Source organism: Malania oleifera, chromosome 4 (genome assembly GCF_029873635.1).
Source record: "Malania oleifera isolate guangnan ecotype guangnan chromosome 4, ASM2987363v1, whole genome shotgun sequence".
Lineage (NCBI taxonomy): Eukaryota > Viridiplantae > Streptophyta > Magnoliopsida > Santalales > Ximeniaceae > Malania > Malania oleifera.
The window spans coordinates 120,579,122-120,651,210 of record NC_080420.1 but is presented as its reverse complement, the minus strand read 5'-3'; the positions used below and the strand labels follow the sequence as shown (position 1 = coordinate 120,651,210).

At 37.1% G+C, this 72,089-nt stretch overlaps 3 protein-coding genes, 1 long non-coding RNA gene and 1 other non-coding gene across 8 annotated transcripts; 2 read left to right on the top strand and 3 right to left on the bottom strand.

Annotated features, from left to right (window-relative positions):
* Positions 1 to 29,846: 29,846 nt before the first annotated feature.
* Positions 29,847 to 31,305, top strand: LOC131153397 (probable galacturonosyltransferase-like 7). Its single transcript, XM_058105680.1, has 2 exons — positions 29,847 to 30,634; positions 30,746 to 31,305. Exons 1-2 carry the CDS (start codon positions 29,884 to 29,886, stop codon positions 31,084 to 31,086), a joined length of 1,092 nt encoding a protein of 363 aa, XP_057961663.1. The 5' UTR covers positions 29,847 to 29,883; the 3' UTR covers positions 31,087 to 31,305.
* Positions 31,306 to 32,094: 789 nt separating this feature from the next.
* Positions 32,095 to 43,072, top strand: LOC131154311 (exonuclease DPD1, chloroplastic/mitochondrial). 3 transcript variants are annotated; one of them, XM_058106998.1, is made up of 4 exons: positions 32,095 to 32,293; positions 33,561 to 34,216; positions 42,381 to 42,586; positions 42,755 to 43,072. In XM_058106998.1, exons 2-4 carry the CDS (start codon positions 33,636 to 33,638, stop codon positions 42,973 to 42,975), a joined length of 1,008 nt encoding a protein of 335 aa, XP_057962981.1. In that variant the 5' UTR covers positions 32,095 to 32,293; positions 33,561 to 33,635; the 3' UTR covers positions 42,976 to 43,072. The 3 variants fall into 3 exon arrangements, with proteins under 3 accessions (XP_057962981.1, XP_057962983.1, XP_057962982.1); XM_058107000.1 differs by having other exon boundaries at positions 32,106 to 32,293; positions 33,501 to 34,216; XM_058106999.1 differs by lacking the exon at positions 32,095 to 32,293 and adding an exon at positions 32,359 to 32,516.
* Positions 38,049 to 42,923, bottom strand: LOC131154312 (uncharacterized). The gene is made up of 2 exons (XR_009136417.1): positions 42,332 to 42,923; positions 38,049 to 38,267 (listed from the first exon to the last, which is right to left on the bottom strand). It is a non-coding gene; the product is annotated as an uncharacterized LOC131154312 (long non-coding RNA).
* Positions 43,073 to 43,188: 116 nt separating the features above from the next.
* TRNAT-AGU (transfer RNA threonine (anticodon AGU)) lies at positions 43,189 to 43,262 on the bottom strand. Its single transcript has one exon. It is a non-coding gene; the product is annotated as a tRNA-Thr (tRNA).
* A 1,410-nt stretch (positions 43,263 to 44,672) lies between these two features.
* LOC131154135 (syntaxin-43-like) lies at positions 44,673 to 56,767 on the bottom strand. Of its 2 annotated transcripts, none has more exons than XM_058106675.1 (8): positions 56,209 to 56,767; positions 49,720 to 49,999; positions 46,653 to 46,742; positions 46,286 to 46,363; positions 45,776 to 45,853; positions 45,570 to 45,635; positions 45,411 to 45,491; positions 44,673 to 45,228 (listed from the first exon to the last, which is right to left on the bottom strand). In XM_058106675.1, the coding sequence occupies exons 1-8, from the start codon at positions 56,415 to 56,417 to the stop codon at positions 45,121 to 45,123; spliced, it is 990 nt and encodes a 329-aa protein (XP_057962658.1). In that variant the 5' UTR covers positions 56,418 to 56,767; the 3' UTR covers positions 44,673 to 45,120. The 2 variants fall into 2 exon arrangements, with proteins under 2 accessions (XP_057962658.1, XP_057962659.1); XM_058106676.1 differs by having other exon boundaries at positions 49,720 to 49,996; positions 56,209 to 56,713.
* Positions 56,768 to 72,089: the final 15,322 nt, after the last annotated feature.

Sequence of the window (72,089 nt, the reverse complement as noted above, 5' to 3'; positions counted from 1 at the left end):
CCAAGCCAACCAGGTTCTGATATCATATACATATACTAAAATCGTGATACAGGGATAACTCATATCATTAATTATCAAATCATACATATCATTTTTCACATATACATATATCATGAAAATCATCGGCCCGTACGCCTGTATTTCACATTTTATCATAGCTCAGCCTGTACGCCGGCAAATCACATAGCACAGCTCATACGCTGGCAAATCACATAGCTCGGCCCGTATGCCAACAAATCACATAGCACAGCCCGTACGCTAGCAAATTTCATCCACATAGCATGACTCGTACACCGGCAAACATATCCATATAGCACGGCCCGTACGCCGGCAGACATATCCACATAGCGCGGCCCATACATCGGCAGACATATCCACATAGTATGGCTCGTACGCTGGCAAATCACACATATATATATATATATATATATATATGAAAATATCCCGGCCCGTACGCCGATTTTCCATCATAGAAATCCATATCATCCTCATTCCCAGAAAACAGTATTTCACAACATTTTTATACTCATGCCACATTAAACAAATTTTCCACATATTCAATCATACAATCATTTTCACAGGATTTTGCAAATATAAAGCATATATATAAGCATTTCCTCAAAAATAGAAACTAGCTTAGTTTATCCCCTTACCTGATTCCTGCAAAGCCCCTAAGAAACTCTTCCCTGCACCCGCAGGGTTTCCGACTTAATATCCTGAAAATGAAATTCACCAGAATTAAAGTTGAGTATTTTCGTACGTACAACATTTTCTATAACTATCACTAAGTAAAATTCGGCTTAAAAGCCTTACCTCAACTCAGAGATGATTCCCAACGTTCACAATAAATACCCCTGGAAACCAAAACTCACAGTATTAAACTTTAATATTTTAACACGTACAACACTTCTCTCAATTGTCACAAATCCAAAAATTGAGTAAAAAGTCTTACCCTGGATTTGGAATGGAATCCAACTTCGTTTCCCTGACGATTCACCCTGGCAAACTCGTAGAGAACTCCTCCAGGATCGTCGTGGTAGCTTCGGATCGTCGATCCGACGACTGGTTGGGCCGAAAACAAAGAGAGAAGGGAGAGAGAGTCGTAGAGAGAGAGAGAGAGAGAGAGAGAGAGAGAGAGAGAGAGAGATTTCTTAAAAATGAGATATTTCCCAGATTTTTCATACTTATAAAATAGAGGATTTCGTCGACGAGCCCGTCCTTCGTCGACGAGTCCTTTACAAATTTCGTCGACGAAATTCAGTCGACTTAAAAACCCCTCTTGGTATTTTCTCGTCGACGAGCCCCCTGTGTTCTTCGACGAATTCTCTTAAGCCTTTGTCGACGAATTCTCTTAAGCCTTCGTCGACGAATCCCTTGTATTCGTCGACGAAGTCCTGCTGAACCATTTTTCTAAGCCCTTCCAAAAATTCAATGTCGTCGACGAACGCTTCTTCTATTTCCAGTCTCCATTTCCCTCTCTTTATTATTTAAATATCATTCTAAATTTGGGTCGTTACATCCTCCCCTCCTTATAAAAATTTCGTCCTCGAAATTTACTATTCCCGCAACTAGTTATCCCTTAACCAGGAAAAATGGTCTACTTATTTTATTACCTACCCTCACTTATGGCGGAGGAATACCGTGGTTACATTCTGAGTCTTGGGAGATTACATATATACAAAATAAAATTTCTCCCAAAACTAAAGTACTACACTATTCAACCATTACATGTACCTGTAATAGAAAACTACTTAACTATTTACATTTATTCACTCAGATCTCTTGAAACAAATGCGGATACCTCTACTCCTCGGATTCCCAAGAAGCCTCTTCGACCGCATGATTCCTCCACAAAACTTTTACTTGAGGAATCTTCTTGTTACGTAGCTCCTGTACTTTCCTATCCAGAATCTGAACTGGTACCTCCTCATATCCCAGTGAATCACTAAGCTCTAACTCATCATTGCTGATGATATGAGAAGGGTCTGGGACGTATTTCCTCAACATAGCAACATGGAATACGTTATGGATCCCATACAGGTCGCAAGCCTAGCCTGTAGGCTACCGGTCCCACTTTATCTAGAATCTCAAATGGACCGATAAACCTAGGACTAAGTTTACCTTTCTTCCCAAATCGCATAACTCCTTTCATTGGAGCTATCTTCAAAAACACATGGTCACCCATGTCAAACTCTAAATTCTTGCAGCGATGGTCGGCATAACTCTTTTGTTAGCTCTGAGCTGCACTGATCCTGTCCCTGATAAGCCGAACTTTATCACACGCTTGCTGCACAAGCTCTGGCCCCATTACTCGCCGCTCACCCACTTCATCCCAAAATAGAGGAGAACGACATCTCCTACCATATAGAGCCTTAAATGGTGTCATGTCAATGCTAGACTAATAACTGTTATTATATGCAAACTCTACCAGTGACACGAACTGAGTCCAACTACCCCCAAAGTCTAAAACGCACGCACAGAGCATATCCTCTAATATTTGTATCGTCCTCTTAGTCTGCCCATCTAAATGCGAATGGAATGCCATACTAAACAATAACTGAGACCCCAGAGCCTCCTGCAAGCTCCTCCAAAATCGTGATGTAAAACGCAGGTCTCGATCTGACACAATCGATACTGACACTCCATGAGAACGAACTATCTCCTGAATGTAGATCTCCGCTAAACGACTGAGGGAGTAGCTGATCTTGATAGGTATAAAGTGGGCGGTCTTCATCAAACGGTCAACAATCACCCAGATGGCATTCTGGCCATGCAACGCCGTCGGCAGTCCTGACACGAAGTCCATGGATATATGATCCCACTTCCACTCTAGGATAAATAATGGCTGCAACTGCCCTGCCGGGCTCTGGTGCTCAACCTTTACCTGCTGGCACGTTAAACACTGGGCTACATACTTAGCGATCTCCCTTTTCATACAACTCCACCAGTACGACTCTCGCAAATCTCTAAACATCTTCGTACTACCTAGATGAACTGTATACAAAGATCTGTGAGCTTCCTCTAGAATGGTCTTCCTGATCTCAGTATCGGCAGGAACACATAATCTGGAACGGAACCGCAAAGCTCCATCATCTGCAATACTAAACTCCTCCCCCTGCCCACTCTGTACTCTGTCTATCACCTCCACTAACTCTGGATCTTCCTTCTGAGCAGCTTTAATTCTTTCCTACAGAGTAGGCTGTACCACTAGACTGGAAATACATACTGAAAGATCACTTTCCACTAACTCTATACCGAGTCTCTCCAGATCCATCATAATTGGATACTGGATCCCTATAGTCGCCAACAATGGCTCCCTGGATTTTCTGCACAACGCATCAGCTACCACATTTGCTTTCCCTGGGTGATAATTGATGTTACAATCAAAATATTTAATCAACTCTAACCACCTCCTCTGCCTCATATTCAGTTCTTTCTGTGTGAAGAAATACTTTAAACTCTTGTGGTCGGAGAAAATCTCACACTGTTCACCGTACAAGTAATGCCTCCAAATTTTCAACGCGTGTACAACTGCAGCCAATTCAAGATCATGTGTAGGGTAGTTTTTCTCATATTCTTTCAATTGCCTGGACGCATACGCCACTACCCCACCATGCTGCATCAACACACAGCCAAGTCCCTTCAAGGACGCATCACTGTAGATAGTATAGCCCTCACCCCCAGATGGGATGACTAATACTGGTGCTATGACTAACCTCTGCTTCAGCTCTTGAAAACTCTACTCACAGCTGTCGTCCCACTCAAACCTGACATTCTTTCTCGTCAGTCGTATCAAAGGTCCTGACAAAGATGAGAATCCCTCAACGAAACGACGGTAATAGCCTGCTAGTCCCAAGAAACTCCTAATCTCCTAGACATTTCTTGGTCTAGCCCAATTCACTACCGCCTCAATTTTGCTAGGGTCCACAGAAATACCATCTCCAGATATAACATGTCCCAAGAACACGACCTTCTCAAGCCAAAATTCACATTTACTGAATTTGGCGTATAACTTCTTTTCCCGAAGTGTTTGCAAAACCAACCTTAGGTGCGTCTCATGCTCCTCATAGCTCCTTAAGTAAACCAGTACATCATCAATAAACACAACAACAAACTGGTCTAGGTATTGGTGGAAGACTCTATTCATCAAGTCCATAAATACCGCATGAGCATTCGTCAAATCAAATGGCATAACAAGAAACTCGTAATGCCCATACCTGGTCCTGAAGGCCATCTTCGAGACGTCTTCTGCTTTCACCTTTACCTGATGGTATCCAGATTTGAGGTCAATCTTCGAATACACCCGTGTACCCTGGAGTTAGTCAAACAAATCATCGATATGGGGTAGATGATACTTGTTCTTGATCGTCACTTTATTAATTTCTCTGTAGTCTATACACATCCTCATAATCCCATCTTTCTTCTTCACAAATAAAACTGGAGCTCCCCACGGGAATACACTAGGTCATATAAAGCCCTTATCTAGCAGATCCTACAACTGATTCTTCAACTCTGCTAACTCCACCGGCGCCATCCGATAAGGTACTTTAGAGATCGGCGCCGTACCGGAAGGTAAATCAATGGAGAAATCTACCTCACGGTCGGGTGGCAAGCCTAGTAACTCGTCTGGAAAAACATCTATAAACTCCTTTACAACAGGCATACTAGCAAGTTTCAATTCACTTTCCGACATCTCCTTCACCACCGCCACAAACCCTTGACAACCACTCAGCAGTAATCTCCTAGCCTGAATAGCTGAAACTAGCTGAGGCGGGGATTGCCCTCGCGATCCTACGAACTTGAATTCTGCTTTCCTCGGGGATCTGAATATCACCTCTCATACCCGACAATCTATGCTGGAAAAATTAGCTGCTAGCCAATCCATGCCAAATATAACATCAAACCCGTGCATGTCAAGCACTATCAGATCAGCAGACAAACTTTATCCCTGAATATCAACTGCACAATCTTGGAGCACCCTACTACACCTCACTACCAACCCATTCGGTGTAGATACCAACAACTCAACATCTAATGACTGTGTTTCAACCCCACATACTTTAGCACACCCCAAAGACACAAACAAGTGTGTAGCTCCTGAATCAAATAACGCAATAACTTTAAAAGAAAGCATAATCACCATACCTGTCACCACGTCTCCTGACGTCTCAGCCTCACCCGGCGTCAAAGTGAACACCCTGGCTAGAGCCATATTCCTCTGCTGGCCCCCACGTGGTGCCTAATGACCTCCACGGTATGGTGTAGGAGCTGGAACTACATCTGGGCGGGTGGGGCAGTCTCGTACCATATGCCCCGGTCTACCGCAGCGATAGCATACCGAAACTGCATCTGATGGGGTAGGACAATCTCGCACTATATGCCCCGATCTACCGCAGCGATAGCACACTACACCACCAACTCGACACTCCCCCCCAGTGCCTCCTACCACAAGTCTGACAGACTGGAGGACCCTGCCCTGTCTGCACCTCACATCCTCTCGTCTCCTGCCTCCACCCTCTACCATGATTACCTCTCCTCCACTAACCCGACCTGTGACCCTGCTGATAGCTTGTAGATGCAAATCTCTTCCTCTGTCCCTACTTATCCGCATCGAGACACTCACCAATCTCTGCCAAGGCCACCCTACCAACCAACTCAGCAAAGTCCTAGATCCGCAGCACCACCACCTACCTAAATATACTCCGCCTCAAGCCTCTCTCAAATTATCTCGCTTTCTTCACCTCATCAGGAACAATGTGTAGGGAAAAACGAGAGAGCTCAATGAAACGTGCTGCGTACTGCTGGACAGATAGTTGTCCCTGCTTCAGACTCAGGAACTCTTCCACCTTAGCTTCCCTGACAGTAGCTGGAAAATACCTGTCAAAGAACAGATCTTTAAACCGGTTTCATGTCATGGCTATCGGAGTCACCTTCTGCTGCTCCAATAGTCTTACTACAGTCCACCACCTCTCGGCCTCTCCTGTCAGTCTATAGGTGGCGAAGAGGACCCTATGTTCCTCAGTACACTGTAGTACAGCCAAAATCTTCTCAATCTCCTACATCTACTTCTCAGCAGCTACAGGATCAACTCCGCCTGAGAACACTGGAGGAATCATCTTCATAAACTTCTCTATAGTGCACCCATGGCCTGCAGATGGACCACTCTGCTCCCTCGAGCTCCTAGCGATCTCAGCCATAACCTGCTGAGCCACACTACATAATACCGCATCCGAGTCAGTCCCAGCTGCACTCGTAGGCCCTGCTCCCTCACTGCCACTGGCATGGGCACTACCTCCTCCTGAATCCATCTTGGAAACAACAAACACAACTCAGAAATCCTATCCTTATATTTTTCCCACCTATCATCACCACTTTTCTTAACATTTCCAACTCATTCTAATCCTCAGTCCTACATTCTAGGAACACAACCCGACAATAGCTTACTATGGTTTTCCTGAAATCATCACCCCAGGAAAAACACAGAAACTACCACGGAAGTCCTGCCTCTAGACTGTAGAACAAAACCTCAAATCCTTTCCTAAACTCTGGTATTGTTTCTTTTGCACTCTAAAGTCTACAGAATCTAGCAACCTAGGCTCTGATACCAACTATAACGACCTACTCATTTTCACACACACACACATATGTATATATATATATATATATATATATATATATATATATATATATATATATATATTACATTAAAACATGAAATCAATACCATACATTTCACATTCCAATTCAGAAGATCACCATCCACCTGGACCTGTGGGTACCAAGGATAAAACAAAAATATACAGCAGAAGCCTACGCAGCAAAAAATGTATAATCATATACATACCATCATATCATACATCACAATGTACCAAAGTTTCTACAATCACTATACTTCCATATATATATATACTTCCCAAAAATGAAATCTAAGGACAATTTCCACAAAACTATACTATCCCTACCAAAAACTTACCCTTCAAAAAGGGCAGATAAACCACACTATGTCAACAGGGCCTTTCCTGCTCTCCTATCTGGGACTCATGAAAAATTTGTAAAATTTAGGGGTGAGACACCTCTCAGTAAGGGAAATAAATTAATACTAGTGTGTGGCAACATAAGTATACCGTAGTCCACATATACCATACATATCATATCCAATACTATTTATCAAATCTGTGAAAACATACGTATATCAAAAACATGGCAGAACATACTGCATTACATAAACATATCTCATCTCATATCATAATAATAATATAAAAACAATCCTGGTAGGTTACCTGACTGTTGTCATGTATTACCCCCACATGTAGGGGTGAGCAAACGGTCGGTTCGGCCAAATTCGGGTAATTAACCGAATTAACCAAAAAATTCGGTTAAATAAAAGCATTAACCGAACCGACCAAATTGGTCGCGGAAACCGAACCGGACCCGACCGAATTACCCGAACGGGTAATTCGGTTAACCATTTTAACCGATTTTATTTAAAATTGATTATTATACAAAAGAAGAAGAAGAAGAAGAAGAAGATGAGAAGGAGGAGGAGAAGAGGAAGACTTACTGAGTTACTGGGGTCCGGCCGTTCGGGTTTGCACGGCGAGCTAGTGGCTGAGTGTCTGAGACGCTGAGGACTCTGGAGAGCCGAGCTGCCGAAGACGACGAAGAGGCCAGATGGGATTTGCCAACTCCGACTCTCCGAGAGGTGGTCCGATGAGTCGATGACTCTGATGGAGAGACAAAAGAGCTCGAGGGCTCAAGGAATCCGATGGAGAGACAACCGAGGACTTGAGGTGCGCCGTGCAGGGCAGATCGGCACTCGGCAGAGTGCAGAGAAAATGAGAAACCGAGTCGCCCGAGTCGCCCGAGCCCGACGGCCACCCCCAACTGCCCTATTATGAATTATATTAAAAATATAAAGTATTAGTAATTCGGTTAATCGGTTAACCGATATTTTTTTAACCGTTAACCGAACCGAAACCGATTAACCGAAAATTTGTAGATTTTTAACCGAACCGACCGAACCGGATTTTTTACCCGAACCGAACCGACCAATTTCGGCCGGTTAATCCTGTTAATTCGGTTTTCACCGAATTATGCTCACCCCTACCCACATGACTGGGTTGTGTGGCCCGAAGGCGGGACCTGACAATGGTTGGCCGACCACTGCCAAGTCGATAGTCTAGTCTGTAGGTCCGATGGGTCTACCCAGATTGGTCCGTAGACCAGGGGCGATAACATCACACTTCTTGAAAATAACCACATCGACCATCCAATCTCACACCACTCCGTACAGCGGCGTTAACACAGATATCATGATCACGCAGACCATGGACACATAGCAACGATATCGTGCAAATGCTAGCCTAGACCAAGCCAACCAGGTTCTGATATCATATACATATACTAAAATCGTGATACAGGGATAACTCATATCATTAATTATCAAATCATACATATCATTTTTCACATATACATATATCATGAAAATCATCGGCCCGTATGCCGGTATTTCATATTTTATCATAGCTTGGCCCGTACGCCGGCAAATCACATAGCACAACCCGTACGCTGGCAAATTTCATCCACATAGCACGGCCTGTACGCCGGCAAACATATCCATATAGCACGGCCCGTACGCCGGCAGACATATCCACATAGCACAGCCCATACGCTGGCAGACATATCCACATAGCACAGCCCATACGACGACAAATCACATATATATATATATATATATATATGAAAATATCTCAGGCCTGTACGCCAGTTTTCCATCATAGAAATCCATATCATCCTCATTCCCAGAAAATAGTATTTCACAACATTTTTATACTCATGCCACACTGAACAAATTTTCCACATATTCAATCATACGATCATTTTCACAGTATTTTGCAAATATAAAGCATATATATATATACGTATACATTTTCCATAAATCAGATGATAAATATATATATATATATATATATATATAAGCATTTCCTCAAAAACAGAAACTAGCTTAGTTTATCCCCTTACCTGATTCCTGCAAAGTCCCTAAGAAACTCTTCCCTGCACCCGTAGGGTTTCCGACTCAATACCCTGGAAATGAAATTTACCAGAACTAAAGTTCAGTATTTTCGTACGTACGTACAACATTTTCTATAACTATCACTAAGTCAAATTCGGCTTAAAAGCCTTACCTCAACTCAGGGATGATTCCCAACGTTCCCAATCAATACCCCTGGAAACGAAAACTCATGGTATTAAACTTTAATATTTTAACACGTACAACACTTCTCTCAACTGTCACAAATCCAAAATTGAGTAAAAAGTCTTACCCTAGATTTGGAATGAAATCCAACTTCGTTCCCTAACGATCCGCCCTAGCAAACTTGCAGAGAACTCTGCCAGGATCCTCGTGGTAGCTTCAGATCGTCGATCCAACGACTGGTGGGGCCGAAAATGAAGAGAGAAGGGAGAGAGAGTCGTAGAGAGAGAGAGAGAGGAGAGAGAGATTTCTTTAAAATGAGATATTTCCCGGATTTTTCATACTTATAAAATAGAGGATTTCGTCAACGAGCCCATCCTTCGTCGACGAGTCCTTTACAAATTTCGTCGACGAAATCCACTCCTCGTCGACGAAATTCAGTCGACTTAAAAACCCCTCTCGGTATTTTCTCGTCGACGAGCCCCCTGTGTTCGTCGACGAATTCTCTTAAGCCTTCATCGACGAATTCACTGTATTCGTCGAAGAAGTCCTGTTGAACCCCTTTTCTAAGCCCTTCCAAAAATTCAATGTTGTCGACGAACGCAAGTCGACTGCTTCCTTCTATTTCCGGTCTCCATTTCTCTCTCTTTATTATTTAAATACCATTCTAAATTCGGGTCGTTACAATTTTATTATTATTATCATTACCATTCTCATTACTATTATTAATATATTATTATTATTATTTCTCTTATTATCATTATTTTAAATATTATTTTATTATTAGAGTGTTATAATTATTATTATTACTTTACTATTATTTTTCTTATTATCCTTATTATTATTATTATTAAATATTACTTTATTATGATTATTATCGTACTATTATTATATTATTTTCAAATCTTGTCATTATTCATTACTATTATTATTATTATTATTATTATTATTATATTTAGTTACCATATTCATTATTACTATAAAAGCATAAAAAGAAAAAAAAAAGAAAAGAAGTAGCTTTAGGGTTTATTTTGTTTTATAAATAGGAATACACAGGGCAGAGGCCAAGCGGGGGCGCACAGCAAAGGGCGCACGGAGCTAAAGCAAAAAAAAAGAAAAAAAAAAAAAAAAAACCCTGCCTTTCTTCTGACTCTCTCGCCCTCTCTCTCGCTGCAACAGCAACAGCCTCTCCCGATTCCCCACGACCTCAATCTCATACACACCTCGCCCCACCATCAAATCTCCAATCGTCTCTGCCCTCTGGTCGTCGCACATCCAGCCTCCCTCATCGTCACCGACCAGCATTTTTGTACAAGCAACGGATCGTCCTCCGCCGTCTCCAGCCGGCCACGCTCAACCCGGCAGCCACCACAGCTCCGGCCACTCTCACGCAGCAAGCCGAGCAGCTGTCTGTTGCTCCTCTCGGCCACTCGCAGCGACGCCCAGCCACACCAAACTGAATCAGCGCCGATAGGCATCCCAACTCCGTTCATCAACTCCGACAACAACCCAGCTTCCGCCGCCTGTTTTCCCACCCAGCAAGCCACCACGCTGCTCTCCGCCAAACTCGCGGCCAGCCTCGGCTCCAGCCATCGTCTCTGGCGTTCCTCTGTCACGCCCACAGCCTCACACACACCTCTGTAAGTCCCTTTGCTCATGCACACTGCAACACAGTCCGGCCATTTAAACACACACATGCACATTTTTTTTTATTATACATCTTTGTTTATTTTAATATATTCTGAGATATTGAATTGGTTGTTTATTCTTGCAGGCTATACATATGTTGGTAGGTTCATTCAAGTTTAGATTTTTATTGTGTTTGCCATATATTTTAAATACTGAATATTATTATTATTATTTAAGTTATAGTATTTAACAATTGTTGTTCATGTGTGTGCAGGACCTTTCTTATTTTTATCGTATTTTATTTTTAATGTTTTTACTTTATTTTGTTATTATTTGTAGAAGTCTTATTGACTTGTCTCAATATTTAAAGTTTAAATATTTTTTTGACATATCATATTGTTTGGGAATATCTTTATATAATATTTTTTAATATTTAGGCTCATATCTTTTTGTAGAGTTTTCATTATTAATGTGTGTTCAAGTTTAATTACTTTGAGTTTTTGTATTTATTGATGTTGCATGTAAACGTATATGTGTGCATATTTAAAGCAGTCATTGTTGTCGTATATCCAAGAATTCATGATTAGGGTTTTTGTTGTTATATTCATATGGTGAGTTTTTATTATTGTTATGGCTATCTTAACTGTTCGATTTTCATATTTAGGATTATTTTTGTTATTATTGAATGTTTAATGTTTGTGTATTTAGGGTAGACTTCATCGTTGTACTTATTTAATTAAGGGCATTGTTGTTTGATATTTACATACTTAGGGATTTTGTTATTGTATGTCGTACTTAATGTACGTTCATGTGTAGTGTTATTATTATTGGACATATTTAGTGTTTATTTCAAATTTGGCATATTAATATTTAAGATTGTACATCAATTTTCGATTCGATTTACTTCTTTGATTTCCCATTTAGTAGTCATATTAAATATTTACATGTTGGTATTTAAATTGTTGCCATAATTTCTCTGTCTACTTACCCTTGTGTAATTACCTGCTAACCTTAGGGCTACTTGGTTTCCATAATTTGATGAGTAGATTATTTCCTTAGTTTTGGTAATATTGTTTCTATATGTATTAAGTATATCATTGATTGTGTGTTCATATTAAGGTAAGTGACTTTTAGTTAAAATATGCATATTATCTTTATTACTACTTTAATAATATTATTATTCTTACTATTATTATTATTATTGTATTACTTATTATTACTGCTAATACTACTATTATCATTATTATTTATATTTATTATTATTATTATTATCATTTTTGGTATTGTTATCATTACAGTATTAATCATTATTTACTATTAATATTAGTATTATTATTACTATTATTATTTATTAATATTATCATCATTATCATTATTAGTATTATTATTACTATTGTTAATATTTTTTGTTATTTGTTCTTATATGTACTAGAGTATTTATTTTTATGAAAATATTTTCTTAATTTTATCCTTATGATTTTAATGCTAGGGTATGAGCTTTCGGGCTTCATATACCCTTAGTTCTGAGGGAATATATATATATATATTTTTTTTTTTTGTATTATTTATTTATTTATTTATCCATTTATTATTTATTTATACTGCATGTATATTTGTAAATTTACTAAGAGAGGGGTAATTTGAAAGACTTATTAGATTAACTTAGGGATAATTCCGAATTAATTAGGTACCGTTCGTAAGAACGGGCGCGCAGGGGGTGCTCATACCTTCCCCTCGTGTAACCGAACTCCCGTGCCCAACTCTGGTAACATAGACCCATTCTACCCTTAACAGGGTAGTAATCATGTATTCTAACCACACTAAAAGGTTAGTGGCGACTCCAACATTCCTTGTTTTTCATGAAAATTATAAAACTCATTTTTATTTCGCTGCTCAGGGCACACACGCTCTGGGACATCGCAACACCATTAATTCCTACAACTACTCATTCAACTCCTGAAGTTCTATTCGAGCCATCCAGTACAGAACTTTAGAGATTGGTGCCTTGTCAGGCAGCAACTCTATCGTAAACTCCACCTCACAATCCGAAGGTAAACCAGGTAAATCTTCTGAAAACACATCCGAAAACTCGTTAACCACTCGAATATCCTTGAGCTTCAACTCATCCTGCGGTCGTTCCTTCATGCAAGCTAGGTACCCGTGACATTCGTCTAATAGTAGCCTCCTTGCCTATAATGCTGATAGAATCTGTGGCGTCGAACGCACACACGATCCTACAAACTCATACTCCTGCTCCCTAGGAGGTCTAAACACTACTATCTTTACCCGACAGTCGATCACAACATAACTGGAGGATAACCAATCCATCCCTAGTATGACGTCAAAACCAGACATATCATACACAACAAGATTCGCCAATAGCAACCTTCCCTGAATTTTCACTAGGCAGCTTCCTAGCATCCTCCTACAGGACGTTGCACTCCCATATGGTGTAGTTACATATAGCCCCTTATTCATAACTTGGCTCTCAACCCCACACAGCTTTACGAAGCTCACAGATACAAATGAGTGGGTTGCCTCTTAATCAAATAAAACAACAGCTTTATTTGAAAGCAATAACAAGGTACATGTCACTACATTCCCCGCACGATCATTATCCGCTGGAGTAAGAGAATATACCCTCACCGAAGTTGTGTTTGCCTGGATGGTTCCCCGAGGTATCTGATTGCCACCCCGGTTCACACTAGATGCAGGCGTGTCTCTTTTCGATGCGCGGCAGTCACAAGTCTTGTGGCCTAATTTTCCACAACTATAACAGTTACCCCCAAATGATTGGCATTCACCATCATACCATATGTGGCACCTTATACAATGATCGCGCGACTGATCTACTTGAGAACCCTGATGCTCGGTATTCTAGCGGTAGCTCAAGCCATGGTTCCTCTTCTTCCACGATCCCTGACGAGAACTAGATGACACTGGCCTCTTCTTTGGTTCCTAATCCACCTCATCCTCCCGAATACCGGTCTCGATCACAGTGGCCTTATCCACCAAAACCAAAAACTCATGGATCTGCAACATACCCACTAATCTGTGGATGTCTTTCCTCAGGTCCTTCTCAAACCTCCAAGCCTTCTCGTACTCGTTCGAGACCAAGCACAGCGCAAAACACGATAACTCTATATACTGAGCAGCATACCCCTACACCATCATGTCTCCCTGTGTCAGTACAGAAAACTCATCCGCCTTAGCATTGCGTGTGGAGGCCAGGAAGTATCTCTCAAACAACATTTCCTTGAAGTGGCTCCATGTCATCTCTGTAGGACCAGCTCTCTGCTTCTCCAGCAGACTCACCGCGGTTCACCATTGCCCAGCCTCCCCAGACAGCTAGAAGGTAGTGTAGATGACTTTTTGCTTATATGTGCAGTGTAGGACCTCAAGAATCCTTTTGGTCTTCTCGACCCAATCCTCCGCTATCATCGGATCGGGTCCTCCTGAAAACATCGGAGGGTGCATATGTGTGAACCTCTCAATGGTATACCCCGCAACAGTAAGAGAATGATCACGTCTCCTAACACTCCACTCGATCTCCCGTATAACCCGTATCATCAACCCCCAAGGCACAAAAGGAGACTCATCGCTTGCAATCCCCTTGGAGCCACTATCCAAGTTGTTATCCTTGGGCTCCATTCTGAAAATAGAATAGGAATCGATTAGAATTCCTACGTCATATACAGTTTACAAAGTCATTGACATCTAATCATGTTAACTACCAATCTCATAGGTCTAGGTCTGTCCTATCACACCAACACAAAACCATCAATAGTTTGTCGTGATTTTACTAAAATCATCATTCTAGGAAAAACACAGAACACCACCAACGAGTCCCTGTCTAGCAAAAAAACAACCCTCGACCTATTCTACCCATTTCTTACATCCTATACTCTGGTATGTACATATAGCTACACCTATCCAAGTCTACAAGACCTAGCAGCCTGGTTAATTCTAATACCAAGTTGTCACGCCTCAAACCCGGCAATGGGACCCAGGGTGTGATGTAGTAACCTAACCTATCCTTGTATCATACATACTACTATAATGAATAAGGATTCGACCCCGTGGGGTTTCCGTACACCCTATACACACTCACATACACAATATATACGCAGCGGAAAAGTTCATTCCATACATACATAGTACCATGCCAGAGTCTGTATGAATAGAGTCTAAGCTCCATATTACAAAACACAACCCAGGGTGCCCACAATACCCAAAACGACAACCCTGTTGCAGTCCAAGTACTTACACGAGTACTTTACGCAGAAAACCGACCACCATGCTCCCAACACTAGGACGCTAGTTCCGGTTACTCGAAGAACCTAAAAACATGTACGTACGATAGGGGTGAGACACTTCTTAGTAAGGCAGAATCAGGTTATATCGGTGTGTGGCATCTAAGTATTATCATGACATAAAGCATACACAGTTCAATACAGTTCCAGTATCTTTCACAAAATAGTTCCAGTATAGTTCTCAACACGCACACACACATGATCAAGTAACGCGGTGTCGTCACACCCTTCGGCACGAAGTCAACCTGCATAATACGGCATCCCTGACACATGGCGTAACCTCAGGCTCCCATGGCATCATTCCGGTACATCTGGTGGATCCACACCCTTCGGTGATCAGCTGATAAGAGGTGATATTTCATGCCCTCGGATATAGAGTCGGACACTCTTGTCGCTAGCAGGTGGTATTTCACACCCTCGGATATAGTGTCGAACTCTCTTTCACAACCTGGAACAATTTGGAACTCACGTTCCCATATCTCATTTCAGAAAATCACAACTCAATGCATACTCATATAACAGTTCATTCCACACTCATTTGGTAATCACAAAATCATGATTTTCAAAATATAGTTTAAAACAAGTCAAGGCACGGTCATCTCCATAACATAATATATTCAACAATATATCCACGGTTTTCCAATGAAACCAGAGATGCAACCCAACGCCCCATTTTCCCCAAAACTGTAACATGAAAATCTTGTAATTTTTACCCATTAGATTTTTGCAAATAAGTAGCCAAAACACACAGGATCGTGAACTATAGTTCTACCAAATCTGATTTCGAAAATAATTGATATAAACAGAATCCCCTTACCTTTCTCCGAAAATCCAACCCAAATTCTATAGCTCCTAAACAGCAAACCAAGTTCCCAAAACCTATAAATCACAGTACAATACATACTCACAATTCCATTCTCTACATATCTACCAAAACAGAAATAAGAATCGAGCCTTACTTCGATTTTTGGGTCAAAACCCAAAAATCCCCAAAACGAACATCCGTTTAATAAAACACATAGAGATTTCTTCCCTAATCCTCACAGTAACGTTGGTTTGCCGATTCTAATAACGAACAATGAAGAAATATAGTGAGAGAGAGTGGAGCTTCGAGTTCTTAGAGAGAGAGAGAGAGAGAGAGAGAGAAATTTGGATATCTTAGCTTCTAAGCAACCCCAAAAGATTTTTATAGCACCTTTGACTCGACCAACCTCGTTGACGAGGCGGCATCTTCGTCGATGAGTCAACAAAGGGAGTTCATCGACATCGTGGTGGCTTTGTCGACGAGCCTAAGATTTTTGGATTTCCCAAAATCTCTCTGCTTCTCCTCGTCGACGAACCTCTGAATTTTGTCGCCGAACTATAGAAGGGTCTTCGTCGACGAAAGCACTGGCTTCATCGACGAAGCCTGCTCAAATTACTATTTTACCCTTTCTTATTTATTTATTCCATATATCATGGGTCGGGTTCTTACATCAAACCCGTGCATGTCTAATACTATCAAACCAGCTAGCAAAATTTTCCCCTGAAAATCAACTAGACAACCTAGGAGCACTCTACTACACCTCGCCACTAACCCCGTCGGTGTAGTTACTAACAGTTTGGTGTCTAATAAATATGTTTTTGGCCCACATAATCTAATGCACTTTATATACACGAACGAATGTGTGGCTCCTGAATCAAACAATACAATAACTTTAAATAAAAACATGTTAATCATACATGTAACCACATCGCCGGCTATCTCAGCATCCCCAGGCATCAAAGCATAAACCCTCGCTGGAGCTACATTCCTCTACTAGCCACCACGGGGCGCCTGATAGCCTCCTCAATATGGTATGGGAGCAGGAGCGGTATCTGGTGGTGTAGGGCATTCTTGCACTAGATTTCCCTGCCTACCGCAGCGATAGCAGACAGCTCTCCCCACTCGACACTCTTCCTAATGTCTTTTCCCACAAGTCTGACAGACAGGAAAATTCTACACCGCCTGAACCTCACGACCTCTAGTCTCTCTCCTCTGTCTTCTGCCATAGTTTCCTCTCCTCCATTGACCTTGCCTAGATCCCTGCTAGAAATATGAAGGTGCAGATCTCTTCTTCTGTCCCTACTCCTTTGCATCCATGCGCTCACTAGCTTCGGCCAAGGCTGCTCTGTTGACTAACTCAGCGAAGTCTTGTATCTTCAGCACTACCACCTGCTTGTATATGCCTCGCCTCAAATTGTCTCGCCTTCTTTACTTCATCAGGAATAATATACCGAGCGAAGCGAAGCGAGATAGCTCTATAAACCACGTCGCATACTGCTGGACCGACTACTGTCCTTGCTTCAGATTCAGGAACTCTTCCACTTTAGCATCCTTGACAGTGGCTGGAAAGTATATGTCAAAGAACAAGTCTCTAAATTGGTCTCATGTCATAGCTATCGGCGTCATCCTCTACTGCTCTAGAAGTTTCATCGCAGTCCACCACCTCTCAGCTTCCCCTGTCAGTTTATAGGTGGCGAAGAAGACCCTTTGCTCTTATGTACACTGCAATACCACCAAGACTTTCTCGATCTCCTGCATCCTATTTTTGGTAGCTGTGGGATCAACTCTTCCTAAAAATGTCGGAGGATTCATCTTGGTAAATTTTTCTATAATGCACCCATGGCCTGCAGACGGGTCTCCCTGCTCTCTAGAACTCCTAGCAATCTCAACCATAACCTACTGAGCCACACTACATAATACCGTATCATAATTAGCCCCGTCTGCACTCGAAGGCCCCTTTCCATCACTACCACTCGCATGGGCACTACGTCCTCCTAGGTCCATCCTGAAAAACAAATAATGTGATTTAGAAACCCTATCCTCATAGTTTATACACCTAACATGGTTCCTATCTTGACATGCTCATCTTATTTCTAAATCCAGTCCTACATTCTATGAACACAACCCGACAATAGTTTGAGTTTTTTCCCATTTTATCTTTTTTTTTAAATATATTAAATAATGTCTTTTTTGGGAAAATAATTCCCAGAATGACTCTGACGTAATCTCGCAACTCGAAGTAGCGAGATTTGCCACGTGTCATTTCGAGAATTATTTTCCCAAAAAAGACATTATTTAATATATTTTAAAAAAAATAAAATGGAAAAAAACTCGAGTTTAATATGCACCGGCCTTCAAATTCAAAATGTCAGATTGATTCTTTAACGGGACTTTTGTCAGCGATACGTCACGTCCCTTTTTCCTCCTCAGCCGCTACCTCCCTTTTTTCTTTTTTAACTCTTCTGCTTCTATGTGCCTTTCAAACCACTGCCGCTGCCTCCCACCCCTCCATCTCTCAAGGACTTTGTTCTAAAAATAAAAATAAATTATTTTATTATATTTTCTGTTTATATTAAATATTATAAAAAAATTGTTAATAAAATTAAATGTTAACTATATAAAATTAAAATTTCCATTAATTTATCATATGCTTTATTTTCTTTTTTACTTTTTCTTAAAAAATAATTTTTCTTCATATTTTTCCCTCATTGACATAATTTTTCAACTTAAAAGAGATTCTTAAAATAAGTTGCTTATTCTTTAATGTTTAAATTTTGAGAACCGAATATATGAGATTTTACATAATTTTTTTATAGCATTCTTATAAGAAAATTTCACAAAGAACTTATTTGTCAATTTTTAGAACTTTATTATCAAAATTAAAATTAAAATTTAATATTGACACATAAAAAATTAATGTTTTTGTTTTGTATAAATTAATTTTTCCCTTTATGATTATATGAATTAGGCGAATATTTCCTAAATTTGGAAGTATGAATTTTGAATTTATATAGATAAAATATAACATAAAATTATATTAAATTTTTTTTATTTTACTTAAATTTAAATTTAATGTTTAAAAAAAATTTATATTTTTAAAAAATATAATTAAAAATACTATGAGCCTGATCTTGATTATGTTGATGTCATAAACTTAGCCATGTTGCAAGTACTACACAGGACTTTTATATATTTATTTTTTTAATAGTTGTACAATATTAAAATTTATTGCTCAAGTTTTAGGTTTTAAAAATTTATTAAAAATATTAGACAATAAAATAAACGGTCAAATATGTATTCTATCATCAAAGACTCAAAAAGAAAATAGGGAGGCAACGTCAGTCCACTCTAGGGGCTTTAGAGTAATTTGAAAGGCACGTAGAAGTAGAAAAGTTAAAAAAGAAAAGAGAGAGGCAGCGGCTAGGGAGGAAGAAGGGACGTGACGTATCGCTGACAAAGGTCGCTCGCATGCTGAGGAAAAAAAAACCATACAAAACTCGTGAGTTTTTTCCCATTTTATCTTTTTCTTTTTAAATATATATTAAATAATGTCTTTTTTGGGAAAATAATTCCCGAAATGACACATGGCAAATCTCACTACTTCGAGTTGGGAGATTTGTTTAAATCTTGCTACTTCGTGTAACGAGATTACGTTAGAGTCATTCCGAGAATTATTTTCCCAAAAAAGACATTATTTAATATATTTTTTTTAAAAAAAAGATAAAATGAGAAAAAACTCACAATAGTTTACTATAATTTTTCTGAAATCGTCACCCCAAAAAAAATACAGAAACCGCCACGGAAGTCCTACTGATTACGTGCTAAAACTAGGTAATTAGGCATCTTAATCCGGGCATTATGGCTTCTATTTTTAATTAAATGTCTAATTATGTCCAATATTTTAATAAAGTGCCCTATTTATCATTTTTTAGTTTTATTGAATAATTTATGAATTTTTGGTAATTTTTTATCCCAGAAAAATTCCTAGGAGTCAAAACCGGCACCAGTTCGTAATTCGGGCATAACTTTCCTGTCCGAGCTCCAATCGAGACGATTAAAATTTTGGAAGAAAAAGGAAAGGATTATCTACAACTTCCATGTTTTGAGTTTTGAGCAAAACAAGCTCCAGGAAGGTCAAACTTGGTCGTGATCACAGAGAGCAAAAAATTAAGAAAAAATAAAAAAATATATAAACTAAGCTTTGATGTGACCCGGCCAAGTTGAGATGGATTCAGGTCATGGGTCTCTTAAACGGGTCATAGGGCAACCCTCTCCCCCCCCCCCCCTTCTATTTATGCTCTCTTAACCCAACGCACCCTATCTTCTTCCTTTTTTTTTTTCTTTTCTTTTCTTTTCTTTTTTTTTTTCCTTTCTCCTTTCCCTAAACTCTTTCTCTCTGTTTCTCAATCTCCCCAACTCTCTTTCTCACTTTTCCTCTTTCTCTCTTCCCCTGCCTCCTGTCTTCTTTCCCTCTCCCGAACTCTCTCATTCTCTCCCTCTCTCTCACTCAGCTTCTACAGCAGAAAACCAGCAACCCGAAGCCCACACAGCTCCAGTTGAGGCAGCACAGCAGCTTCCAACCGGCAGAACTCCACAGCAGCTGAGACCACTCGAGCACTGGGCCACAGCAACTCCAGATGCCTCTCGGCCACATCACCTGCTTGCTTTCTCTATCCCTCTCCCTTTCTTTTTCTTTTTTCGTTTAATTGTTTTAATTTTTTTTAATATATCTTGTTGGAATTTTATTTGGATTGAGTTTAGTTGTTTTTTATTCAAGATTTTGTTTAAGTTATTTATAGTGTTGATTTTAATTTCATTTTTATTTAAGGTTTCATTATTGAAAATTTAAATACTTGTGTTATTAAGTTGGTTGTTTGAGTGTGAGTTATTTATTTATTTATTTATTTTTAAAATGTTCTAGAGAATTTGAATAATTGTTGGGTTCCAATTGTCTTAGTTATTATTGTGTTCTAGTTTATTACTTAAGTTGTTAGAGAGTCAATTTTGATTTTGGTGAAACTATTGTTAGGTTGAGCTTAATTATTGTTTAGTGGTTAAATTTCTAATTTTGGTTTGAGTGCTTAAATGCGTTACAATTTTGATATTGGTTGAATTTGAGTTTAAGCAAGTTTATTTTAATTATGTGCTTAAATTAAATAGGAAAGTTGTCGTATTTAGTTTTTATTTCGAAGTTTACATGCACGTTTCAATTCTGACTTGATTAAGCGTAGGATTTCTGTTTCTCAATGTTAATTTTGTGCGCGTTAGGATTTAGAATTTAAATTGCATGTTACTTTAATTGGTCAGAATAAATTTCAAACAATCTTGAAAATCTCAAATCTGAACCGAGTTCAGTAGCTTTTATTTTTTGATTGGGAGAACGTGAAATTTGAGATTAAAACGCATTCCCTGAGGAGAAGATCTAGCCCTTGGGTTGAATATTACACGACGTAACTCATATACTTGGGATAGCTTTAGTGCTACTCATTTTTAGAAGTGAGTCAAGTTTTTGGCGTGGTTACCAGGAAATGTCAGTCTTAGTCTCAAATTAGCGTTTTTCGGGTCATTTTAATTAGTTTTTGAAAACAAAAAAAAAAAATTGAGTTTGGAAAAAATAAATAAACATGGCTGCACCTGCACCGCGCACGATAATAGACTTTTTGCAGCTTGAATATGCCACTGCATCCTCTTCCACTGTTTTGCCTAATGAAGAGTTTAATTTCATGATGCAGCACGGGAGGACATCATTGCTACCCAAGTTCTATGGGACGGAATCTGAGTGCCCCTATCAGCACTTAGCAGAGTTTGAGTTAACCTGCAATATGTTTTTCTCTCATGCTAGAACTGATGAATCTAGCTGAATGTGTACCACAGTGGAATACAAGATACAATCAGGTACCCATGACTGTACACCCTATCAGTACACTCAGTGGTAGGGAGGGATATAAGCCAACACACCATCCAGATAATCCTCCACCTCAATACTAGCCACAACAGATCCTCTAAGCTGTACACCGTCAGAACTTTTTGAGGAGAGCATGACACAGATAGCGAACTTGCTTCAGCAGTTCATGCAAAGTCAGATCAATCAGTATACTCAGCATACCCAGGACTTCAATGAATTGCGGGACACCATTAATGCGATGAGCACATAGTTGGACATCTTAGAAAAAAAGGAATCGCTCATGGAACCTCAGCCTAGTCCTCAAGAGTACCACCAATCACAACAACAAATACACGATAATCCTCTTGAGACAGTGGAGGCAGCCATTACTTTGAGAAATGAGAAAGAAGTTCCCCAACCTGAGATGCTCATTGACAGGCAACCAGTTGTCCCAGCACCAGAAGTTATAGTTGAAGCAGAAGAATTCAAAGAAAAATCAGAGGAAATGGACCCAGAAGCGGAGCAGTTAGTTAATAAGGAGACTGATACCAATAAGGAGTACCAACCTGTGGTACCTCAGTCTCAGAGCTTGGAACCCGTGGAACCGTCACTCCCGACTGAATCAAATGTAAAGGAACTCAACATGGAAGTAGATCCTTGCAGTGGTAAGATGATATGTACACCTGATAAAGAGGGTGACCAGTCTGGTGAGAGTCTAATTTTTAAGAAATCAGGTAAAACTTTTAATGTTAATACTTCTAAAGAACTAAAGGTAATTGTTCCAATAACTTTCTCTCAAATACTAGTTCTTAAAGAAGCAAATTTCCTAAACACGATGTTGAATAAAGACCCTATCTTGTCAACATAAAAGGGTCGATCTGCACACATATTAATTGGTATATTAACGAGTATTAATTCATTTAAGGCTAATTTCTGTGCATGTATAAAGACTGATCCATTGTGGCGGCTCAAATTTGGAGACCCGTCGGTGCAATTTATAGACTTGCAGCCACTAGACAAAATTCCTCCTGAGCCTCCGCCAAATAATTGTGATGTTTTTCTTTTCCTTCTTTTCCTTTTATTTTATCTAATTTTATTTTTAGTTAGTTTTCAAGCCCATTTTCTCGTAGTTCAGTTTTTCTTTTCCATTACCCCGCCACTCAGGTATGCCTTACTTTTCCCGTGCACAGTCTTTTCTATTTCCCCTATGCTTTCACATTGAGGACAGTGTTCCACTTTAGTTGGGGAAGTGAGCATTCACATATGACACTGTACACGTATACGTACTGGGTTTTATGTTATCAAAAAAAATCAAAAAGAAAGAGAGAAGGAAAGAAAGAGTAGTAAGGAATTACACTAAATTATGTCATGCCTAACACTGACGTATACCTTTCACATACTTGCGTATAACCTAAGAATGACACACTTAAGTCAATCATGCGTTGTTTCTCTTTATATAATTTTATGACTTCATGAAGACTTGATTGGTAGTACACTCATGTTAATCTAGCTATATAATTTCTTGTATTTACACGGCATCTCACGAGACTGAACAAATACATTCACGTGATTCATTGCACTTAGGGTTTCCTGTGAGCACTGAGAGAACACCCGTGGCGACTATGACACCTTGTGAGATATCCTTGAGCTATTTATCATCCTTTTGAGCATTAACATCAAATCAGAGTTCATAGAACTCAATTCTTTTTTTTTTTTTTTTGGGATGATTCTTTGTACACTAGTCTCTGTCTTTGATTTTCTAGCCTAGAGGTGACACCTAGTCGGGAGATAGAAACCTAGGTCTTGTAGCCTACCCACGATGTGAAGGCTGAACCACCCTTAGAGATAGACTTAGTTCATGGACCACTATTCGAGCTCAATTCCCATTGATGGTATGAAGATAACAAAAGAAGTGTTAAGATTGTCCTAATTGATCAAGAAAAGACTGAAAATGAAGAATTAGCAGAAGAAAGAATAAGAAATAAACATGTGCATGAAATGAAATGCTAATGCCTACTCCATAGAAATACCACAAAAAAATCAAAGACACGACACATGTTTCCCATTTATGAAGATTCTTCAACCGGTTAATGCCTCAGATATATTCACGACAAGTTTGTGAATTGATCTAGGGTGGTCTCGGTTGGATATGGCGAGTAGGTGAGAAGATGCTAGGGTGAAGGACCTCATAGATAGATTAGATCCTTTCCAGACTAGTCCACTCAATATACTTAGCGTTTGTTCCTTTTAATATGTGTAATGTTTGATCGTGACACTCCTCCTCATATATGACAAGTGAACCCATCTTCTTTGAGTGTTCTTGAGGGTATACCCATTAGGCTGAGTCAAAGAGACTGTTTTGTAAGTGTCCACTGGTATCCTAGGTGTACTGAGTCACAAAAATTCGCCTGACCCTAGCAAAATACTTACCTTTCAGATAGGGTAGATCAGCTGAATACTAACGCTGCGAAACTTTATCCGCTCTGCTATCTAGGGCTCCTGTAATGTTTATATATATCCAGGGTGAGACACCTTTCAGTAAATGAAATAAACTAATACCAGTGTGTGGCAACTTGAATATTTTCGTGTTATACATATAACAGTACAAAAATCATACTTGATAAAACTATCTGTATCATATCTGGAAAAATATATTTTATCATAACATGATATAACATACTGAATTTCTATACATGTAATTCATCTCATATAAATGTACATAGAAAACATCCTCGGTGGATAGCTGGTTGGTGTCATGTTTTACCCCCACATGACTGGGTTGTGCAACCCGAAAGCGGGACCTAGTAATGGTTGGCCAACCATGCTAGATCAACATAAGTTTGTAAGCACGATAGGTCTGCCCCTCCTAGTCCGGACACCAGAGGGACTCCTGCGCTACAATAAACCACATCGACTGCCAATCTCCCACTGCCCCGTACGGCAAGCGGTAGCACTAATATAAACATGATCGTGATCATATAGCCACGGTACCGTGCTTCGTGAAAGCACAAACCATGCTAACCAGGTTCTGATAATATATAACATATTCCCAAGCAATGATACATAGCTATTTCATGGTAATATCTGTAATTTTAATATCTTCATACAACTTTGCATAACATATCATATAAATTTTACGGCCCTTACGCCGGCATTTTGTATTTTGTAAATCACAGCCCGTACGCCAATATTGCATATCATAAAACCTTTGGCACTTACGTTGGTATTTCATATAAAGCCTCAGCACGTGTGCCGGCATATCGTATAAAATTCTCGGCCCTTATGCCAACATATCATACAGATTCCTTAGTTTGAAAAATCCTTGTATTATTTTATTATTTTCCTAAAAGTAGTAATAACATACTTATTTTATAAACATAATATTTCCTTATCATAATTTCTATGATAAATACTACCCATGCCACACAAAAGAGGTAGTAATTTTATTTCTCATATTATACATGAAATCCATATTTCTGATCAACAACATTATTTCCAACATAATTCTGTAATATACGTATTTTTTCAAAATTAAATGTTGTAAAATAATAAATACATTTTCATGGAATCCTGACTTAGTTTATCCCCTTACCTGACTTCTGGAAAGCCCCTAGAATGACTAGTCTTATACCCGAAGGGTTCCCCATTCAACACCCTAAAAACAACATTACCCCGAACAAAACTTCAGTATTTCTTCGAGTACTACTTTTTCTACAACTGTAGGAAAGCCAAATACTAAATAAAAAGTTGTACCCTGAATTTGGGATAGAATCCAAGTTAGCCCCACCAACGATCTACTCCAGCATACTTGAAGAGAACTTCCCCAGGAGTAGCGTGGCGGCCTCGGATCGTTGAACCGGTAAGAAACCAACCCAAAATCTTAGAGAGAAAGAAGAGGGGACGAACATGAGAGAGAGAGAGAGAGAGAGAGAGATTCTTCACGTAATTTTTGTAGAAAAATCGAATTTAGGCTATTTATACACCTGCACTCGTCGACGAGGCCACAAAGGAAGTTCGTCGACAAATGTTATTCCTCGTCGACAAAATTCAGAACTGAAAATAGCCTCTTGGTAACTTCTCGTCGACGAGGCACATGTCCCCGTCGACGATCTCAATAAGCCACTTCGTCGACAAACGCGAACTATGACCCACTTTACAATTTCCTTTTTCTCCCTCTTTTATTATTTAAATACCATAATTCTTCTGGTCTCTACAGTATTACATGTATATTGGGTGAAGTAAACTCTCCACGCGAGGGTTTGCTGAGAAAGGCGAGTGCCCTGGTAATTATGAGTGCTCTAGTAATTACAATCTGGTACCAGAGAAGAGGAAAGTTACATATATGCGAGTGTAATATTCCCTATTCTCGGAGACTTCACTTATAAACATAACCCCAAGGGCTTACTGAATAAGGTGAGTGCCCGGGTAGTTGTAATGGTATTAGAGCAGAGGGAAGGTATATGTATGGGCATGTAATCTTCCCTATCCTCGGGAACTTTCACTTATAAATAATTTTGTGTGTGTGTGTGTGTGTATGTGAGAGTATGGGCTAAGAATGATTTTATAAGTGTGGTTAATTAACAACTGATGATATTTTGTATACACTAAACTCATGATAGCCACACATTGGTATTAATCTATTCCGTCTTACTGAGATGTGTCTCACTCGTTATACAATTCATCTTTTTCAGGACTTCCACGTGATCGAGCTTAGCGAGCTTGGGGCTGGGTTTGTTGGCATAGCATTTTTGTGAGAGGGTACAGATCTTGGATGTATTTTTGGGTTTATGTTTTTTTTTGTTTTCTAAGATGTATATATGGATACTAGATGTTGGGAAGTTCCTTTTTGGGATGTTTATATAGAACTCTGGTATATTATTGAGGATGCTTATTTATTTTTCCATTGTGTGATTGAGGTTATGGTATCAAACACAAGTGATTGGATCACATCACACCCTAGGCCCCACTTGGTGGGTTTGGGGCGTGACAGAATTAACTTCAAGAATCCTACAAAAATATTCAATCATTCTCTCCTTCTCTTTCTCTCATAAAGCTTTCATAAATTATATCTTCTTCAATTTTAGGTTTTGTTTTCTACAAAAATAGAATTCCAGAAATTTGTTCAAATTCTACTAAGGGTGTTTGTAATCAGTTTTTTGTTTGTGTATAATGCAAACTGATATCATATTATATTTTGGGCTTCATTGTATTCTGGAAACGTATTTGTTGACTCGATACACACTGATCTGGTGGAGGCAAATAACGTTTTAAGGAAAACGACATTGTAACGTACCTTGAAGCGTTTTCTGTTCTACAACATTTTCTCTATTTCATTTTTACAATATGCAAATCTTGAGATGTGAAAATATAAATTTGAAAGAAAAACATCCATCTTCTAATGGACAAGATTGAGATCTTTTAAATCTTTGATTTAATTATATTTTAACTCAAGAAACATTAAAAGGAATAAAATTAGTTTTGCTTTGCATATGATTGGGATCTTGGATGAAAATAGAATTAGATGAGGCTTTCCTAGTATATTTAAATTACCAAATGTATCTATGTTATGCACTTATTTAACTGAAAAATAGTTTAAAGTTAAATTAACCCTTAAAATCTCTCCTTCAAAATTACTCTATATAATAATGAGAGGTCACAAACCCACATAATGAATTGTCTTTCGTAAGTATTTTCCTTTTTCTAATTTATGAATGAAGCTAAACAAGATTCTTGTTGGATAACCAACACTGTTTACAACTTAGAGAGAGAGAGAGAGAGAGAGAGAGAGAGAGAGAGAGAGAGAGAGAGAGAGAGTATGAATTTCGGATTTTATGCAATATTTTGTTCAAATTTACACAAATTCAAATATAAAGATTGGAATCTATACTCCCAAACACAGGATTAGGATTCCTATTGGTAAGAGAGGGGAGAGAGAATATGAATTTTGGGTTTTGAATTTGAACTTGTGTGAATTTGAAAGAAAGTTAACATAATTTTATGCAATATTTTGTCCAAATTTACACGAATTCAAATATAAAATTTGAAATCCATACTTTCAAATGCAAGATTAGGACTCTTGTTGATCAAAGGGAGAGAGAGAGAGAGAGAGAGAGAGAGAGAGAGAGAGAGAGAGAGAGAGAGAGAGAGAGAGAGAGAGAGAAGGGTGGGGGGTTAGCATTTTATATATAGATACAAGTGAGGAGCATTGACAGATAGATAGCAGAGTTTGGAAGCAATATGTGGCGACCAGGGTGGGTTAGAACTAGCCGAGTCTCTAAAATTTGCACATTATTTTGAATTTGAGGGTTGAGATTTGGTGTGTTTGGTTTGCATTATTCTCTCCCCCATCTGCCTGCGCTGACTACTTCCATACCAAACCATTTCCTTAGGCACTAAGATAGAACATGTGTTTCAGAAAACACAAGCATTCAGAAATTTTTCCAGAAAGAGGCTCTGCAGTCACCATTGCATCATTGGACATTCGCAAATTAAGGCATAACACATTCACATATATATAATATGGTTGACCATAATTTTTAAAACCCACTAGTGTTAAATTAAGATGCATATATATTTTATATATATATATATATATATAAAATATATATGCATCTTAATTTAACACTAGTGGGTTTTAAAAATTGGCACATATAGTTTTGATGAATAAAATAACTATGATGTAGGTGGCGATCAGAAATTTTTTACAGAGACTTGGAAACAGAATGCTTGGAAACTATTTAAACTTTGTTTTGAATCATTTTTTGATCTCTATTTAGACTGACCCATATGCTAAGACACTGTTTGGAATAAGGATTTTTTGTTGGGGAGAAAAAAATGGAGAAGCAAAAGAAATTAGGGAAAGTCAATTCTCCAATCAATTCTCTCCTTTTTCAAGTAGTATCAATAAGAATAAAAATGTACCACAGGGTGTGGTTCAAGTGGTAGTATGGGCTGCGGGAGTGTCTCTCATGAGATTAGGTGTTCAAACCCTCTGAGCTTATTTCCACCCCTGAACTCCTGAATTTACCCTCCCTTTGGAGTTGTAGGGTCAACTTCAAGGGGCGCAGGATTAGTCACGTGGACCGTAAAACGGACACGTGGATACCCGGTGCGTAATCCCAAAAAAAAAAAAATAAGAATAAAAATGTATTGAAATGATTAAAAGATAATCAAAATCAGAAGTTAATGGCATGTAACGCAAAAAAATTGATTCGTTGATGTGTGTGTGTGTGCGTTTTTTTCATTTTTCAATTAAGAAAAAATAATTCCTTCAAATTTTTCCTTTCCTTTTCTTTCATGTTTTTCAAGTTTCAAACCTTTTAGAAAGATCGATAAACAGAAAAATATATGTACTGTAAAGGTGACAATAATGATAATAATTAAACCTAGTAAATTACCATATGTCGATGGGTGGGCAATAATATTCCCATCCCTCCGTTTGATGCAGTCAGGGTGGGTCTGAAGGGCTTGTCTAGGGTGGAGTTCTGGGTTGTCAAAATAATAATAATTATACTTAAACCTGTGTGGCCAAGTGGAAAAGGAAAGAAAAGAAAAACTGCATTTTCAACTCCTCTAATTTAAAAGAAGCCTAACAGCAGCTTTTCTGTATGACTGTATAATCCTCAAAGACTAGTTTGATGGAGAAAGCTCAACTGCTGCTGGATGGTTACATCTCTACTTACTCATTTGAATCTACCCAAGAATAAATTGAAGTAAACTTGGCTAGGGAAACCATTCGTGGTAGGCGTCAGTTTAAATAACTTATATTTTTTTCACATCGAATGATACCCAAAATAAGAAAAAAAATAATAGGTCTCTGACTCTCTCCAAGTCCCCATGCAGTCAATCTCATCAAAGAGAAATTGCCCATTTCAATTTATATTTAAGAACCCACGAGGTGACTGGCCTGGTGTAAATCTAAACAGGCAAATCTACATCTTAGCAAGAACAGGAGCTAAAGTAAAGGGAGAGCTAAAATGAAGTGTTTAAAAAGAAAGGGGAGAGATTTGCAGAACTAAGTTGGCAGAATTGGCAGTTGATCAAATATTTGGGTCAAAACATGCTTTGCTTCAGAAAACAATTCAGTTTTTTATCTCTATCACTATTGATCATTGCCCTCTTTCCTTCTTTTCGGTATTTCCCGCTGGCGCAAGCGATTGGATCCCTCAACTTCGGTTCTGATCTCCAACGCACCGACTTTGATGATTCAGGACCCCAATTGTCATTCAGAAAGTCATCCCATTTCCACAATTCCAGAGAATGTAATTCCCAATACCAAAAAATTCCCAGCAGAGTGATGGTATGTGACCCTTCTTTGATTCACATTGCAATCACCCTTGATACTGCCTACCTTCGCGGATCGATGGCAGCTGTGCATTCAATCCTGCAGCACTCCCAGTGCCCAGAAAACATTTTTTTTCATTTTCTCATTAGCGAGAAGAAGCTCGAGTCACTCGTGCCGTCAATCTTTCCACTGCTGAAGTTTAAGGCCTACTATTTTGATCCCAAGGTAGTGAAGAACTTGATATCGAGCTCGGTGAGGGAAGCCCTTGAACAGCCTTTGAACTATGCAAGAAACTACTTAGCTGATCTTCTCGAGCCGTGCATTCATCGAGTCATATACTTCGATTCAGACCTCATTGTCATCGATGATGTCTCAAAGCTATGGAGTACAAGTTTGGGGTCTAGGACAATTGGAGCGCCGGAATATTGCCATGCCAACTTCACCAAGTATTTCACAAGTAGTTTTTGGTCACAAGAGAGATTTGCTAGGACTTTCGATGGCCGGAACCCGTGCTACTTCAATACAGGTAAAACAGTTTACACAATTATCAAATCATTCCATATGTATTAGTACTTCACAAAATTTTGAACAGCATTTCCCACCAGCCCTACACAAATTGTCTGCCATAACAATTCAGGTGTGATGGTGATTGATCTAAGGAAGTGGAGGAGATTTGGGTGCACAAGGAAGATTGAGAAGTGGATGGAGACTCAGAGGGGTCAAAGAATCTACGAGCTTGGATCGCTGCCCCCATTTCTGCTGGTGTTTGCAGGGAATGTGGCAGCGATCGAGCACCGGTGGAACCAGCATGGGCTGGGAGGTGATAATGTGAAGGGCAGCTGCCGTGGGCTGCACCCAGGTCCGGTGAGCCTCCTGCACTGGAGTGGCAGTGGCAAGCCATGGCTCAGGCTGGACTCAAACCAGGCTTGCCCACTTGATGCACTCTGGGCTCCTTATGACTTGTACAAACATTCATGAGTCATGATCATATTTACTGCTTATTGTTTTCATGAATTTGATCATATTATACACAATTCAAAGAATGATTTGAGGACTTTGAAATATTCAAAAGCCCATTCTACCAAATGGGGTTGGTGTGGGAGTTGGATCAATGGATGGAGTTGGCCATTGACACCCCAATTGTTGTTTTTTCAACCTAATAATCAATAAAAAAGTCCCCATTTATTTTTGTTTTAATTGTAATTGCTTTGTAATGGTATATTTTGTTCTTTTAATTTCATTCCATTTAAACCCTCTTCCACTCTTAGTGAAAATTCTAAGCCATTCACTAATGAAATACTCAAATGGTATCGAATTTTTTATTTTTTTAGTTTCTATTTACAATTCAAAAGCATTAACCTATTTAGAAATATGAATTTCTCGTAAATGAAATTGAGTACGTTTTTGTATTGTATTTTATTCACATACAAATGAGGAGGAATTTATTTTTTTCATGTTTAGTTATGGGTAAACGTGAATCAAAAGATAAGGTATATAGTAAATGCTTTAACAAAATTTTGATTCCACATGTCATTAAGTTTGACTTGTTTTAGTTTTTCTTAACAAAATATGTAATTCTTAAAGTTTTTCATTGGAAAATTATCAAAAAAAAGAAAAATAAAATGGAATGTTTTATTTTTTATAATTATTTGAAAAATATAGATAAAAAATCATAAGTGAAAGAAAACCCTTTTCAAACTTTGGAAATTCGAGATTTTCAATTTGGACCTATATGCATGTGGATAAAATACAATACAAAAACGTACTCAATTTCATTTACACGAAATTCATATTTCTAAACAGGTTACTATACTCTATTTTTAGCATTAATCAATTTTTCAATTGTTAATAATTATTTTTCATTCTCAATTCAAAAAATAAAAAGCAGTTTTGGTCAATGTTAGAAGTCAATAAATCAAACGATTCAAAATCATTTGACGAGGAGGCCTTCTATCCATAACGAAAGCAATATTCCTTACGTGCCCTGCCCAACTTCATTTTACGTGCCCTACTGGGAACCCTGTAGACCCGGAAACGGTGTTCGGACCATGAGATCCGAACATTCCGGGTCTTCTCTTGCGCGCTCAACTCTCAGCGCCATAAGCCTCTCTCCCTCTCCCTGCATTTGTATTCGGTCTGGGGAGGAAAGATTTGAAGTTTTACTATTTGGAAGAACCAGTACCAGGCATGTCTTTGTCATCCTTAGCGATAATGCGTCTATGTCATGCCCTTTTGGGATCTCTATTATTGTGTTACTGCGTTTGGGCGTTGAGAAAATGAAGGAAAACAGAAGAAATTCGCAATTTTTTTATTCATGATTCAGTGGAGTAGCGTTGAGTGGTTCCTGGTGATGAAAATCCCAGACTCAAAATTTTAGTTTCTTTGGTTTTCCCACACTTTCTGAGCAAGTATGACGAGCATTAATGTGTTCTGGCTGTGTTACTCTGCGTTTGGTTGCTGAAAAAATGAAGGAAAACAGAAGAAATTCGAACTTTTTTATTTTGGGCTTTCATGATTCAGTTGAGCAGAGTTGAATATTTTAATCTATATATAAATACCCTTTCCTGGGGATGAAAATCTCAGACACGAAATTTTATTTTCTAGTGATTTTCCCACACTTTCTGGGCAAGCATGACGGCATTAATGTATTGTGGCTGTGTTAGATTTTAAAAAATTTATTTTTTCGGAAATATAGAATTCTATTATTTGAATGCCATTTCCTTTGGGTTCGATGAAATTGATTGTATTACTTACATTACTATGATTTAGGAGCAGAAGGGAAAATTATTAACTTCTGCTTTTTTGTGCTAGGAGATTGAATTTTGAGATGGGTTTGGTTTGCATATTGCCATTAAGATGTTTGGATTGCTTAGAAAGATTACACTTTGCTTGCTGTTTTCCTTTCTTTTGTCTGTGATTTTAATTGTAATATGAACTTGGGATTGTTGCTCATATTTTATTCCACATTTTGATCTCCAATATATCATAATTCATTCCCATAGCCGTGTGTCCTGAATTTGGTGGTTCTTAGATATAGCTCATTGGAAAAATGGTTTATTAACAGTCAACCTCCTCATAATCTTCATTCTGAGAATGATGTGTTTTGGTAAGGTTCAAAGTTATTAACTCTTTCTCCACTCCCCCAAAAGCTACCTCCTAGGTGTTTGATTTATTGTGGCAATGAATCAATATGTTAGTATATTCTTGGAATATATTTTCCATAAATTGCGAATTCCAATTCCTGGCTTAATGGTTATGGGCTTCAATGATTCTAGAGTATGTTTGGGGGACAGTATTTTACTCATCATGCATTAGGCTGCATGTTTTTCCTTTGTGCTGCATTGGTGCTAGATTTATTATAATATACTAATCATCTGATATTTTATGGGCAGTATGTACCAGATTATTTTGTTACTCTCTATTTTACGAGGTTGTTAAATCTCCATCATCAGGTTAAGCTACTTGCCTCTGTAATGTGGAAATCTTCAGTTGTTGGAATCTTGCTCCACTTCAGTTTTTGAATTCAGATGACAGTCACCATGTACTTTTCAATCTTTCAAGCTCCCAGAAGCAGAATTGATACTTTAGCTGTCTTTGGGTGGGAAAGTTTCCGCAGTTTAAGCAAGACTTATAAAAATAGTCCCAGTTCTAAGTTGTTTGCTTCCAATACCTATGGAGTTGGAGAACACAATAGAAGATCCATTAGAAGAACTATAACTACAAAAACAGAAACAGGAAAGAAGAACACCCAGAGCAGTAAACGTAGTAGTGTAAAACATGAAGTCTTGGATGAAACAGTCTCAACAAGAACCGAATTAAATATAAATAAATCAGAGATTACTGAATTCCAAAGACTTCAATACTGTGGTATTCAGCAGAAAATTGCTGAAAACAAGGACTTGGCCAGCCTTGTAACAGTTATTGTTTTTGATATTGAGACAACTGGGTTTAGCAGAGTGAGAGACCGGATTATTGAGATTGCTCTGCAGGATCTTACTGGTGGTGAAAACAGCACATTCCAGACACTAGTGAATCCTGAATGCTATGTGCCAAATCCTCATGTCCATGGAATCACAAATCATATGGTCAACAGGCCTGAAGTCCCAAGGTAGCTATTCTTTATTGGTTGTTTCTTTTTACTTCTTACTTGTTTACTAGGAAATTAATGAAATGCTAAGAACATGTAGGGTGCATTTAGTTTGTAGCATAAAAAATGCCTGCGAAACATTTTTACTTGATTCACGCTGTAAGATTCCCTGGAATGTACACAAGGTACCTATGTGAGTGTTTGGTTCTGCACGGGAATCATAGCAAACATTTCAGAAGATAAACGTTATACCCTTGACTTGCTCAAACAATATATGAAGAATAATTATATTTTAAGCACCAAAACCTACTAAGATTATACCGAATTAAATCCATGTCCTAAAATTTTCTACAATCATAAATTAAAAAAATTCAACACTTAATAATCCACTTAACCAAACTAATTGGAGGCAATATGGTCTTCAAATTTGTATTATATTATTATAACATGATAATAACAATAGTAATACTTTTTTTTTATTAATAAATTATTATTTTAAATACAATAATAGCGTTTAATAATATTGAATATGGAGGGATTGATGTCCAACCAACTGAAAGTTTCAAACATAAGATTCCCATGAAAATGGGATTCCCATAAAACTTACCCATGGAGAGGGTGGGAATGGGATGCCCATGTTTTATAGAAATTTTCATGTCCATGAATGTAAGATGCCCGTCAAGTCAGATTTTGGGTTCAAAATAAATTTGGTAATGAGATACCATGGGCTTCACATTCCTAGGAATGTTGAAAGATGTTGCAAACCAACCACACCCCACCCCCCCGCCCCCACTACTTATGTTTGGTTTGCAGAATGGATGGGTTAAGAATGGAATGAAATGAAAATTTGAATGGTGAGAATGACAAAATCAAGTGATTAGTTTATTTCCATTCTGCCCGATTCCATTCCATTCCTATGTACAAAACATGTAATTAATGTATTTTTTCCCATCATGCATTGGACACAAGTGAAAGCATGACAAGTGTGTGGCACTTGCTTGGCCACCTGCCAATCTTTGTGAGTTTGTCTTTCCTTATAAAATGTGCTCCAAAATATGTATATGTTGCATAATGTCTTTAGTAATTTAAGTTATATTACTGCCAATAAGACGCACTATATTTATTTTATGACCCCCCTTCTTCTTATTCTTCTTCTTCTGTTTGTTTTTTTTTTTTTTTTTTCACTTCGTTCTGTTTCTCTGGGAGGAAAGCCGGGCAGCAGTCATGATTTCTTTCTGTTGACTATTTTTAATTCATTTAAAAATATTTAAAGGCTTAAATTTTGTGAATTGCTCATGCGTTAGCTTAGATTTCATTCTCTTCTCAATGTTTTGATCTGTTCAAGCAAATTAGAGAGTTAAATTCTGTGGATGGCTCATGAATTGGCTTAGCAAATGGGAGTGTGTTTGCTCAGTTGAAAACTCTGAGTGATTCAATTGCTTGAATGAAATTTCTTACAAGTTTACTTATCGTAGAACAAGGCGAAAAAATCCTACATGCACTTGGATTAGAAGAGGATAAGAAAATGTGGAGAAAATTCAATAATCTAAGTGAAATGTGAGGCAAGAAATATTTAGGATAAGCAGAAGGAGGTGAGGGAGGGAGGCATTCACGAAAAGAAACGGAAGAAGGTGTGGAAGTGAGAGGTATTTGAAAAAAGAAACTTGGACGTATCATGTATATCAAGGTCCAGTACATATGACGGTTCATATCAATGGTACCTAGAACGTGGAATGTTCTGGTTTGTGGAATGGGAACAGGATCGCTGTACGGCAGATGCTCTAAAATGTGGAATGTTAGAGGTATCTTTAAATAGATATATTGGTGAAAAAAAGTGTAATGACACTTGTACATTTTGGAGAAGATGTTGAGCTGTTTCTAAATCTAGAATAGATTTTTCTGTTGTGGGATAGATTAATAATGACAAAAATGGAATTAAAACGTGATGATTCCTCGCCTTAACTAATAAGAAATTATGTTATATGAAAAATATTGAATTAAAACTTTGAATTGTTAGTTTTTAGCGGTTTAGAACAAAAATGTACCACATTTTGGAACGTTCGTAACAATATCTGGGTCGCTAGGGTGTTGGCATTTTCTGGTACTTTGTTTGGACTGAGAAAATATTTATAAGAGGGGATTTGAATGGACACGTTGGAAGGGATAATAAAAGTTATGAGATGATACATAGAAGATATGGATATGGAGACAAAAATGAGCCTGGGGAGATGATTTTAGACTTCGCTATGTCATATGATTTCAGTATAATGAATACTTGCTTTAAGAAGAAAGGAGAACACTTAGTAACCTCTAAAAGTGGACAAAATAGAAGTCAAAATTGATTATTGTTTTTTTTTTAACTAGGAGAGTAGATCGTTTATCATGCAAGGATTGTAAAGTTATTTCAGGTGAAAACCTAACCACACAACATAGAGTCTTAGTGTTAGATATATGTGTTAAAAAATGTAAGAAAAATGATAAAATAAACTAGTATAAGAGAACTAGGTGGTGGAACCTAAAGAGAGGAAATATTATAAAGCTAAAAGATAAAATTATCAAAGAGGGGGATTGGACTATGGAGGATGGGATAGATACAAATACTCTTTGGAGTAGATTAGGTAGCTCTATTAAAAAGATAGTAAAAGAGATTTTAGATGAATTAAGGGGAAGATTCCCGAATAGCAAAGAAAGTTAGTGGTGGGATAAAGATGTTCAAAAAACCGTAAAGACAAATAGAATTTAGTATAAAACATGGAAAAAATATAGAAACATGGATAACTTTGAAAAGTATAAGAAGGCGAGAAAAGATGCAAAAAGGCCGTTAGTGAAGTTAAATACAGATCATTTAATAATTTGTATGATAGATTAGATACAAAATAAGGGGAAAGAGATATATTTAAACTTGCTAAAGTTAAAGAAAGGAAGAGTAAGGACTTAGGAAATGTAAAATGTATAAAAAGTCAGGATGATATTGTCTTGGTTAAGGACGAAGATGTGAAAGAAAGATGACGAAGTTATTTTAGTAAGTTGTTTAATGAAAACCAAATAGAATGCTTAAACTTAGATTTGATAAATGAGGAAAAGACTAAAAATTTGAGATTTATTCGCAAAATTAAAGTTGAAGAAGTTAAGTTTGCACTAAAAAAGATGAAAAATGGAAAAGCTATAGGGCCGGATAACATCCCAATTGAAGTTTGGAAATGCTTAGGTGATAACGGAATTATATGGTCAACTAATTTATTTAATAAAATTTTAAAAACTAAAAAAATGCTAGATGAATGGAGGAAAAATACTTTAATACCTATATACAAAATTAAAGGAGATGTGCAAAATTGTAATAACTATCGTAGAATTAAACTTGTGAGTCATACGATGAAACTATGGGAAAGGGTGGTTGAACAAAGATTAAGGTTAGAAATGATGGTCTCAGAAAATCAATATAGTTTTATGCCTGAGAGATCTGCCACAAAAGCTATATATATTTTAAGAATATTAATAGAAAAGTTTAAGGAAAAGAAGAGGGACTTGCATATGGTATTTATTGACCTAGAGAAAGTATATGATAGGATACCGAGGGAAGTTCTATGGTGGGTTTGAGAAGAAAAGGGCGTATGTAGTAGGTATACAGATGTCATTAAAGATATATACAATGGAGTAATGACTAGTGTAAGGATTATAAATAGAAAAACTATAGAATTTCCAATCACCATAGGTGTACATCAAGGATCCGCTTTAAGTGTAACGCCCCGACCCACCACGTGGGGCTCGGGGTGCTACTTAAGTAACGTCTGCGTACCTGATACCATATTCATAATATAATTGCAATAGAAAAAGTAATATATTCTCCAAAATATAATACCAAAGTTCTAAACTTCTAACATATATAGGAGTCTCCCAATATCCTTATTACAAACCATATTACAGTACAAAGTCAACCCAGTCCCAACAACCATAAAACAAAACCGGGGACTTTAAACATAACTAAAACCCATGAAACATCTTACAGACCTTCGCAAATAAAACTAGCTACTACCCAGCCTCGGAGCTCGCCAAGCTTAATCCCGAGATGGCCCTGAAAAGATGATTATATATTGGGGTGAGACACTTCTCAGTAAAGGAAAACTAAGTTAAAATCAGTGTGTGGCCAACATGAAATTTAGTGTATACTGAAAATAACCAGTTCCTCATTTAACAGAAAATATCATTTAGAAACATATAGTCATTCCATACGGTTAAAAATATCCTTTTTCCTTTCCACAGTATAAACCAGTTCAGTAAATATTTAATGCCATTTACATAAATCCACAGATATGCATATAAGACAACTCCCTATGACTAACGTCATTTACTTCCCTCATGGTACGGGTTGTGCGGTCCGAAGGCTGGACTAAGCCTAGGTGATCAGCGCAAAATAAAGTCAAAACATCATCCTTTGCAAGTACGTTTGTAAGCATCCACAGCCAAACTACAGGTTCGATGCCCTTACTTCAACCTCACACAGGCAGTCGGCTGAGACCCCCCTACACTTCTCTCCAGAACAATGTGGGTGCACATAGTCTAATAATCAATCACTAGCAATGGTACCGTGCTCACAATACACTGGTCCTCAGGGTTCTTAAAGCATAACATGCAATTTAAGTAAATAAAACAGTAGTATAAATCATTTAATTTCAACTGCCATTTAATAGACTCCCGACCCCCCGCCGTCAGTTACACCCGGCTCACAGCCGTCAAATAAAACTTGGCCCCTAGCCATCAAATAAAACCCGACCCCCGGCCGTCATATCAAATCCCTGTATTATTCACAAGTAATTCCAGTATGTTTCACCAACGGTTCCAGTATGTTTCACAATCATTCCCAAATTTGGTTACACGATAAACCATATAAATTTATTCACTTGCCACACAACTACAATATTCAAACACAATCCAGGAGACAACCAAGAAAACACTGTATTTTAAGTTCGTAAGATAAATTAGATTTTCCACCGTTCATATTATTCAAAATACCGTACCATATATCCTAGGTTTGTAAAATCCCTGTTGAACGGTTGGTTTTCAAAATAATCTTTGAACTCATAAATAAATAAATATATAACCGTTTAATCATTTTACATTTAATAAAAATCCTGACTTAACTTAATCCCCTTACCTGATTCCTGAAAAGTCTGCTAAAATTCTAACCATGCCCAAGGCGTTCAAAACTCCAAACCCTAAAATTGCATTATCCCCAAAAAAATCAACTCAAACTTAGTATAAAAATCATTTACTACATTTCCTAGGCTAGCATACTCCAAATACACACATAAACCCTAAAACATCTTACTTACCCTGATTTTGAGATGGTGCCCCAAAACCCCAAATCAACGATCCATCCTGATTAGGTTGTAGAAAATCTTCCCCAGATCTCCGTGGCGGTTTCTGATTGTCAAACCGGGTTGAAATGGGTCCGAAATCGAAGAGAGAGAGTGAGAGTGCCGTAGGGTAGAGAGAGAGAGGCATGAGGAGAGAGAAATCCTCGCTTAAAATGAAAGCCACACTATTTATAGGCAGGGCTTCGTCAACGAGACACGTGGGCTCGTCGATGAGCCCAAGAAGAACGTTCGTCAACGAAGCCATGAGTTTGTCGACGAATCTCAAAAATATCTGAAACCTCTCTCGCTAAATCTTCGTCAACGAGACACGTGTCTTCATCGACGGGCCAAAGAACGATGTTCATCGACGAAGCCAGTTGGTTTGTCAACAAATCCCTGTTGACTCCCTTTTAAAAATCCTTTTCCTTCTTTCTTTTCCTTTTTTCCTTCATTATTTTTCCTAAATAAATTCTCGGGTCTCTACATTAAGCCCTTATCTTTTTGCTTTAGTAATAGACCAAATGACTAAGAGTATTCAAAATGAGGTTCCATGGTATATGTTGTTTGCAGTTGATATTGTATTAATTGATGAAACTAGGGGCGGAGTAGAGGCTGAGTTAGAATTATAGAAAGAAGCTTTGGAATTTAAAGTCTTTAGGATAAGTAGAAATAAGACATGATATATGAAATGTAATTTCAGTAATGGTAGGATGAATGTTGGAGACAAATTTAAACTTGATGATGATGAAATAAATAACACTTGTAGATTTCGACCAAGGAAATAAAGTGGGAGCCTTGCGCACTGGGTACGGCCTTTTTTCCAGTGCGCAAGATGATGTAATGCATAGAGTTAAAGCAGGTTGGGTAGAATGGAGAAGTACTTCAAGTGTGCTTTGTGATCATAAAATACTCGTAAAATTAAAAGGGAAGTTTTATAGGATGGCTATAAGACCAACTATGCTATATGGATCAAAATGTTGAGCGACAAAGAAACAGAATATCCAAAAAGTAAAAGTTGCCGATATGAGAATGTTTAGATGGATGAGTGGTATAACACTGAAAGATAAATTAAAGAATAAACATATTCGCGGTAAGTTAGGTGTAGCTTCTATAGAAGATAAGATAAGGGAAGGACAACTCAGATGGTATGGACACTTGCAACGTAGGCCACATAGTGTGCCAGTCAGGAAGAGTGAGTTAGTTATTATGGGGAGCAATAAAAGGAGTAGGGGTAAACCTAAAATAACATAGGAGATAGTAAGGATTTAATAGCCCTGAATCTGTCAAAATAAACGATCCATGATAGCATAAATTGGGGGAAAAGAATTCATATAGCCGACTACACCTGGTGGGACTTATTGCTTTGTTTTGTTGTTGTTGTTGGTTATGTTTATATATTCAACTAACATGAAAGTCAGGACTAAAACTTGTGAAGCCACGTGATTAGAAAAATCAAAGGGCTTAATTTTTGTCGAAAAATTTCACATGGTGTTTAGATGTGAGTTGCATAAAGTTGGAGAGTAGATAATTGGATAAAATAAAAAAAAAGGTCGTACCCAGTGCGCAAGGCTCCCACTTTGATATTGATATTAATTTTTGAAGGACCAAGGAACAGGTAATTCATTTTTCTTTTAATAGAAGGGACCTGTTACTTTTTTTAGCACGGCTATATTTGAAAACCTTACTGAATGGAACTCTTTCCAAATTGAACATATGGAAAATAGTATGTTGATTGAAGTTAGGAAATGCATGCTATTCATCATTGCTATGCTGTTCTAACATTCAAAAAGGGCACCAGCTTGTAGGAGAATAGGACCAATTCATGTTCTTCTTGCTCCACCCCTTGTCCTTGCAATGCCTTCAGCTTGGCCCATGTCACTCCTTGGTTGTGCACAGTGCAATCACAGTACGACACCTAAATGGATGTTATATCTTATTTTATTAATTTATGGATGTTAAGAGAAGGTTAAATATTGAACGAGTATTCATTGTAGGAAAAAGGTGTTATTGTGGCTCATATTCAATGGAGCAGTACACTTAACTCTTAAGTAAAGGGAAGGTGTCACATGTAGGGGGTGAGGCCTGAAAGGCCTCTACCCAAGGCATGGCATCATTGTATTGTTATATGAGGAATTTTTGGAGCTTTTACATAGTGTTTATATATAGTTGTGGCTGAGGGTTGAAACCTTGGCAGTTTTGGTTGACATTGTAGTCGAGAATGTGGATGTTTTTGGGGGGACTTTGCAGAGTTGTTGATGTAGGCTCACTGATGTAAAGTGCTGTGTTCTTTTCAGTTTTCTTTCTTTCAATTTTCTCTGTGTGTGTGTGTGTGTGTGTGTAATTCTAGGACGTATATGCAACAACACAAAAAAAAAAAAAAAAAGCAAAAGCAAAAACAAAAGGTTTTGCCTATGTTAGAATGGTGTATACAAGGAGCTATGAATTGGTTGGCCTGGAGATTATAGTTCCTTCCAATCATTTTTATCTTATTAAGTGATAAACTTGCACTGGAATAATTTTCCAAATAGCTACAGGGCTAGAGTAGCAAGAGCTGCTTGACATTTGAGTAACAGAAAAAGGATCCCTAAGCTCTAAATCTTTTTTATGTCTGGCACGAATTGGTAGAAATTTTTTATTAAATAATGTCTACCTTGTGTACAAGATTCAACTTTTCCTCCCCCCTTCAGAATACTTGTTTTGTCCCTCTCAACTCAAGTTATCTCAAGGGGGATATATGGAACCATTTTAACAGCATGAATGACTTGGGATGTATGCTACTAACCTGAAATTTTGAGTCATTTGCCTCATCCTACTTTGTGAACTTCGTGCAGGATGGAAGACCTGATTCCAATCTTACTGCAGTATGTCAAAAGCCGCCAGAAACCTGGAGGGTATGTATTATGGGTTGCTCATAATGCTCGCTCTTTCGATGTTCCTTTCCTGATAAATGAATTTAGCCGCTGCTCCACCGAGGTTCCTGAGAATTGGAGGTTTGTGGATACGATCCCTCTAGCCCGTGAAAAAAATAAGTCTGAAGGTCCCTCCCTCCCTCCCTCTCTCTCTCTCTCTCTCTCTCTCTCTCTCACTCTCTCTGCACATGTGTGTTTGGGTCTGTTCTATTGCTTTTGTTGTTTGTTTTGTTTTTCTTTTTTGTTTGGGTATTTCAGGTATGATGACAGTAACCTGATTTTGTTTTTTGTGACAGGATTGAAGGTTTCTTCAGGAACATCACTGCAAGCCCTTCGTGAATTCTACAAGATTCAACTGATTGGTTCAGCTCACAGAGCAATGTCGGATGTGAACACGTTGTCACTGGTTCTCCAAAGATTGACTTTCGACCTAAAAGTGACAGTATCAGGTCTTGTTGAAAGATCATTCACAGCCCAGGACATGGCTAGCTCCAAGAAGAAGAAGAAATCTGTCTAGCTTCCAGACATGCTTTACCCTTGTAGTAATATTAACCATTGTTTGTAATTTTTAACTCAATTCTAATGAATAAAATCTCTGGGACAATATTTATTCAGCCACCACTCAGTAGAAAGCCATGCGTTCATATATGCCATAGTAAAAAGTAGAAAAATTTTTAACTTCTCAGCTGTTTATTAATAGATTTTAAAAATGAAAGGGGTTGGGGCCTAATGCTCTCGTTGAGAGTCGAACTCAAGACCTCCCGCTTACTAAACGGGTGCTCTAACCAACTGAGCTACGAGAGCTGTTTATTAAACTTACGAATATTAATATATTTCACCAATAAATTAAGCAAATTTTAATTTTGAGTTTGCTGCTCATGTCCACCAAACTATAATAAGCGTCTAATTTTAAATACTTTTTATGAGTAAACAATCACAAAATTAACATAAATAAATGTTACTTGTTTTCCTCCTGTTTCTTATGATTTGATGTCAAAAAAATTGTTTAAAAACATGCATGACAATTTCGTAGAAATTTTTTTTTTTTGAGTAATAGTGTATCCTATCATAATTTTTAAAATGTATAGTGGCAAGGACAATAAAATGAAAATTTTAAATTTAAAAAAATAAGTAACTTGCGTCGATGCATATGCTTTCAAGTACATTTTTTTTGGTCAAAAATACAATATATAGATTCAAAACTTTTAAAATGAATAGCTAGTTTCATTAATATGCTTGTATGTACATTAACCCATTAATTTTATAATTTAAAAAAAAAAAAAAAAAAAAACCACATTATTTTGGTAATGAATTTTATTCATATCTACATAGAAGTTCAAACAATTAAATTCTAATTTTAATTCCTTCCTCAACTATGAGGGGCAAACCTAAGATGAAAAAATGTGGTTTTTTTCTTGGAGGTATGAGTGACTTTACTTCGAATTCTTCTATGTGACTTTCTGATTTCATGTGTGAATCTTGAATGCCAATGTAATTAACCTATGTTTAAGAAGGAAACGAGAGCATAAGGTCTAAAATTTTATGTTAAAGGAGAGGAAGGAAACCAAAGTTTCTTTATTAATATTCCATGCTATTCCTCAAAACTTCCCCTCATAAATTTTTAAATTAGAAGTTTCACACAATATGTGAAAATAAATTAAGAGTTAGAATCTAAAAACTCCACTCAAATTTTCTCCTTTTACAATTTAATCTCGCCAGATATCCAAGTATCATGTCTAACCCATTTTACCATAATCAATTTTACTGTAATTTAATTATTATGGTTAACTTTTATAATGTCAACGAGAGATGCCTTTATAATCACGAGACGATCGTTTTTGTAGTTGAAGATCAATTGTTTCACTTCATTCCTACTTGAAATTGAATATGATAACACAACTTCATCATCAGCTACTTAGGAGAATAAGTATACCATAGTTTTATATTCTCATTATATTCCGTCATGTTATTAAAAATAGGAATTCTGCAAGCCAAGTGTGACCCAAGATTTTTCAATCCAAAAAAGTAATGAGCAGTATCAAGTAGAGCTTTTCAGGACACTGCACCACTTTGAATTGAAATCCAATAAACTTGAGAGTTTGTAGCCCAAATGCCCAGCATATAGGGCTGTACATGCAAACCAAACTGTTGCCTATTTAAACTCTCTTTGCTTGCAAAACATACAGAACCATTTCCTTCCAGTTGCAAGTAGAGTTGGAATAACAAACAATGGGATGCATTCATTTTTATTGCAGAAAGAATCAAATACAAACAGTTATAGAAATTTCTCATCACATCACAAAGGCAAGTATTAGGGGAACTGACCTACAAAAACTCCCCAGGAAGCCAAAAGAATCAATGGTGGATCGAACAACCTAGCACCAAATACAATAGAAGTATACACCTTCCCAGGGCAGTCATCCCCACACATTGAACAATGCTTTGCACTCAAACCCTAGCCCCCAAAACAGAATTTAAAAAAAAAATTGAAAATAAAAATAAAAATGTAGTCAAATGTATTCTAGGGTATGCTGGAGAGATCCCACACTCTTATGCTACAGCCTATGCATGGCACTCCAGCATGTTTGAGCGTGTAAAAGATTTTGGGGTAATCACAACAATAAAATTGTGTGCAAGATCCAAAATGAAAAACTTCTCCAGATCACAAGAATATTTCCTTGAGGATTAGAAGGACCAACATGACAAAACACATGATGACAAGCACAGTAGTGCACCTCACCATTCCTCCATGCTTCTGTGTTCTCTCTGCCTGCAAGTAGAGTAATACCCAAAATTAAATTGCAAAGCACTATTGTATGCGCATACACACGCGCACGAGTGAAAGATAGAGAGGGAGAGATTTAGAAAAAAACAATAGATTTGAGAGTGTTGGTGAAGAAAAAGTTCAGCAGAAATTGTAAGCACAGGCTACTGAAAGAAAAAGTTGGGGACCTTCTGCAACTGTTTAAAGCCATCGTCCACTGATGCCGCAACATTCTGAATGTTGTAGTCTATTCTATCAACAATAGTGCCCTGCTTGCAAAGAACATATTCAGTGAGCAGCTAAGATGATGTCCAACAAAACATTTGAACCAGTTTGCATCTCCAAACCTGGTCTATTACAAGCACCGACAGATCCTTCATTATTTGGGCGAGTTCACTTACTGATTCCACAACCTATCAAACATAAAATGAAAAGCCTTATTGTTAAATTACAACATTGGCAACAAAATTAAACGGTTGATCAAGAACATTAGAAAGAGCATTTCAAGAAAGTTGTTAAGGATAAAATTAGTGAGCAGAAAGATGTCACAGACCTGTTGAATTTCTCTCTCCCTTTCTGCTGTAAATGCTTCGCTTTTCTTTAGCTTGGCCATTTGATGCGCATTAAACCCCTACATAGTGTTTTTTTTTTTTTTTTTTTTTAAAGATTTCAGCAGATATGCACAAAAGATGGATCAAAATTACACATTTCAAAAATAACATTTTGCAAATGTCATAAAATGACTTCATATTTTGGGGATCCAACCTTCCCCCCTCTTGGAAAAAAAAGATAAAAAGAAAGAAAAAAAAAAACAGAAGAAAAGCAATCATCTGCCATAACATATACAAGTGAGCCACAGCTTGCTTATATGCAATATAGGGGCTTTGAAACTAAAAGAATATACTGGCTAATTATCTTTCAGTTATTCTGCATTTGTATTGTGAGCTTTCTACTCTAAAAAACCATACAGTTTTATAACCCAGATCACTGATTTCAAGAAGTTAATGCCATTTGAGACATTTAACCTGATGAACTAGACACAAGACTATAAATCTTGGCATACCATGTCATCAAAGACATCATCCTCCCTTTTGTACCTGCTTCCATTTAAGTTCATCTCCAAGTCAACCCCATCTTGACCCTACATCACAGAGTAATAAATTAAATATATCTTGAAAACATAGGCGCATTTATCACTAAACAATTTAGAATTTATTATTGATAAATTGAGAAGATAATTAAGGAGGAAAGCCCAATACACCAGAACTAAACTGTATAAGAAAGCAATTCCATAAGCCTAAAAACAGGGAATTGAATTGCATCAATTTTGAAAAGAGCAAAGTTACAATTACCCCAAGTAAAAAAATTTTAGCCACTACTAAGTCTTAGTCAAATGCATAGTTCAGTAATTTCTTTCTATAATTCAATACCTCTTTTTGCTGTTGGAGACGCTTCAAATAAGTTGACTGTTTCTTGCGAAGTTCCACTGAAAGATTCTGAAGATCCGTAGCAAGAGAGCGCTGCAATGGCAACATCCAAAAGAAAGAACAGTTAACCATAGTCCATCATTTGGGAAGTCAATGACATCATGCACAACTGCTAAAGACCCATAACACAAGAATTGCTGATTCTGAAAATTTTGCTAGTTGGCTGTCACTGCGATTTCCTAGTTATAGAAACTTCTTTAGAGTTATGAGGTCTCCGTACTTTTAAAATTTTTTTGGAGGAACTCACAATTTCTTTATGTAATGCTTGGAGATCAAGCAAACTTGACCACCAAGCAAAGAGTAACAAGGGTTTAAAAAAGGTCCCTGCGGGGTGGGGGGTGGGGGGTGGGGGTTGGTGGAGGTTGCTCTGCAGCATCTTTGAAGATCCCCGGAAATCTGATGCTCATGGCATCTTGTTTGAGCATGGAAATTTGACTTGTCAGAAACTAGGGCTGCAAATGAGCCGGGCCGACGGCTCGAAAGAATATCAGCTCGGCTCGAGCTCGGTTTACTTCAAGCTCCAAAAATCAAGCTCGAGCTCAGTCTAGACCACAAACCCAAAAAGCCAAGGCCAACCAATTTCTTATTTAGAAATTCAAAGGCCATTTATGGCCAGCTAGGCCTAAAATGATATATTAAAGCAAGCCCACTAAAAACTGGGCCAACTAAAACTACAAACACACCAGGAAGACCACAAAAATTGAGGCCCACATATTTTACCTTACTAATTGTGCAGGCCCGCAATGGAGCTAGCCTGCTGACTTGTGAGAAGGCTGACAGAAAGAGAAATCTTGGCAAGGCTTCTATAAGTTGCTGAGTAGCTAAATGCTTTTTGAATTTCGGACGAGGGACAAAAGCAAGGCTGTAGCTCTCTGCCTCCCTCTCCCATGCTTTATCCCCACTGCAACCCCTTATACCTATCCCACATCGGAAGATTGAACTCTTCCTGGATCTCCTCTCTTCTATATAAGCCTATTATTCCATTTGTTGAATAACAATTAAAATAATAACTATTAGTTATTTTGGATTTTATTAATGTCTGTTGATTTTTGTGACTCAATAGTTACTTTATTAACTTAAATAAATAAAATAAAATATTTTAAGTATTAATTTAAAATTGAGCACATTATCGAGCTTAATCAAGCTGTTCACGAGCCTAAACGAGTCGAGCCCGACTGTGTTCAGGCTCAGCTCATTTATTAAACGAGCCTAAAAATTGGGCTTGAGAATCGCTCACCTAGATAATAAATGAGCCTAAACGAGCTCTTACCAAGCCGAGTTCCCAAGCCACTCATGAGTGGGTAGGTTCTTTTGCAGCCCAACCAAGAATGGTCACATTCTTGGGAATGAAAAAAATCCTATGAAACATGAGCATCCTACTCCGACCTCCTCTCATGGGTAAGTTTCATGGGAATCTTACTTTCTGGACCAATTTGCCCTCATTATTTAGCCTTTTAATATAATCAATCTATTATTATATTCAAAATAATAAAGTACTAATAAAAAATAAAAGTAAAATTTTAAATTAGCATAATATAAATTATCTTTAATTAGAAATTATATAATGTTAATTAAAGATATAAATTATTTTTGAAATGGCTATTAAAAGTGTAAATATTTATGTTAATTAACATTTTAATTGATATTTGCAATTTATTAAATAAAAGTAATATTATTGTTGTCTTATAAATTTAATATAATAATATTTAGACAATATATTTCCCTCAATCATTTCGGGTAATCAATTAATAAGTGTTAAATGTTTTACATTTATAATTATTGAAAGTTTTAGAATATAGATTTAACTATGTATTTTTGATAGGGTTTTGAGTTGAAAAGTATAATTGTTCTTCATATATTAGTTACACGCATGTCAAGGGTATAATGGTCATCTTCTTAAAATACATGCTAGGATTCCCATATTGAACTAAGCATTGACATGGGAATCCTACGTACATTCCTGGGAATCTAACAATGCGAACCAAACAAAAATTGTCCCATGAGACAGGCATCCTATTCCCTGGTGAGATTCCGGGAGTGTCATTCCATGGAAATCTTTTTGATGCCACAAACCAAACGACCCCTAAGGTTTTATCCAACAAAGAAGTGTCTACTCCCCTCATTCCATAAAACCCTAAACCCTAGCCCACCAATTTGTAAGTCTAATTCTTGGCAGCATTGATAAAGAGTTGACCTACATGAAGCTGCAATTACCAACTTGGTGAATAAGACACATCATGGGAACAGGAAGAGCAGAAATCAAAGAGCTTTGCCTGATTTCTCACAATCACTGAGAAGGGTTAGATGAAAGAATAGAAACAGATGCCCTTAAACTTCTAAATCCAAAACATGCCACCATGCACAGATCTGAAAACAATTAAAGAATGATGACCAACGGTTAAAGAAGAAATGCTAGTTAGAGCAAAACAAATCTTTCTCCAAGAAAATTTTGTTAGGCCAAAACTAATCTTTCCCCAAGAAGCTCGGACTCAATAAATGATTTATTAACCAGAGAAAGAAATGGCAGCAAAACATCATTATCAAGTGTTTTGTATAACCTTCTCGTCCATCCATAGTAGTACTAAAAATAAAAAGAAAAAAAAAAAAACCTATCAATTCTAAATGAGGTTTCTTAGATCTGCAAGTTAATGAATAATAGTAAAATTTTCCCTTTTTTGTTTTTTAATATTTTGACCCATTTGAAGGTCCACTGGACCTAGGTGATACAAGTGGAGCTTGCTCATCGCCCATCCCAAATCTCTCTCCATCCCTTCCCAAAGCTCAAACCTGAGAGCTCCCACTTAGATTACCATAATCTCATGCCCAACCATAGGGTGTCCCCAAGGGAAGAGTAATATTAATTTCTTGCAATAAGAAAAAAACAACTGAAAAATCTCATGTATAACAATTAAGGTCTTATCACATTGCAATTGAGGAAACTGTAAGCTGTAACCAGAAACAAGTATACGGCAGGATATTTACAGGATATTTAATGACCGTAGAGACATACCTGCACATTTTTCCTGATGTTAGAATCCTCAGATGGCCCTGCCGCAGAAAGCTTCTGTAATCTCTTCTCTGATCTTTTCAAAAGATCAGTTATTTCATGAGTAAGAGCCTCAATCATGTGCTGGTCTTCTTTTCCATCTCCAAATGAGGGCATTAAAGCCTTGGCATGGGCTTTGACTAACTCAGCCATCTTTGCCCGTGCACGTTGCACATTTTCCGCTATTTCTTCAGATACATCCACCCAAGCAGGAGGTAGACCCACTGTAAGTGCACCTCTACTACTGCAGCAGGAAAATTATTACAGGCTTCTCTATGATGATATTGAGATTATATGTGCACATAAAGGAAAGAGATAAGAAAAAGGGATTAATGTTATTGCATAAAATACAACATACTAAACTCTAAAGAAAACAACATAGGAAGCCTCTGAATAATCCTAGTAATCCAACACCACTTTTTGTTTTCTTTTGTTTTATTTTTCCTTTATTTTTTTTATATGACATTTAAAACAAGCCCATCCATGAAGGGCTCCTTTTTAGGTTTCTACCATCATTTGTCATTCATAATCATAACTCAACTTTCGATGACTAGCTAATTCTAGAGAATGCTTTGTGCATTTAAATGCTTCAACAAACCAAACAATTCCATTTTTCCCAAGGATATCCATGCATGTAACCCACATGGCCACATGTGAAGAGGCTGTTAACATGACTCAAAAACGTGATTCTTAGGCTGCAGTTTGCCACTCTATACCCCAAAAATGCCACTAATGCAAAAAAAATTCTGCCTTATCTTTTTTCTTTTGCAACAGAAAAATAATCGCCAGAACCAAGGTCAAAGCTATCATAAAATGTATACGAGTGGCACATGGAATTCTCTGTATAAACAGCACTCACAACAACAACAACAACAAAACCATGTCTTAGTCCCACTAAGTGGAGTATGCTATATGAATCTTTTTCCGCCAATTTATGAGATCATGGACCATTTCTTTTGAGAGATTCAAGGATATTAAATCCTTACTCACTATCTCCTCCCAAGTTATTTTAAGTTTACCCCTACCCCTTCTACTGCCCCCCCCCCCCCCCGCCCCCACAGTAACTAAGTCACTTTTCCTCATAGGCGCACTATGTGGCCTACGTTGCAAGTATCCATACCATCTGAGTCGTCCCTCCCTTATCTTATCTTCTATAAGAACTACATCTAACTTACCACGAATATGTTCATTCCTTAATTTATCTTTCAATGTTATACCACTCATCCATCTAAGCATTTTCATCTCGGCAACTTTTACATTTTAGATATTAAGTTTCTTCGTTGCCCAACATTCCTATCCATATAACATAGCTGGTTAAAACCCACCATAGAACTTCCCTAAGTATCATTTCATATGCTTTCTCAAGGTCAATAAATATCATATGCAAGTCCCTCTTCTTTTCCCTAAACTTTTCCATTAATCTTCTTAAAAGATAAATAGCTTCTGTGGTAAATCTCCCAGGCATAAAACCAAATTGATTTTCTGAGATCTTCGTTTCTAACCTTAATCTTTGTTTAACTACCCTTTCCTATAGTTTCATCGTATGACTCATAAGTTTAATTCCACGATAGTTATTACAATTTTGAATATCTCCTTTATTTTTGTATATAGGTATTAAAGTATTTTTCCTCCGCTCATCTGGCATTTTCTTAGTTTTTACAATTGTATTAAATAAATTAGTTAACCATATAATTCCGTTATCACCCAAGCATTTCCAAACTTCAATTGGGATGTTATCTAGTCCCATAACTTTCCCATTTTTCATCTTTTTTAGTGCAAACTTAACTTCGTTAACTATAATTTTGCGAATAAATCTTATATTTTTAGTCTTTTCCTCATTTGACAATTCTAAGTTTAAGTCTTCTCTTTGGTTTTCGTTAAACAACTTACTAAAGTAACTTCGTCATCTTTCTTTAATATCTTCGTCCTTAACCAAGACAATATCATCCTCACTTTTTATACATTTTACGTTTCCTAAGTCCTTACTCTTCCTTTCTCTAACTTTAGCAAGTTTAAATATATCTCTTTCCCCTTCTTTTGTACCTAATCTATCATACATACTATTAAATGATCTATATTTAACTTCACTAGCGGCCTTTTTTGGCATCTTTTCTTGCCTCCTTATATTTTTCAAAGTTATCTCTGTTTCTACATTTTTGCCACGTTTTATACCAAATTCTTTTTTTCTTTATGATTTTTTGTACATCTTTATCCCACCACCAACTCTCTTTGCTATTCGAGAATCTTCCCCTTGATTCACCTAAAATCTCTTTTGCTATCTTTTTAATAAAGCTAGCTAATCTATTCCAAAGAGTATTTGTATCTATCACATCCTCTATTCCAAAGAGTATTCAAGAAACAGCACTCACAACAATAGCATAAAAATCTAGGACAGAAAAATGGATGGGCAATCCCCATTTACTGTGATACTGTTAAAGGACGTTTCAGTACCATGAAAGATTCTAGCTAGCACATTGTGTACATTAATCAATAAGCCAATTTTCAAGCACTCATAAGCATGTGTATCAAACATCTAATCCTATATTATCAAATTAGCAATAGGAGATCTAACTAGCAATTTCTCAAAAATTGGGCATCTTACTTTTCATTTTTACTTCTTTCTCATTCAGCCTCTGGGTAAGTCTTGCTTAATTCTTTTTGGTTCTCTTCCAAGTAAGATACAACTTGCAAGGGCTTGGACCTTGGACAGTTTTTGCATTTTCTCTTGCAATTCTTCAATTAACATTTGGTGTGTGACCTAACTTTGATTATTTCCTTCAGAATGCTTTTATTTGGAAAATTGAGTTTACTTCCAAGACTTAGATTTTTGTCTAGACTGCTGTTATTAGTAGAATTAACACTATGAATCGTTGTAGATCAGGAGGCCTTGTGACATTATCTTCCAATGTGTATGTTCTTTTCTCTGTAGTAGTGAGTATAGCTCTCATTCCACACAACACTATTTATACGCTTATTTGAAAGTTTATTCCATAATTTGAGGGTCAATGTCTGTATTTTCTGGAAAGGTTTTCATTAGATGTGCAGGGGTGTTTTTTTTTTTTTTTTTTTTTGTGGGGGGAGTAAGGAGGGTAAGGTTCTATTGTGCAGTGCTCTTTTTGCTGTTGTCTGGTCAATTCAGTTGGGTTGTAATGCCAAAATTTTAAGGATCAAGTGTTGTCCACTGATCTTGAAGTGGGGTTGTTTTCTTTGCTTCTTTTTCAATGGTCTTCTAAAGCTTTTGAGGAGGTATCATTTGGTTGATTTAAAATGAGATTTGAGGTCTCTACTTCATCCCTTTTGCTTTTCTCTCTTGCATTTTGTTAGATTACGCTTGACCTAGAAGCTTAAGTTATTATGTTGTGGCCAACAATGTAAATCAAGCTTTAACACTCCCCCACACATGCAGTCCAATAGCACGTGGAGAGATAAATACACAATAAATAACACCCATGATAGGGAATACAATAGTTTTTTAAACACCACACAATAAATGTGGGCAACAAGACTATAGCCCAAGACCTCCTAGTAACTAACTTTAATAAATACCACTTTACCTAGAAGCTTAAGCTGTTAGGTTGTTGCCTTGTTGGTCAACGATGTATATCAAGCTTTAACACATTTTATTTTTTTCTAGAGGATATCTTATCCTCTCTCTCGTACTTCTTCTCCTTCTTAATAAAATTGTACTTTTAACTTTGGGGAAGAGAAAATATATATATATATGAAATCAAAGAAAGAAATCCTGAAAACTCATAAAGCATAGAAAATTGCAGCTCCAAATTGAATAGATTGCATTATTTTAAAACCTGGACCAATGACCAACTCTGTGAAGCCAGGTTGGAACATTCAGAGTTGGTTGGTAGTCTCAATATGACATCATTATACATGTATTACGAAGATAATATTACACCAATCTCCAAGATGCTAGTCACCTATCAGCCAATTAGAGCCAAAAAACAATCACGAATGACAATCTTAAATAAATTTTAAATTTTTTATTTTTAAATATTCTTGGAACTCTTATTATTATTATGAGACACAAATATTGAAAGGTAGGGAAAATAAAGGTTTGATTCAATTAAAAATTTACTGAAGTTGGTGTGCATGTGTGGATATGCAATTGTGCATTACCTGCTGCTGCAGTGCATATGTATCATTAACTCAGTAAATAAACAAACAGGCTAAAACAGCTGCAGTTGTTGTAGTGGTAATCAACGACCTTATCATCTGTGAGGTTTAAGGCTTCAGTCTAAGCAGTAGCAAGTTAGCGACATGAAAAAACTTTTTTGCGCAAGGCTGGTTTACCCCACCAATGACCATAGCTTCAACTGGGTCACCCAACAAGGGAGAGGGGGGGATCCTTCAAACATTTGGTTGAACTATGTGAGGTAGAACTTTATTTTTAATGATAAAGTCAAGAAACTTATTGTCAACATAGGTGTTCACTATTGGCAAACTAAAGCTTTTCAATAAAGATAAAAAATAAATGTATATTTCTAGTGGAGTGGTACAGGCTTTGTTCTCAACACATTCATAGAGGCGATGAATCAAAAGTTGTCATAAACAAAACAAAGACAACAACAGTTCAAGCTGCAAGTCCTTCTAGGTGGGATCAGCTACATGAATCCTTTTCTGACAACGTACACAATCGTTGGCAATGTTCTTCAGCAATTTAGGACTGCTAAATCCTTACTAATTATATCATTCCAAGTAAATTTAGGTCTACAACAACCCTTTCTGCTGCCACTCTCAGTATCAAACTCACTCTTATTCACTAGTGCACTATTTGGGCTACGCTACAAATGCCCAAACCAACTAACCCGCCCTTCTCTTATCTACGCCTAACTTACTATGAATATTTTCAATCCTTAATTTATTTCTTAACACTATACCACTCATCCACCTCAATACTTTCATTTTCACAACTTATACTTTTTGGATATATTGTTTCTTAGTTATTCAATATTTTGATTGGTATAGCATAGATAGTCTTATGGTGGTCCTATATAACTTTTCTTTTAATTTCAAGGGTATTCTACAATCATGTGACACACCTAAAGCACTTTTCCATTTTACCTATCTTGCTTTAACTCTATATATTACATCTTTTTTAATTTCTCCTTCAGCTGGTATAATAGATCCAAGGTATCAGAATATACTAGTGCTATAAAACAAAAGTTGTAATAAATCATTAAAAATACACCTGGGGAGGAAACAAAGACAATTGTACTATGACACTTGTGAAACCTTAACAAGATGGAGGAAATCAATTAGAGCTCATATCTTGGAAAGCATCAAAAGAAAAAAAATAAAAAATAAAAATAAAAAGAGACCATGACCAAAAGCTAGTTCAGTTGGTAGAATCAAAAGTCCTCTATTGAAATGTAAAAGCCAGTTCATCATAACTACAGACTTTGAGAGCTTGTTGAGATGATGTATTTTCATTTCTGAATTCTTAATTTTATTATTATTTTCCTCTCTTTCTCTCGTTTTCAGGATGTTGGCCTGTCCTCCTCCTTTAATATTTCTTGTTCTCTTAATACAATTTTTATTCATCTAAATGAATAGTCAAGAGAGGACTACTTTCGAGATCTAAAGCAAATTAAACCATCTCAGAAGACAGGTTTCTCTTCTGCAGACCCAGATCTTAAAAATAATTCCTTCCCCTAACACTTTTGTACTTATTTTTTTCACTTTGCCCGTTCTTATTGAGATTCAAACTTAAGCTGACAAGATTGAGCAAAAACTATATCTTTAACCATTAAAATTGCCTCAACTCACCTCGGCAAAGCATAACTCATATTGCAATGAAAAATGAAATGGCAACCCCATCAGGACATGACCCAATCAAAGATATCAAAACATGGAAAATGGCTAAAACCTTGCTCTTTTCAAAAGAACAATCTGTAGTTCAATTTTGACTCCCATTTTAATTCAGGGTTCTTTTGTTGGTAAATTTATATCCATCCATTGGCTAATAAAGAAAGTCTAATGCATTTCCTGGGGGACCCTGCTAGTCAAATCCTCTATAGTCTAAGCCAAGGCTACAAATAAATATTACAACTGCACCCAGTCATGAAATTCAAACATGGTTCTATTAATTCCCATCAGGTATTTCATCTCACATGCAACTAAACAACTGCCTTCCGCACCAAATTTTCAAACAATGTCTTCCTAGATGTACAAATCCACCAACACGAAATCCAATTTAGCATAAACGAGGTAATACGCATGACACTTACAAACCACATTACAAATCACAACTTCTAAACCAGCAATTTGCAGCTTCTAACTCTTGTCTCAATGCGCTTCTCGTCGACCTAATCCATCCTCCAATCACAGTTTAGGATATGTTGCATGGCCAAAATTTTACAAGAATTTCACGCTAATACCATTTCTAGTCGACCTAATCCAATTCTCCGATCTCTCATATATAAAAAAAGATAAACATACCTCGAACTACCCGGATCATCCGTGCTGAGCGGAGCATAAGCCCGGTTCGGGTGAAGGAGCGAAGTGCTGACCAACTCGATGACCGGACCACCGGAGGTCGACGGCGAAGACGCGGACGAGGACAAGGGAGACGATCCCGCCGGCGCGCGCACGCTCTTCAACGCATCTCTGTACTTCTTATAGAGAATCGTCCGATTCCTCATAGCCATGAGCGATCGAAAAAGAACGCGAATTTCGCGAGATCAAGAGCTACACGATGTTCGGACCCGCGTCGCTGTGCAGATCTGTAAAAAGGAGAGACTTGAAGAAGGCTGTCGCATTTCAGATGCGGTGAAGGAGGAGGATGACGGCGACGAGGTCAGCGATCGAAGGGAAGTTACGCGCCGCCGGCGCCGGTGAGTTGTGAACCGGTGGGTCGTCGGAGAGATAACCGGAGCGTCGGCAGTGGGTTCTCTAGGGGGATGAGACTGGTGAGTGAAACTTTGTCTTTGCCTCGGAAGGAAATGTTGAGAACACTTGCAATTTATTTATTTATTTATTAATAAAAACAATTATTTTGTTAATAAAATTGTGAAGTGGGGGATTTTTGTAAAGATATAAAAAAAAAATTATTTTGATGATTTGTCATTATATTTTTTAGGTATTTACAATCTTTACAGATAATTTTTCCTCAATGAGTTGAAATCTGTAGTCACAAAAAAAATTATGATGTATGAGAAACAAGATTTTAATAATTGATTGATTTTTAATTATTGATATTTTTAACATATGTGTAAAAGCGTTAAATTCAAAAATAAAAAAAGTGAATGCACTGACTGATTAATCGAGTTGTTAAAACAATGCATAGTATAAAAGTGGTAAATTCAACTTACACGGGCTACACATTAGTCAAAAACTTTAGCTTTTATCATTAGCAGAATGTTTTAAGTTGGAAAAAGTTTTAAAATTATGATATTTTCAATGAATGCAAAATAATTACCCAACATAACTTTTTACTACTCGAAATAACGTTCAAGGTAAGTATCTTATCCGATATTTACTAAACAAAAATTAGAATAACATTAACTCGACTATACATTGACAATAGAGGCTAAAGCAGCTTAGTTTTTGTAGAAATTTGAACCCGAAAAATAAAGAAATAAATAAGAAAAATGTATTTTCAGTAGGTTTCATCGACGAAGCTCAGGGCGTCGTTGACGAAAAGATCCTGAACGACTGAAAGTTCAAGCTTAGGGTTCGTCGACGAAACTCCTTTCGTCAACGAACGTCCTTCTGTAATTCGTCAACAAAGATGTCATTTTGTCGACGAAGGTGAATGGGTCAAAGTCAAAGGGTTATAAATTGATTTTTTGGTTGCTTAATCCTTAATAAACTGAATCTCTCTCTCTCTCTCTCTCTCTCTCTCTCTCTCTCTCTCTCTCTCTCTCTCTCTCTCTCTCTCTCTATAACCCGCACCCTCACTCTCTCTCTCTCTCCGCGATTTATCACCGCTCGTTGCCAGATTCGATGATCGGAAGTTACCTCAAGGATCTAAGGAAGATTCTCTACAAGTCTAGCATAACAAATTTTTGATCTAAACTTTTCAGGCATTACTCCAAAATCAAGGCAAGTATGATATTTTAAGGTTGTATAGTTGCTTTAGAGTATAGGAAGCTTAGGAAATGCTAAATGAGGAATATTTTGGGGTTTGTGTTGATTTATCTATGGGAAATGTGACTTTAGGATTTTGAACTGCAAATGTTGTAGGGCGTGGATTTTGGGGTTTTCAGTGGGCTTTCTTGTAAGTCAGGTAAGGGGATTTGTTTACATTAGTTATTTTTGAAATCTGAACCAGTTAAACTATAGTTTATGGTTATAGGTGTGATATGTATTGTAACGTCCCGGTCCTTTATACGAACCCAAAGTGCTACTACACATATTATGTTATACCTGTATCTGATAAGCATATATAAACAACCCGCCCTAAACAGGGACAAACGGGTGTAACTCATACATATTTGTATGCATGTACAACGAAAAACATAAACATTCTCATTCGGGGTTCTATTAGACATATACCGGAGTTCTATCTGTATTCCTCAGTACAAAAGATTTATGTTTAAAACCTAAACATATTACACCCTCTCACATTCTACCAGGCTAACAACCTAGTACTAATACAAAAACTTACGTCCACTAACAAGACTATATGCACCAAAGTCCCTCTAGAAGAACTAGGACTGACATCCCATAGGACCTAAAACAAAGGTTGTAAGATTGGGGTGAGACACTTATCAGTAAGGTGGAAGATATTACATCAATACGTGACTACATGAATTTATTCCAATTAAAATTAGTTGCACAGTATTACATACATAGTACAGTACTATCGGACATATATAAACATAATACATCATCATTACAAGTGAGAGTCCCCAAGGTTAGGGTAAGGTACAGGCTCATACAATGTACGATTCCCTCCACACGGTACTTGTTAGCTTTGGTGCAATCCCAAGAGGGGGGGTGAATTGGTATTTAAAAAGTTTTACCCCCTAGGTCAATCCACTAACATCAGTATTACACAAGTCTAAGGTCAATCTAGTGCATATAAAATAAATCAATGTAAATGTACAGCGAAATTTAAACTGCAATTGAAATTTAACCAAACATACACAATAAAAGAGTAAAGGAGACGATACCAGAAATGTTATCGAGGTTCGGCAAATTGCCTACATCCCCGCCTTGACTAACAATCACAAAAATTACCACTATAAGCTCATTTAACGGGTGGAGCGGCACCTAAACAATCAGATCAATTAGCACAGAGTTGGCCTCAACCTTCACAACCATGTCAAATTAACACAAGGCTGACCTCAACTGTAAAGACCCGAAAAATTAAAATGATTGAAATTAAAAATAAATAAATAAAATAACAAATAAATAAATAAAAGAAATGGTGTGGGAAAAAGAAAAAAAAATTAAAATTAAAAAAATTAAATTAAATTAAGATTAATTAAATAATTAGTTATTAAATTAAACATTTTTACATTGGATTTAAAAAAAAAACTAATTGAAATAAGAGAAATATATATATATATATATATATATATATATATATATATATATATATATATATAAAGTAACTAAAGAAGAAGAAGAAGAAGTCAGAGGCGGCCTACCCCCCCTTGAAATTTCTTCTGCGAGCCTCAGCTCGCTCCGTCTCCGTCTCTCTCTCTTTCTCAATTTCTCGGCAGATTTGCAGCGGATCGGGAAACGGAAGGTGTCGTTGGATTCCTAGTTTCGCTGCCGACATTTCTACTAGAGCAGATTTGTCGTGGGAACAGCTTAGGCACTGCTCCTAGGGAAAGGTAATTTTTTTCCTATTTTTCTAATTTCTCTTTAAATATGCTGTTAAATCGACGATTAGACACCACCACGGGGTCCTAGTCGTCATCGTCGTCATTTTGGCGTAGGTAATTTTTCAATTGTGGTTTTCTAGGTCTCACTCCAAAGCAATAGAGAGATTTGGGAAATTTGTAAAAATGGTTATATTTGCAGGTATTATTATTTATTTGGGAATTATGGTCCTAGGAAATAGTTAAATAGTATTTTATTTATGATTAATTTAATGGAACTAGGGTTTTTGATTCAGGGACCGGGTGAGCGTCGTAGGTATTTTTCGGAGTCCCTGTTGGCGTAGTTCAAGAAATCAGGTAAGGGGAAAAATATATATTAAACTAAAATTTTTATGAATTTAATGAAAAAATAAATTGTGTTATATATACGTGTATATGTTTCGGTATGGGTAAAATGTCAACTGTTTAAATTATATTTTTTTCGATTTTATGGTTGTTTATTAGATATGTATATGCAAAAATGAACTGATGAAAGTGAAAAAATATTTTCAGAATAATCATGTAAGAAATGAAAGGTATTTTCAGTATATAAACGTTAAATGTTTGTTGACTTATTTTACAGGCAATGTATGAATTTTATTGTTAAATTGTGTGGCATTAGAATCTGTGCAAATTATATGTTAAATGTATAAGATACAGGCTAAGTAAGTAAAGTAATGAGAATAAAATATGATATGGACAATGTTACTTGTGTATGTTAAATGCAACCATGTAAAGGTACAACAGCTGAAAACCGGGATAGCAGATTTTAACGCATTTCTATGTGGACTAACTGTAGCAGATTTTAGCACATTTCTATGTGGACTAACTGATGACGGCTAAAGAGCGGTTGTAATACAAAGGAATGAAATGAAAATGTTATAAAATGAAATGACAAGGAATGACAATGCAATGAAATGAAATGTGAAATGTGAATGATATAAATGGGAAAGAGTCACTTAAAGTGAAACACAAGGAAATGTTAAGTTATGAATATGAAAGAATGTGAATGATTGAATAACGATGGAAAGAATGATGTATTATGATATTAGAAGTATCTATATATGTAAAACATGTTACGATTGCGCGAGGCATACTCTTCGCCTGAAGGCTTGCTGAGTAAGGTGAGTGCACTTGTAGTTTCAGATGTGGCAGTAGCTGCATAACGCACTAGGGTAAAGGGAACCTACTTGTATGGGCGGGTATAATTCCCTATCCTTAGGGCTTTTACCGGTAAACTGTTGTTGAATGCGTGAGTATGAGATCAAGTTAACACTTGAGGGCTTACTGAGTAAGGTGAGCGCTCTGGTATGCTTCAATAATGACCTTCGGGTTACCTAAGTATCAGAGCAGAGGGGTGCTACTTGTATGGGCGGGTAATCACCCCTATCCTTGGGTAATCTCGTGGGTAAACCTTTGCATGTGATTGTTAGGTTCAGAAAATGACTTTCAATGTTATGTTAATGATTTGCAAATATTATAAAATGATATGTATAATCTCATGATGGCCACACACTGAGTTTAATATATTGTTTCTTCCCTTACTAAGATGTGTCTCACCCGAATATAAAGTATTTCTTTTTCAGGACGTCCTCGAGGTCAAACTTTGAGAGCTCAAGGTTTTTATAGCATTATTGGGAAATAGAAAAAGAAAAGGGTATATTTCTATGTTAATTTTGGGGAATGTAAATATTTATGTTTTATGTCTTTATGTTTTAAGGCTATTGAGTAAGGAATGATTGTGAAAATACTGAATTGTTTTGGGAGTTATGTAGATTTATGGAAATGGAGGTGATGGATGATTTATTATAGATTATAATTAGAATTAGTAAACTCTAGTATTATGTTATATGGAGATTATGTTTATGTTTTTTACTGCGTATATATTGGTTTATGGATTATCAGGGATTTTATCAGGCATAACGCACCGGACTCGGGATTAAGGGTTCGGGGCGTTACATCAACCTTTACAAACAATCCTTACCGGGCTGAATTACTGCCCCCTCATATCACACCTGGAATACAACAGTATTTTCACAATAAAGACAGGTACAATGATCATGTTTTTTAATCAAGCAGATGTATACCAAATGTAATCAATCACATGCACATTAATAATATAGGTAAATGTAAGTTCAGTGATGTAAATATTTGTGCAAGCAACACTCAACAATATGTGATCACTATAATGTTCAAGAGTGTTCTAAACAAGTTATATCAAATCTCAATGATAAATTAGGGTTTCAAATATGCTAATCAGATAATTAAACTATTTCAAAAGATTTCCTTCAATGAAATGAGCACAATAGTAGTTTGAAAATATTGTAACTTGTAAAAAATATTTTGCACAACAAATCAAACTATAGGAATCTTGCAATGACAATGCAAAAATGTTCAAGCCTATGAGTTTATCCCAACACAAGATTTATTATATTCAAATATGCAGGATAAATTTTGTTAAACTCCCCAAAATAATATCAAACAATCAAGCCAATAAAATGGGAGTATGAGTAATCTATACTAGTCAATAACCCAATATAAAACTCTCACAAAGCTAAGATATATCAAGGGAATGAAGATTTGAGAGTGTTTTGAAGTAAAATGGGCAATATGAACTTTTGGAAATAAAGAGGATTTTGGTTAATGATTTTTGCTAATCTCTACTTAATCCTCACAAATGAACTCATATATATAGACCAAGTCCTAATTATGACCGTTTAAAACATGTAGGGTATTATTAGGAAATTTTTAAAACACATTAGAGCATTTAACCTAGTTTAACCCTTTTAACCTCAGTAAATAAGAAAGTAACCTGAGAGGATTCGGGTGGTTGAACTTTAGTTCGGTCGCTCGAATAGACACAGCCCCAAAAAACCGTTTTAAAGGGTTCGGGTGCTCGAGAATAAATTCGGTTGGCTGAACAAAAGTTAGAAACATTATGTGCGTGGTTCGGGTACTCGAAAATATGTTCGATTAATAGAACAGAGGAACTTGGTCGCTCGGGGCCTATTTTGAACTAAGAAGTTCAGCAGCCCGAGTTGGAGAAAAGTAACCTTCTAAGGGTTTGGTTGCCCGAGGGCGAAAAGGTCATTTTAGGTTCGATCGTCCAAAGCTTGGTCAAACTGCTCACAAATATTGCCTATTCTATTCAATTTCATTTCAAGTTGATCCCCTAATTGTAAATGTGAATAGGACTTATTTGTGCATGTCTGACAACCTGAATAATAAAAATGGTATTTAAAATAATAAAGAGGAAGGGAAATGGAAATGGTAATAGAAAGAGGCAGTCAACTTCGTCGACGAACACGACATTGCACTTTGGAATGAATAACCTGGGGGGGGGGATTATCAGGGCCTCGTCAACGAAAATAGGGGATTCATCGACGAGGAAATACCGAGAGAGGTTTTGAAGCAGTCTGAATTTCATCGACGAGATGACATGGCTCGTCGACGAATCCAGTCCTATAAATATCAAAAACCCAGATTTAAATGTCAAAATTTTCAAAAAAAAAAACTCACTCTCTCTCTCTCTCCCTACGGTTTCTCTCTTCGATTATGGCTCCGTCGCTCACCGGATCGACGATCTGAAGCCACCACAACGCTCCTAGAGAAGTTCTCTGCATATCTGCGGGAGCGGATCGTTGGTGGAACTCCGTTGAAATTCATACCTGAGTTGAGGTAAGGCTTTTAAAGCCAAATTTGGTCTTACGATAGTTATAGGAAATGATATACAAGTGAAAATACTGAAATTTAGTACTAGAGTTTTCATTTTCAAGGTATTGGTCAGGAAATATTACGGGTGTTAGACCAGGATATTTTAGGGGTTGTCTTAGTAGCCAGGTAAGGAAATAAACTAAAACAGTTATTTTCCACGCAAATTATTATTATGTATGAGTAAATTATTTTCAGAAAAAACATGTATTATATACGAATATTATGGAATAAATGTATATTTTGGAAAATGCTGCTGTATACAAAAATTACGATTTTAGATGGAACGTATGATTTAATTCAGCATTGTGTCGCATGAGTACTATGTTCCATGAAATGTATTACGTTACAGCAATTTTACGAATAAGGATGTTTTCAAGAATTACGTAATAATGCAGTATATGATAATTTTGAAATACATGGTAATTGATTTATCTTCAGAATGTTATAAAATGTTCGGCACAAGGCCGTATTTATGAAATGTTCAGCACGAGGCCGTATTTATGAAACGTTCGGCACAATGTTGTATTTAATAAATGTTCGGCACGAGGCCATATTTATGAAATGCTCGGCATGAGGCCGTATTTATGAAATGTTCGGCGAGAGGCCGTATTTATGAAATTATGAAAGATGTCATATTATCATGTATTATATGTTATCATAACCCGAATGTTAGTTTAGTTCAATTCAGGAACTCGGTACCGTAGCTATATAGATCAGATATCTATGTTCAGACTTGTGCTAACCACCCCACGAGAGGGTGGGAGATGGATAGTTGATATGGCTTTCAGTGTAGAGTTGTAGACGTCCACCTAGCTGTCCGGACCAGGGTGTGGCGGGCCCATCGTACTTACAGACATTTTTGACTCGGCAGTGGTCGGCCAACCATTGTCGGGTCCCGCCTTCGAGCTGCACAACCCGTCATAGGGGGTAATACATGACATCAATTAGCTATTTATCCTGTGTATATTTTTAGTATTATCAGATATAACAGACGATTTATAAATGATATGAGTTACTAGAAAAATATGAAAGTATATGATGATTCATTATATTATGACGAATGTTTACAGATATGTGAAATGTATTGTATATGTATAACTGCATTATATACTCATATTGCCACACAGCTGTATTTAGTTTATTTTCCCTTACTGAGATGTGTCTCACCCCCGAATTTAATTAATTTTTCAGGAGAACCTGAGAGACCGGCAGGTCGTGGCTGCCGTTGAGCTTATTAAGTTACCCCACTGGGAGGGTTAGATTTTGTACTAGGATCAAGATTATTTTTGTTGTATGATCCTAGGGTTATTTTGAAATTTGGAGGTTGTATTTAAATACAGTATTTTGATGATGTAGTAAACTCTGGTATTATATTTTATGGTTGGATGATTGAAATTTTATACTTACTGCTACTTAGGTTTCCGTTGTTCATGTCAGGCTATTCCCGCTACCCACGAGTTCAGGTTGACTTTTCTATTTATTATGCTTCATTTTATATTAAGATTTTGAGGTCGTTACAGCATAAGTGTTGGGACCTAATGTAACGACTTGCCTATTTTAGTATTTTTTTTTTCCAAATTAATAAATCTTGCATATCATAATCCACTTGTACCTGTGCTGCTCCAGAAGCTTCACTGCAGTCCACCACCTCTCAGCCTCTCCTGTCAGTCTATAGGTGGCAAAGAGGACCCTCTGTTTCTTAATACACTGCAACATAGCCAAGACTATCTCCGTCTCCTGCATCCATTTCTCAACGGCTGCAAGATCGACTCCTCCTAAAAAGGTAGGAGGATTCATCTTCGTAAACTTCTCGATAGTGCATCCATGCCCTGCAGACGTACCTCTCTGCTCTCTAGAGCTCCTAGCGATCTCAGCCATAACCTGCTGAGCCACGCTATGTAAAACTGCGTTAGAATCAGTCCCGCCTGCAGTTTAGGGTCCTGCTCCATCACTACCACTTACGTGGGCACTACCTCCTCCAGGGTCCATCCTGAAAAACAATAAACATGATTTAGATACCTATTCCCCATATTTTACTCACCCTACATAGTCCCTTATGTTAATAACTCCATCCTATACCTAAATCCAGTTCTACATTCTAGGAACACAACCTGATAATAGCTTACTATGATTTTCCTGAAATCGTCATCCCAGGAAAAACACAGAAACTACCACGGAAGTCCTGTCTCTAGACCGTGAACAAAACCTCAAATCTTTTTTCTATACTCTGGTATTGTTTCCTCTGCACTATAAGGTTTACAGAACGTAGCAACCTAGGCTCTGACTCCAAACTGTAATGACCTGCCTATTTTACTATTTTTTTTTCCAAATTAATAAATCTTGCAGATTATAATCCACCTATACCCGTGGGTACCAAGGACATATAAAAAATACAATGCGGAAGCCTAGGCAGCAGGAAGACATAAAATCATATATATCCTGGAATATCATTAAATACAAAATCAAAGTTTACTATATTCATAATACACTTCCCAAAATCTCCAAAGACCAGTCCTAGGGTCATTTCCCACAGCATCCATTTGACCCTACCAAAAAGACTTACCCTTCAGAAAAGGGTAGACCAGCGATATCTATCTCAGCGGAGCTTTATCCGCTCTCCTATTCAGGGCTCCTCAAATAATTAAATAATTTGGGGTGAAACACCTATCAGTGAGGGAAAATAAACTAATACTAGTGTGTGACAACATGAGTATTTCATGTTATACATAAGAGCATACATAAACATATTTAGTAAAATTGTCAATATTATTTCTAGGAAAACATGTATAATCATAACATAACCAAACATACCGAGTTTCTATAAACATAATCCATCTTTTTATAATGATAATAATACGAAACAATCTTGGTAGGTTAGCTGGCTAATGTCATGTATTACCCCCACATGACTGGGTTGTGTGTCCCGAAGGCAGGACCTGACACTGGCTGGCCGACCACTGCCAAGTCAAAATAAATGTCTGTAAGTACGATGGGTATGCCAGACTAGTCCGTACACCAGGGTGCCAACACTTCAATAACCACATTGACTATCCATCCTCATGCTGCCCTGTACGACAGCGATAACACAAATATCACGATCAACGTGACCACATAGCTACGGTACTGTGTCTAGTGTAAGCCTAAACCAAGCCAACTAGGTTCTGATACCATATATCATATTCCAAATCATGATAAATCATTATTCTATAGTAATAATTGTCAATTCACTATCATCATATCACATTTCATATACAAAGTGAAAAATCATCGGCCTGTACGCCGGCTCAATCACCTCAATAGCTCGGCCCGTACGCCAGCATATCACATCAGTAGCTCGGCTCGTACGCCAGCATATCATATTAGTAGCTCAGCCCGTATGCTGGCATATCATATATAAAAATATTCTCAGAAAACAGTATTTCACAATAAATCTTACTCATGCCACATAGAATGGGTATTAGGTATATTTAAATACGTCGCCATTTATCACAGTATTTCCCAACATAAAATTTACATATATATTCATTTTCCTGAAACCAAATATTGTAAGATCATGCATACATTTTCATAAAATTACTGGCTTAGTTTATTCCCTACCTGATTCCTTAAAAGCCCCTAAAATAATCCGCCTTGCACCCACAGGACTCTCCGCTCAACACCCTGAAAATAATATTTCCCAAAACTAAACTCCAGTATTTCATCGTACATAGCATTTCTTACAACTATAGTAAGGCCAAATACTAAGTAGAAAGCCTTACCTTGAATTTGTGATGGTTTCCAACTCAACCCCACCGACGATCCACTCCTGCAGATATGCAGAGAACTCTCCCAGGAGTGTTGTGGTGGCTTCAGATCGTCGAACCAGCAAAAATTTGGCCCAAAAATTGAGAGAGAAGGAAGGAGAACTAAAAAGGAGAGAGAAAATGAGAGTTGTGCATGAATTTTTGGCCAAAAATGAAGATTTGGCCTATTTATACACTGGCCTTCGTCGACGAGCCACGTCACCTCATTGACGAGGTCAATAAGCAATTCGTCAAAGAACCCTTCACTCGTTGGCAAAATTCAGAGATGCCCAAAACCCCCCCTCTCGGTATTTTCTCATCGACAAAGACCTATTTACCCCCTTTTAATTTTCCTTTTCTCCCTTACTTTTATTATTTAAATATTATAAATTCTCTAGGTCACTACACCTAAAGCCTTTTCAAGTATGTCCAAAAATCTAGTGTCGGTCGACTGAAGGTGCCCTAAGGTCATTCGGTCCCTATGGTCAATCTACGACATTTCTTAGCTTACAGATCTTATATGCATGATATGCAGATAATTATTACAGACATTTTCTCCTAATTACTATTACAGACCCTCATTAAAATGAATTACAACATGAAAGAAGTCTTCAAGGTCTTCATGCTTTGCTTCAAGTGTCATTTCTTAATCTTCTAATAAAAACCTGCACATACACTTGATAGCCATCAAATACTAGAGTATTTGTCATTATCAAAATCGGGTGTGACTTATAAGGTCAACAGTACTCAACCCTATGACTTTGTCCATTTCAATTTTTAAATCATGTATATGAAAATTTAGGACAATGACCAGCTTTGAAACTTTCAGAAATATGCCTATTTACCCCGTGGCATGGGTTGTGCATTGATAACTCTGACAGAGCCCTGTTTGTGTAGGCACTGTCAAGCATAACAAATATAGTCCGGCTGCCCCACCTGGTTTATTATTTCACCAGTGCCCCGACACACTCCTGCAAGCCGGCTGTCTCGATACCCGCACTGATTCACATGTGTGGTTACACTGTACCTCAGTAAGCAACAGAACCGCGCCTCAAGCTATTTAAAGCCTCAAATAACCTGGAGTATCTTTCAACTCCTTCAAAGTATTTTTTCAACTCCTTTAGTTACAAGTTGTGGTACCAATCAATCATATATATATATATATATATATATATATATATATTACAATTAAACATAAGAACCTGTGCAATTCCAGTATTTTCACAATCACAATCATGCAATCTTTCATGCAATCATTCTTTCTGTCAGATAGTGGTGTTAACCAACACAAACGCTCTCGGTTCAACCCTTTTTACATAATAAAGCTCGGTGATTAACTAACACCTATTTTCCACATTTTCAGATAACAAAATGGAATTTTAGTTTTTCACAGTTCATTTACCAATATATCGTTCAATATGTTCCATTTCATATCATATGTCACGTCTGTTTCGTCAAAATCCGCTATAAACAGTGTATAACTCGAAAAATACCATTTGGACTGCAAACATGAGTATCAAGCAGTTCCTACTTTAGTTTTAAAATAATTTAAAGTAGTTTTAGAAAATTTAGAGTTCATATACCAAAACCCCTATTTTTGCCAAAAACCGTAAAATCATAAAATTATAAGAAACAACATTTATACTCGATAAAATTTTGCAGAATAGTAGTCAAAATGTGCATAAAGGCATAAGCCAACTTTCTAGTGGTTTAGTTTTTTAAAAATACCTATGTAAACAAATCCGCTTACCTTAATCCCGAAAATAGAAATATGAACGAATCGATCCAAAACAACGACCCGGGATCCCCTAAACCTAAAAATCGAAGAACATTACTTCACTATAATATCTACTACTACATAACTACCGAATCAGAACTAGAATCAGATCCTTACCTCGATTTTAGGGAAAACACCAAAAATCTTCAAAATGATGAATGATCCGCTATAACTGAAGATATTCTCCTTCTGATCTACGCAGAAACCTTCGATCGTAGAAACAGACAATGAATGATGAAGGATCGTAGAGAGAGAGAGAGAGAGAGAGAGAGAGAGAGAGAGAGAGCTCGTTGGTTTTAGAGAGAGAGCTTTTAGGTTTTCTTCACCCTTAAGCAACCAAAAATGATATTTATAGAGCCTTTGACTGAGTCAAATTCGTCGATGAAGCGGTGCCTTCGTCGATGAACCAGCCACTCAGTTCGTGGACAAAGCTCTACCTTCGTCAACAAACCCTATCCAGATATTTTATTTGGTTTCGCTCGGTATCTCTTCATCGATGACTCTCTGAATTTCGGCGACGAAAAGCTGGAGGGACTTCGTCGACAAACTTACTGCCTTCGTCAATGAACCCTGTTGTAATTACCTTTTACCCTTTTCTTATTTATTTTTCTTATTTATGGGTTCAGGTCTTTACATGTATACTTCTTTGGAAAATTTCACCGGGTGTGGAATTGGCGGTTTTTCAAGTTTACAGTTTGGGGAAAAAATTAGGGTTTTGGGGTATGGTCTCCATTTTTTCTTAAAACTTATGTATTTTTATTAAATTAAAGGTTAGAAATGCTTGAACCCTTGTTTTTAAATTAAATTATAGTTTTTCAAACCATTTACTATACTATTGCGTATTAAATCAAATGATTGTGGCATGAGATGTTAAATGGAAATAAACTAAACTTGTGGAATATTTGGTATGAAACATGGGATCTGGAGTTCCAAATTGTTTTCAGGAAATGAGGAAAACAAGGTGCACCTTTCTTTTCAGGAGTCTTCCCATAAGAACTCCACGGTTAAACGTGCTTGGCTTAAAGTAATCTTGGGATGAGTGACATTCTAGGAAGTTTTCTCAGGAAGTATGTGAGTGAGGACAAAACATACCAAAAATGATACATGTTGGTTTGTGGGGTCAATCATTAGTCCGATAAGGCCCACCCCACTGTTGTCTGGTCCAGGTGGACGAGAAGAGACGCAGTGCTCCCTGACAAACTTAGGTTGGGGCATTACATTTTTTACTAAATTCATTTCGCCAGTAATTGGTGTATTAAAGGGAAGGATTCGACATACCAAGGCAAAATCCTTATTCTACGCATATAGGTTCCCAACCCCCGCTCTCCCCCCCCCCCCCCCCCCACACACTCATACCAACGAGCAAAGGTTATGGGTTTAAATAAATAAATAAATATCACTCTCTTTTATTCTTTTTCCATTTATATAAGACAAATATAGGGTAAGAATCTAATTTTATTATATTAGGTTTAGCGCTTAGTCTGGTCATGCTACGTAACAAAAACACCTTATCAATGGTTGGTAACGATAAGATACTTATTTTACAAGCTAAACCTTTACTAAACTAATTTGACTAAGATAATCATCCTATTTGTATTTAGGAGTTGTTGTCTACAAGGGACATGATGTTGCAAGGCCCTATGTTCTCACACACCAATAAATCATATTGTTTCAAACTCAAATTCACATTACTGAATTTGAAATAAAGTAATATTTTCAATCACATCCTTACAAGCGTAATATGTTTGCGAATCAAGCGAATAAAATTACGAAACCTAGATATTACTAACATATTTTTTCTAGCAAATAAAACCTATGACTTTGAAACATTTTCTTTGTGTCCCATCAATTGTAGAAATGAAATTTAAATGAAAAGCATTACAAATATCAAGTGACAAATCGATGTCACTTTCTTTCATACTAATTGTATAGTTATGCATTCAAAATCTTACGTGAATGAATAATTTCTTACAAGTATTTCTTTCTTATTTTTGGCTCTTAAACTCTTCTAAGGATCCAATGAGGCATTTCTTACTAGTATTTTTTTCTTCCATACTTTTTTTGTCATTTGACTTCACACGTGAGAGAACAGCACAATGTAAGTTATACTAAAATGTCGTTTCAGTCTGCTCTAAGCACAAATACCTTAGCTTTTGTCATGCAATAAAAAAAATATATAGACTTAAGTGAAATGTATCAATAGTTAATGTATCAAAAAACCTACAATTTTGGCTTGGCGAAAACAAAGTGAATTTGTTTATGAACTTAAAAAGTTGGGCATGGGTTTTAACCGGTGGCCTCGTGGTATCCTATTGAGAAAATGCTTTCTATTAGTGGGTTAGTAACAATAAGCTTACATGACTGTAAAAGAGTAGAGAAAAGGGACATATGGACTCGTGCATCATTTATTCCACTACTCTCACGTCATATACCCCAATGAATAATTTGTTTTGGGTCAAGAAAATTTAGTCGTAGTTGGGTATAAATCTTAAGTTTTGACCTAGAGCTAGAATATGGTTTGCTTGCTTCTCGGTAACACAACTTTTGTAATGCCCCAAACTCGCCATGTGGGGCCCGGAGTGTTAAGGGATCGACACACGTCCCCGATACCAATAACGCAGCAAAAAATAATAATAAAATAACCTCGAACAAAATATACCAGAGTTCTAAATTTAAACATTAACAGACTCATAACATATGGTCATGTACTTTAGGTTACAAACATGGATAAAATATAAAGAAACATAAAACTAAATAGGTCCGTTCCAATTCTACTCACAAAATTACCCCGCCCTGGAGCTACCTAAGCTTGACCACCTGGATAACCTGAAAAGATTTAACATATGTTGGGGTGAGACACCTCTCAGTAAGGAAGAAAATAGTTTATAATAGTGTGTGGCTGAAGTGTTTATAATACAATTAAAATATCCATCTAAAGTGTACACACAGTTCACAAGAAACCAGATAACATGCCAATAATCGCACAGGATCAACGTCCTTATCATCCAATTGCATACACATAACCCATCAGTATTTTAATGTTAGTTTCCGAGAATAGGGAAATCTACCCGCTCATACAAGTAGCTTCCCTCTGCTCTAGTGCTAACACTAGGGCACTCACCTTTCTCAGTAAGCCCTCGGGTTATGTATTCAAGTAAAGACACCGAGAATGGGGAAGTTCACCCGCCCATATAAGTGGCTTCCCTCTACCCTGGTATCTATAAATAATTACCA

Bases quoted from the DNA above. Each gene is read 5' to 3' on its own strand.
- LOC131153397 (XM_058105680.1), top strand. From the start codon at position 29,884: ATGCTTTGCTTCAGAAAACAATTCAGTTTTTTATCTCTATCACTATTG. The intron at 30,635-30,745 runs GTAAAACAGTTT...ATAACAATTCAG, and splicing joins CCCGTGCTACTTCAATACAG to GTGTGATGGTGATTGATCTA.
- LOC131154311 (XM_058106998.1), top strand. From the start codon at position 33,636: ATGACAGTCACCATGTACTTTTCAATCTTTCAAGCTCCCAGAAGCAGA. The intron at 34,217-42,380 runs GTAGCTATTCTT...AACTTCGTGCAG, and splicing joins AACAGGCCTGAAGTCCCAAG to GATGGAAGACCTGATTCCAA. The intron at 42,587-42,754 runs GTCCCTCCCTCC...TTTTTGTGACAG, and splicing joins TGAAAAAAATAAGTCTGAAG to GATTGAAGGTTTCTTCAGGA.
- LOC131154135 (XM_058106675.1), bottom strand. From the start codon at position 56,417: ATGGCTATGAGGAATCGGACGATTCTCTATAAGAAGTACAGAGATGCG. The intron at 45,854-46,285 runs GTATGCCAAGAT...AACACTATGTAG, and splicing joins ATGATGTCTTTGATGACATG to GGGTTTAATGCGCATCAAAT. The intron at 45,492-45,569 runs GTTTGGAGATGC...CTTTGCAAGCAG, and splicing joins CGGTGCTTGTAATAGACCAG to GGCACTATTGTTGATAGAAT.